Consider the following 72089-nt stretch of genomic DNA (forward strand, 5'->3'; position numbering starts at 1 on the left):
ACTACATCACCTTTGTGCTTTGTGCTCTTTGTCTAGGGGTAGGCCTACTCTGACTGTGTGTGTGTGGCTACAATATGAGGGAGTATAGGGTGGATTTTGGAGCAGGTGGGAAGCATACAGGGGTGTGATCCTCTGACACCCCAGCAACACCCTATTTCAGGCAAAGCTCAGAGACACGGTTGCTTCTGGGTGGAGTTTCGATTCCCCCGACTGTGAACATGAGCATCTGGTAGGCATGACTGCACTGTGGTGTGATAGATAGATAGAATTTGATTAGATAGAGTAGTTGGATAGCTCTCGAGCTGGATGGTAGATCGAGCTAGATATATAGCTACATAGATGTAGGCCTATAGATATCAGGCTACTTAATGAGAACAATTTATTTATGTCTTTTTATTTTATTATTTGGAATTTCTCCTTTTTATTGTTGCAGATTAAAAAATGCAGAGCTGCTTTCACAATTTTGTGGATAAGTTATTACTTTATTGATACATTTATGCAAGATAGATTGCTAGTAATTATATATATTTATAGAGATTTAACATTAATTCCAAGTTCAAATAACATACTGTGTCACAATCCTGTCCTGAGGTTGTGTGTGTTATATTATTTTGGCCATACCTTCTCTATGTTTTGATTTTGGTTTCTCTGTTTCTAGGTTTTGGTTCTTGATTTTGAGGTTTGGGTTTTGTATCTACTTTTTAGTTCTGTCATCTGTCTGTCTGTTATTTAGTCTGGGTTATTATTTATCTGGTTAGTGTCTGTCAGCTAGTGTTTAGTGGTGTTTTGGTATTTTCTGGTTGGTCCTTTCTCTGTTCCCTTCTCCAGCCTTCCGAGTTTTGTTTCTTGTCTTTGCCTTGTTTATTTCATCGTTCATTTAAAGGGTCTGTTTAGCTCACTTTGTACCTCTCTGTCTTGTATTTTAGGTTAGCCCTGCATTAAGTTCTGTGCCTTGTGTTATTTTGGTTTTGTTGGCTCTTGGTTCTGTTTAATCTTAGCTTCAGTCTGTGTTCCTTGTTGGTCGTAAGTTTATTTGTGATCTGTCTGCTTGTGTCTGTATTAGTTTGTTATTTATATTACTCTGATATGTTTAGTGTTCAGGAACTTGTGTTATGTCTGTTCTCCCTCAGTAATCTGCCTGCCTGCCAGTCTCTGGCACAATGTCCCCCCTAAGCTCTAAGCCCTGAACTCTCACAGACTTTACTGATGTCACTTGGAAAGTCATTGAGTGCAAGAGGCTGCAAGGTCTCAAAATGCTGTTCACAGGAATGGGACAGCACTTTGCCACTTTATCACGTTACCTTGACGACGCTGAAAGGCGTTGCACACTTTTTATTTTATGTGTTTGCCGTATTTTTAAGTCCTGCAGGCTCTCACCCTACAGAGTGGACGAGAGGTAAATGTCAATATATATATATATATATTTGTCAATAATCAATACACTATTGTTGTTCAAAACAGCAAAAACTAAAATAGTTTGTAATAAGGTGATTGCATTCCTCTGACTTCATGTGTTCTATGCAGCATCTTTAGTTAAGAAAACTTTCTACAATGTTAACATCAGTGTAGGTGTTGATGCTTGTTTGTTTACTGTTTTCTTCTTCTGTAATAATGCGGATTTGCGGTGATATTGCGGTGATATTTCTCTTGCTTCTGGGCTTCCCCTGGTAACCCCCGTGTTTCACGTCATACCGCTATGAACTGTGGGCAATTCCCTCAGACAAAGTCTGCAGAAATGTGGACTTACGAAAAGGGTCTAAAAAGGGCTCAAAATGTCTGCGAGAGAGCCCTCGCGCACTTGAAAAACTTGGACAACAGTGGGACAGCCCTAAGACCTCACAGACTTCCCGGGAACGCGCCTCATAGTCTGTGAGTCTACTAGGGGGGGGCATTGGATTTCCTTTCTGTTTTCCCTTGCTCTCTCTGCCTGCCTGTGTCTCGTTAGTCTCATGTTCCTCACCTGTGTATCCCCTCCCAGCTCGTTAACCCTGTCTATATATGCTTGCTTGTTTCCCCACAGTCTTTTAGTTGTATGATGTGTGTTTTACCACTTGCTGCATTACCAGTTCTGCTTTTTGGATGTTGCCTTGGATTAAATACCCTTGAACTAAATCTTTGCTCTCACTGTTGAGCATTTGGGCTCTTTCCTGATTTGCACACCCTCAATCCTGACATACTGAACATAAATTTTAAAAATACATTAAATAAACTTTTCAAGCTGCTTGGTTAATAAGGTGTCTAATTTCATTGATAATTTGATTACAGTTAACTATTGAGTTGGATGCTAGATCGATCTACTTAGCTAGCTACATAGATGTATATGCTACTGAATGTGAAAAACATGGATTTTAATATAATTTGGAAACCTTTTTTATATAGCTGCACATAAAAAAAATTCAAACTTTACTGAGCAATTAAGTGTTTCATTTCATGGATTACTAGCTACATTCCTGTCTACAATACCTGGTTAGCTCCCTAGCTAGTTAGATAGATACATTAACATTAATAAAATTAATACAGGCATTAACATTAATTCCAAGTTCAAAGAATATTTTGAATATGAACAATACATTCAAGCTGCCTTCACAGCTTAGTGAACAATAATGTTTGATTTCATTGTTAATTTATGCTAACTTGAAAGCTACTGAGGTGGATAGAGCTAGATAGCTATATGTGTAGACACTAGGGATGGGGATCGTTCATTTTTATTGATATTGATACCCTTATTGAGACTGCTTAACGATCCGATTCTTTATCGATACTTTACTATTTTTACTACTATTTTTTAGTGATGGTTATTTGGTAAGACCAGACCCAACGGGCATGAGGTAGGCCTGCACATGGAATATTCAATGTGCAAGAACGTTATATATTGAGATGACATATCACTTGTGTGATGCCCTGTGGGGTTATGAGTGGGTGTGGTTTCTCTCTCTCTCCCCCCCCCCCCCTCTCTCTTGTAGCTCAAGAGCTGATTGTGTTAACTGAAAGCACCTGGGTCCTGTGTCTTGAGTGTAGGCTATTTGTAACCTTGCTCTCTCGTTCTGCAGGTAGCTGCTATCGAGGCCAGGTCAGAAATCCCTGCGGGCCTGCTCCCTGGTTTCCCCTTTAGTTTGGTTTTCTTTGGTTGGACTATTGCTTTGTGGTATTTATCGTGGTTTTGCACCTTCACACGTACATTCATGCAACAACCATCATCCTGCACAGACACTACTGAAACCACAGACTACATACCTCATACTTTAATTATGTTCATTTGAAATAACTATTGATTTGGCTTATTTTTGTTAAATAAACATATGTTAACCAGTTACCTTGGTGTGTCTCCCTTTTGTTGTGGCCTTTTGAGCCAGGTCATAACACTTGCAATAAGTAAACATATATTGAAGGGTACATATTAACTGCCTGGTTGTTTTTAATTTAATATTTTAAATACAGCTCAATGTTGTTTCTAGAGCAGCAACATTAATGTTTACAACAGCAAAGTAACTCAATAACTTTATCTGACATCACAAGTATTGAGTGACGTTTAGAAAGAACGACATCAGTCTGTATCAGTCCCTCCTCCTCTCTCGCTGGCTGCAGGTAAACTACCAGGTAGGAGGAGGAGCGGCTGGTTTGTCTCAGCCAGCAGCTCAGTTTTTAAGACTATAGACCTGTCTGTGCTCCAGACCGAGAGCTTTCGATTTAGCTTGTTTTTAACATTTGGCTAATGCCAAGCTAGCGTTAGCAGTGTTTGTATAAAACATACAGTTTGAGATACTGAGGACAGAGATGATTAAATTAACCATATCTACATGTTTAACGTTACATTACAGACAGGTTTATTGATAAAGTATTATCTTTTTACCTACGAAGGTTTTATTGCACGTACTTACAGTAACGAGCGTGGTTGTCATCAACTAACGTTACAGTAATTAGGAGCTAACTTAACCCTCACCGTAACGTTATTCCACCGCGACGGCGCAGCCTCTCGCTCTGCTGCCGCTGTGTGTGTGTGTGTGTGTGTGTGTACGAACCCGCAGAGACTGCAGCCTGATGATTTGCTTATCCATTGCGTTTCAAATTAAATCAGATTTGACGCTCGAAACATAACGTTATACATCACAGGACCCGCAGGTCTCGATAGCAGTATCGGTAAGCTCGAACCTTTGAGAAATTTTGGAACCGGGTCTCGATCCCCATCCCTAGTAGACACTGAAGGTGAACAACTTAGTTAATGTCCAATAGAATTTGGAAACTCCCTTTTATTGCTGCAGATTTAAACAAAAAAGCTACTTTCACAGTCAATATTTAAAGTGGCTATGTGTATAGCGAATCTCTTTTTTTATTGCCTGTGTGTTAAGGGGTTGTAATCTCACATAAAAACGATCCACTTGCCAGGTTTTTCTGTTACCTCTGAAAACCAGTCCATAAACAACTGGCTCCCAGCACAACACCCACTCCAACACAAACTCCACAGAAGGATAACAAACATCAGATTGACTAAGGGTGAAAACACAGCAAAGCTTGAGTCACAGAGGCTATGACTGCAGGCCAAAGTGACCCAAATCAGATGCAGAGGTCTATGGTTGACCTTTAAATGGGATCAAGTACAACACTTTACTTACTTTATTATATGAATAACAAAACTTTTTAGATGTATTAACATAGTAAATAAATGTATTATTATCATTAAAACATATTTCATACTTGTCATCTGATAACCCACCCCCCGCTGTTATTGTGAAAATGAAAAGCTCGAAACATTTGGCCATTCAGATGTGCAGGACCCGCTAATGTAAAGCGAGTCGCTTCAAGCGGACACTGCAGCCAGTTAGGGGCCCAAAAAACTGAAAATCCAAATCCACACAGAGAAAAATAAAATCATAGGGAGGCAATGGCTAAATGTCTGGCCAAAAAAAGTGTTAACAAGTATGTAGCCTATGTATGACAGGCAAAGGTGAGGAGCTAGCTTTTAGGCAAACTAGCAAAACTTTTCCCACATTTTCCACTGCAAAAACTATATTAATAGGCTAACCTACTGGGTCTGTGACTTTACAATCGGCCCGTGAGTAGCCTTAACTATATCTAATCTGTTTGATTAATATTTTCAACTTCAGTTATTGCCACCAGCATTTAGTCCCGTAAGGTTACTTAATAAATATAGCCTTCCTATTTAAAATCGAATGTAATGGGCTGTAGGAGAATTCCAGCACTTTATCATTCATCAAGGAAATCCCAGTGTGGTAAATGATGAATGAGCAACACTGTATAAAATGTAATATTGTTAACATATTGATCCTTCCTCCACTCCTGTATTTTCTTTCAAAAGTTTTTAATGAGGAATTATTAATTCGATTAATTTGAGAATAAGAAACAATTGCAACAAAATGAAATAAAAATCCAATACCAACACCCCCCAGGACTTTTTGCAGTATAATATTGGTGAGGCAATAACTAGTAATCATGGGCAACTCAACCTACTTGTTCAAGGTATTGGAAAAGGGGATCCCAGGTCTTGTTAAAGTGTTATCTTATTTTTTTCCATGTGCAATAGTTTAACCATTTCTTCCAACCACATTTTAACAGAAGGGTTCTCCAGTTTCTTCCAAAACTATAGAATAAGTTTATTTGCCACAATTAAAGCATATGATAGCAGTTGTCGACTTAGTTTTTCAGAAACTCCAAGCACCACCAAGAGTGGGTTCGGTTCCAGTACCAAGCCTAACATATCCGATATGATGTGGAATAACCCGGCCCACAATAAGACTAGGTTGGGGCAGAGAGCATAGCTATGAAGAAGACAGGCTTCATCAGCTTTGCATTTATCACAGTGGGACGAAATGTCTGAAAAAAATTATGTGTTCAAAGTGTTCTAATACCCTGCATAGATGGTAAGGATCTGCTTAACAATGAGGTATAGAGTAAGGATATTAAGTAAGTTTGAAGAATTCAAATATAACAGGTTCCACACTTCCAATCTCTGGCATGTGCTTTTTTCACATAATCCCTAATCTACAAGTACCTAAAAAAATGTGTGCAGGAAGACTGCAGCTGTCTAAAAAGTCATTCAAGGCATTAAGAAAATCATGGTCCCATTGATCTAGGGCCGGAAGATTGCAGCTGTCTATAAAGTCATTCAAATACAAGTCATCCGCAGAGGACCAGGAAGAATATAATGCTTCATAAAACTGATGGAATGTATGATTGATTTCTTTGTAAGATATTAATAATTGACCATGCTCTGATTTCACTTTACTAATTGTGCGATCACTTTCCATTTTCCTCAGCTGTCTAGCTAGTTCAAAATATCTTTGTTGCGTAAACATGAATGCTCTGGTTATGTGCTCCATAACTATCTGATTATTTTTAAACTGCAGGGACATTATTTTCTTGTCTCCGTGGTGGGACATGCAGCATTTTGTTTGTCAAGAAGGTGAATTTGTTGTTCAAGTTGTGCTAGTTCAGCCCGTTTCCTCCTCTTTCTCCCAGCCTGAAACGATATTATGACTCCCTTAATATAAGCCTTCAAAGTTTTCCACAATATAGACCGCAGTGTTTCAGGTAGGTCATCCATCCATCCATCCATCCATCCATCCATCGTCAACCGCTTATCCTGTTCTAAATAATAGATGTACGCCTCTCGATCTGAATGCACATGTAGCATGGTATGTCTGTCCAATCCATCTACATCGTATTTTTATGTATTCATTTTTGTTCAGATGAGTTTCGTGGAGAAAAAATAACTGGACAGTGTCTTTAAATGTGCTAATACCTTGCCCCTTTTAACTGGCTGATTCGGACCTTTAACGTTCCATGTAACTGCTCTCCAAATGTCCTACGTTATCCTGCACAATTCAGGCTCAAGCTGAACCATTTTATGCTATACCAGCTCTGTAAATAATCCTAAACAGTGCAAAAAGAACTGAACTCAGTGTCTCGCCTATACTAACAGAGACCTTCACAGTTAGGTGCGACCCCACTAAGTAAGTTACAAAGAAGAAAACAAAACAAAAGGTGAAATAGCAAACACTAACTAAGTATGAACACTTATGCTAACTTCCATACCTAACACTTCTGACAAGAAGTTTCACTTAAGATAGCCCCACAATACTAATCTATTTATTCTGATTGATCACTCCGCTTCAAAGAACACAAGTAGTCTAGTCAAAATGCAAAAACACCAACCCCACCATTATTAAATCTGAACATATTCTTAATGTACGAACCCTCTGTCCATTGAAGTATAAATATTTCACTTTAACAGCTCTTTTAAGTACCGTTGTGGCTCAGCATCATCTGGGTGTTTGCGTAGTGCTCTGTGTGCATGATCCACTAATGGCTTGTCTTCCAGCGTTAAAACCTCCTTTAAGAATTCTGTAACAAAAGCTCCAGTCTCCCCACACCTTTTTCAGACCCTTCCTTCAGCCCAGCAATTCTTACATTCTGGAGCGCCCTTCCAGGTCTGTGCATTTCTCTGTAAGATGATCAACTTCTGTACACAGACATTTCACCTCCGACTGGAGTTTGGTTATCGCGTCCGAAGATTGCGAGGCCAAGTGTTCCAGATCTTCGATAGTTGAGCTATGTTGGGCACTCGTGGTTTGCATGGCTAAGATAGCAGCCTGAGTCTGCATTTTTAGCGCAGAGATTTCACCCCTGATGATGAGAGCGACCTCCGAGATCCAGGAGTCTGGCATATCTCAGTCTTAGTGGCTTGAAAGTCAGAGCATAGTGAGTTAATGGCATTCAGGAGCAAAGCATCCGCTGCCTGATGTGGAGAGTTGTCTGGTGCGTTAGCATTAGTATCGTCCTGAGTGCATATGGCAGTAGCAGCTGCCTCACCCATTGCCATGGTGAATCGTAGCATCAGAGCTCCATTGATGATGGCTTTTTTTCATCCCCATGCACGCGCTTCCATCAGGTTCAACATACTCTGAGTTGACTGAACTAATTCTCATCAGCTGATCTTAAACCGAAAAGCGGAGTTTCACATCTCTGTGAAACTGTGACAACAAAAGTTAGACACGCCAAGGTAACCGGTTAACATATGTTTATTTAACGATCTGTCAACTCAGACCTCAGGGTTAAGCTCAAAGTTTGTTAAACCTGTTTTATGAAACAGGGCCCAAGACAGGTTGCTGATAGCTGTCTGTGGTGCAGATGAAAGGTTGGTTTGACGGATGGGAGTTGAGGTAAGCCTCTACATGGTGACATAGCAATTGTCTGCTTTGTAATTGTCTGGAGTTACTGAATGTGTGTGTGTGTGTGTGTGTGTGTGTGTGTGTGTGTGTGTGTGTGTGTGTGTGTGTGTGTGTGTGTTTGTGTGTGTGCATGAGTGTGCGCTTTTGTTTGGGGCTAGAGAGGGAGGCAAAGAAAAAATTGCATTTTGGCCAATCACAATGTTATGCTGCAGGTGGAGGAAGATACTAAAGATGATGCATGGTTTATATCTAACAGAATTTGAAAATGCTCAGTTTTATAGCTGCAGATGTGTACCCGGTGCTTTCACAATAATTAATTAATAATTTCATAGATAAATGTATGCAAGATAGATTGCCGGGTAGCTACTAAGTCTCTCCAGGATTTTGCGGTGTCACGACCGCAACTATTAGTGGTGCTACCAGCAGAGTTTCAGGAGTGGGACGATCAATGACGTTACTGGTAATTTCTGGAAATGACGGGCAATCAGTCTTCATGAACAATCTAGACACAAACTATAGCCACTCTTAAATAATAATTCTGACTTATAGAACATACAATACAGCAACTTTTCTGCTAGCGACCCCAGTCGAAAACCTCGAAAGCTAACTTTGAGCTAACAGTCGTGTCGAGGTAACCTTGCAAACTTTGAGCTAACAGTCGTGTCGAGCTAACTTCGAGCTAACAGCTGTTTCAAGCTAACTTCACTAACTTTGAGCTAACAGCCTTTTGAGCTTACTGAGCTAAAAGTCGTTTTGAGCTAACTTGAGCTAAGAGTCATTTCGAGCTAACTTTGAGCTAGCTAACAGTCGTTAACAATTTAAACTAAAGTTGTTTTGAGTGAATGATCATTTCAAAATTAAGGGGCTTTGGCATCAGGATGCCGCTCACTCCCAGTCATCACTAACCTGACTGCGTCAGTCAGTTCGTTACATAGAACCATCCAATTTGTTGTTAGAAACCGTTTCGAGTTAGATTTAGTCGGGTCATTAGGCCAAAACCCCTTGCAGCCCACATCCATCAATCTCTGCAGGTCGCTCTAGTCTGGGATTCTGACACCGGGATGCTAGGATCTCAAGCATCTCATCTTTACCAGTCCAGCAACTATAGCTAGAACCGCGCCACGTTATTTCCATTCCATTTCCTAATTTCGGTCTTTCCTCTTAACCCATCATGCCGCCTCAGCTAATTCTCTTACTCGTCATCCTAATTCATTTATCTCATGTTCTATAGCTCATTTGCCTACTCAAACACATCGTAGACTACATGAGATCTTGTTCTTCTTATCATACCTTTTCCTCACTAACCGCCTACTAAAAGATCCCTCGAAAGGCACCTCTACCCGAAAGGGAGAACATTCACCTGGTTGAGAGAACTCACTCCTGAAAATTTTGCGTACACTTTCTCCATACACTAAGACGATTACATGGCCATTATTCTAGATCGGGTCCCCAAGTCAGAGGCACGGTTCTACCAAAAATCCACATCCACACTGCTTCCAAGCTACAGCTTGCTTGAGTGGTGTAATCAGGGCCCACTCAACCACGCAGCTCTAACATGCCCCCCAAGTGGTACCTGGTCTTATCCTGCTTTTCGGCTCCATTGCCGCCGCGCCAAGCTCTCTGGTTTTCTCCAACCTCTGGGTTCCAAGGTCTGCAGTGAAACAGCAGGTCTTCCCATGACCCTAGATTTCTAGGATTCACTCTAAACACAATCCGTTTCACAATGTAATCTCAATTGAAAGCTTATTCAATCAGCATTCAATCTCCAATTCCTCCTCGCTTTGGCTCAATCTTCGCCAGAGGGATTGAGTTCAACCACTGACACAACTAGCGAAATATGACCTCCCTGTCATTCGATCTTGTCACCACGTCTTATTTCATCAACACACCCACAGTGGCTACAAAACACACTCCACTGAAGTCCATTTTAGCGGAAGCACTGGCTTCTTTTCCAAACTTCCAAACGCATTTGCATATAACCCAACTTCTTAGAGGTCCTCAGCATCAAGAGACATCTCAAGACCCCTGCAGCCTTCCTCTTACAGCAGACTCGCTGTTCGTTTGCATTCACACCATCTGTCAATCGGGCCAAGTCCAGTTATCTCTGAGCCCTTTAAGACCCTCATGAACTATAGGGAATCCCGGCGCACAACCATGTCAGATCGTCTGAGACCGGTCTAGTAGCTAATCGATTCCGGTTCTGCCAGCAGTTCTGCCAAAGTACTCTTTCGTAAGGCATTTCTCCCATCCATTACTTCGGTCACTCCTCCAGGATCTGAGCTACCATTTAGCATACCGCGGCGTCATTCCCGACCACCCGATACAGATCATGCGCTGCTGGTCTTACCAAGCGTACCATCACTACACTTCAGATGTCCAGATCCCAGATCACCCAATGTTCTCTCAAATAATTGGAAGCCTTTTGGGATCCATCGTGCCCAGTCGCTACGGCGGATTTCCCTATCGTAGTTTCACCACAATGCTTTCGAATGTCTATTCAGCTACTGCAAGCATCATACATCTTCTGTTTGTTTATCAATAAATCATTTAATCGTATCTGTTGATTCAGTGTGACATGCAATTTTGATGGATCATCGCAACTTTTGCGCAAGCTTTACTTTAATTGCCGTTTGCTGCAAAATGTTCACTTCACTGTTTACAAGACGCAGCAGACGTGTGGTGCCAACATCTCAAATTTGCCAAAAAAGCGGGGGTAAACTGTTTTTCAAAACGTGCAGTATTGTGGTTGAACATAAAAGGAAATTGTGATTGACACACTGAGTGGCAGAAAGGCATAGAGGAAATCAGAAGTGACAAATCACTGTGACACAAGCTGCTGCATCCCAGTCAATTGCAAGTGCTGAAAGAATCAAGGCAAGCTGGTTTAAATTTACAGGGATAGGGTTAGATTTAGGTCTGCAAAATCCTGGGCGGACTGTAATTCTCAAATTAAAATAATCATATCTATTGTCGGATATTGTATGAATGCAGCCAAACCTCCCACTTCATCCTGTGGCCTCTCTGCTCTGCTTGTGTGTAGCTCAGCTCCGCCCTCGGTCAAACAGATACACAGACCTGCAGTTCTTTATACTGTACATCCATGACACAGACGAGAGCAGAGGAGAGAGACAGGGACAACGATGTGACTTCATCGCTACATCCTTTGTTAAAGAATCCCGACCACATACCCTGTAGAGAATAGATAGGTTACAGACAGCTCCACATACTTTACCTGTCCAGCAGAAAACTGGCAACTTTGGCACCGCTTTGTCCAAATTTCACTTCATGATTATTTCCATATTTCTTCATCAAATGTGCCATTCAAGTTTGTGGAAAAGGGAGGGATGTCCACTTCAATTCTATCCAATTCGGGTTTAATAAAGTTAGAAGAAAAGAAAAAGATAGATAGATAGATAGATAGATAGATATCAGTACATTTCTGTTTCTCCACTGACGTTATTATACCACCATCGCCACATTCCCATTTGGAAATGAGAAATCACCAACATTAAACATGTAAGAACAAGTAGGAACTTTCTCGGCTCATCTAGACTAATTATATAGCGCTTTGTGAGGAGTCATTAGGTACATAATTAACTATCTATTAGTATGAAGAAAGAATCCATTCATAATATCTATACTAAAAATGACTTACTGCTCATTCTTAACTCTTAACGTATTGTTTCATAATCACTCCTCCTTATGATTAATAAGAATCTTGATCGACCATCAAATATAACTTGTTCAGATCAATTCAGATGAGGTAATCACTACAGTGCCACCTTTCACTGTATGCAATGGACGCAAAATTTAATAAAAATCACATTCATCTCAAGTAGTTCTCTTCCCTGAGCAGGATTTGTTTGTAAAGCATCAGCTGGCAAAAAAGCATCAACAAACAGCTATGTGCATCAGCAAAATCCAATTAATTTTTTTCATGGAAGAGAATATTTCCACGCAGTTTACATTGTAAGACATGTAGACGCACAATGGGGGATTTCTGTGGAGGTTATGACTGTAACAAATGTCCCAACCTGGCAGGAGAGTCATCTTATTGATGTAAGATCTCTCTACTGTAGAGTATCTTTGCAATTCTTCTTAGTATTCTAGTCCATTCTGCGCCATCACCAATCTGTCCCATACTGCCTTTCAAGCATTTCCTGTGGGACTCATGCTGTGTTCGCAAAGCCCCTCTCTCTCTCTCTCTCTCTAACACACACACACACACACACACACACACACACACATATTACAAACTGGTGACTGCAGAGGGAAGTGAGCTGTCTGCGGAGGGTTGGATTCTTGGTGTCGGTCCAAAAATGTGTCACTCGGGACACGCATGGCCTGCTGGAGGCAGGAATTCTGTCGCTAATGGGCCCCGCAGCCGTCGGCACCACCTGGGGATATGGGAGAAGGGATGGATGGGGGAGGACTCAGGAGGGAGGGAGGGAGAGAAGAGGGAGTGCATGCTGTACAATGCGTTACAAACAGGAGGATGGGGTGTGTGTATGTGTGATATGCGAATCTATCTATCTATCTATCTATCTATCTATCTTACAGCTATTTATCCATTACATTCCAAATTAAACACTTCATTGTTCACTAAGCTGTAAAAGCAGCTTGAAGGTTTTCTTTTTTTTTTAAGAAAAAATCTGCAGCAATAAAAAGGAGAGTTTTCAAATTCTATTAGACATAAAGTTGTTCTGCATTCAGTATGTTCTTTGAACTTGTGGAATTAATGTATTTAGAAGGAAGTCAACATTTTTCCCTGCCATGAAAGACAGCTTATAAAAAATGTGAAGGCATAAACAGGCAGGGCAGGTGTTGACGATGCAAATGAAACGGATGACAGATGGTGAGCCTCGCAATTGCTCACTGTGCAGATAATGGATGGAGGTAATCAAATTCCTCTGAGGCTTTGGGACTTTCTTCAGAACTTTCTCATCAATTGCACCATCAAACAGAACCATCGTCAAATACATCCCCCCCTCTAACTCAAAAGAAGGGACACAAAAAGTTATAAGATTTTATTTTCTGATAGACTCTGCCAAGTTGCGTAGCTAATGTTGAAAATACTCTTTTCTGTTATGTTTGTGGACCCCACAGACAGTAGATCTACCCTATCCTCATCCCTTCCTGGCAAATACAGGTGTTGTTTTATCTTCATACATGTCTCTAGTAAAACAGGACTGTGTATGGTTGTGAGCGTGTGTGTTTGTGTGGCTTAGCCGGGGATCAGACGACAAGTTTGAACAATAATGTACTGCAGCTATTATAGAAAAGCAATAATCCCATCAACACACCAACAAAGCAAGTCTGCAGGGGAGAGTCTGCTGTTTCCATCCATAAAAAACTCCTTTCATGTTCTGTGATCGAAGTTTTCATAGATTTATTCACTTGAGCTGTGTGAGTTGTTGTTACATCAAAAAGGAGGATCATGAAAACGAGCATCTGATGTCTATTTTTCATATTTCTCACTGGAGGGAAACAAGCTGTAGTTCTGGAAATTTCCCCATCCGTGTGGTGACAGCCATTTGATTTTCATAGGGCCCAGTTTGAAGGTCAGTTTAATGGTCCATTTGTGTTCTGTATTCGTCTTGCTTCAGTGGAAGCTTCAAAACAAAGAGGGTCAGACAACGCAATAAATGAGATTTTTTTTATGAGTAAAACATGTCATTAAAAATGCAATAAGTCTTTCAATAACCGTGGTCTTTTTTTATCGCACAACTTATTCTCCAAAGAATCTATCAAAGCATTTCTGGAGAAATGAATTTGCTAACTTGGCTTCCCTGTTATCAGTATGGAAGACAAACACTGTTGTGTCAGACAAGTCTTGAAAATGCCAATTCTGTATCTGAAAAGCATTTTCCTGTCACAACACTCAAGAGCGGCATATTACTGCAACAATTCTCTTTCACACTTCCAGCTATGATAACAGCTTCAAGTGTCAAACATATGTCTTCAGAAAAAGCGTAGGAGAAAGTATCACAGAGGCAATGGGAAGAAAGTATGCTGAATATCACAAGTTTTTATGTCAGGTGATGCTGTTTTTAAAAAAAAATGTAAATGCCTGTTTTTTCCCCCTTGAATAAATGTGTTAATTGTTCCTGCACAATCTCAGGCCAGTGCAACATATTGGTCATGTTGAAGGTGCAAAATCATTTGCTTTGCATTCCTTTTTATGTTCGCATGATAATGTTACTGGTGCAGCAGTTTTCTGACAGGCTGGTAAGTAACCTGCTGGTATGTGTCTTTTTCTAACAGTGTTCAGTGGCACCTCAAATGGAGGAAAGATCCATGATGAGAATGAGAAACATATTGCTAGAGAGATATCCTGCACAAGCTTAAAATAACTTTCTTTGCTGTTCTGTGCCCAACCAGATCAAGGGCACATACAGCCAAGTGAGTGTAATTAACTTTTCCAAACTCATTTGGATAATCTCTCCGTCAGTTACCTTAGCTTGTGTGAAATTCACAATTAACCATATCCCAGCAAAATCACAAAAACAACGCTATGTGAAATTTCTAAATGAATTCCTTTGTCTCTGACTGGCACAGATGAGGCATGAGAAAGGCACATGTACGGCGAGCGTATTAGTTAGGCGAGCCCATGTGATGGTGCCCGTTCACGGCTGACGGAGTGTTGGTATCCTCGGGCATGGCTGCCAAGCTGCCAGTCTGTGCCGTCACACCTTGCTGCCTTTAAAGATTGCCCTGCAGAGACGAGGAGGGGGTACGGAGGGCCTCACGTTTTTAACAACGCACAGTCTGGCAACCCAGGAGGGTTTACGACTCAGGATCGGTGCCAAGAACTGCCCACCAGAGAGAAGGGGGGTGAGGGGAGAGGAGGGGTGGGGAGGATGCAAGGAGATATGGGTGTGGAGCGCACACAGAGTTAGGCCTCCATCAGTCACATTCACGCAAGGTATGTGTGTTTGAATATGTGCATTTATGAATGCTTACTTTATCTCAGTGTGTGTAAGGAGTGGCAGCTGGGTCTGATATTGGTGTGTATAGCCAACAAAACAGTATGTCAAATCAATTCATCATGCTTTTTTCTGTGACATGTTAAGGGAATGAGAAAAGTGGGTGCACATAAAATGTACCTCTAACATCATGCACACACATGTACACACACACACACACACACACACTCTTTGCCTTTTCTCAGTAATCCACACAAATGGCAGTGGATGGCAGAATGTAAATGAGCTGGTTATTACACAGCAACGTTCATCAAGCTGAGCTGGAAAGACTTCAATGGCCCTGATGAATATGCATGCAAATTTGTTAATTAAGTTAATTATTCTGCTGAAAATTCATTTGTCTTCCCAAGGACATTTCTGCGATGATTTTAACATGTTTCCACCATTAGTCATGCACGGTGCTATTGAAAATCACTTCTGTTCACCTTTTGGAAAGTTGCAGCCAAAATGGGGGATAGAACACCTACAAATGAGACGGAGGAGGGACTAAGCAGGTAGAGGACAACATATCAGGGGCGTGGAGTGTGGTCGGAGGTAGACGGCAGCTGGTGCAGCCTGAGGATAAGGAAGGGTAAGCCAAAAAGCATGGTCTGTAGGATATTAGCTTGGTGGGTAGAGCATTGAAGAGTCAGTGCCAGGTGTGGAGGTCCAGTTCTCATTGGGACTATCCAAAAACTGTTTTCATTCACAGTACTGCAAAGCACTTTGGACTAAAATGTATATGTTTTGTGATGTGATGTGAGATTATGTTATGTTATGTTGTGGACAGAAATATAACATGTGATGTGGAGGTTAAAATATTTGACATACAACTTATAAGCTAAAATGAATAAATAAATGTCAGCTAGCATTTTATTAATAGCCTAATCTGTCATTTTTGGCCACATACATTTAAGATATATTACCATGTCATGTAATGTCATGTCATGTTATGTTATTTTGTTATGTGGCTCAACTACTTCAAGCTAAGATGTTGTCAGGCTAAATTGATTATTAATTCCTGTCATCCACCTAATTTGGTTCTTAAAATGTTTTTAGAGGATTGATATGTTAATCTTTGTGTGCTCTTAATTAGAAATAATGGCATAAAGCATAGAAAGTCAAAACAGTGTGGCGATCACTGATCAATGATTGTAGTTGTAGGTGGGCATGAAGCTAAGCCTGCAAGCATGAACTGGGGACATGGACATGCAGTAGATGTTGTTTTATTGGTGTCTCAGCATAGCTACTGGCATTTCCAGTAAGTTACTCAGATGAGTGAATATTTGGATTGTCATGATTAAGAAATGTATAGGATCTAAAACTACATCACATCAATAGTTAACCTACATGTTCACATTTAAAATAATAATATAAAAATGTTTTATCATAAATCTAGGAAATCATTCATATTTACACATCTGTAATTTTGGCCACATGTTATCTCATGTCATGTGATGTTGTGCGATGTGATGTTATTGCTTGACAAATGTGGATAGAAACATAACATCTGATGTATAGGTTAAAATAATTAAATTAAATTAAATGCCAGGCAACACAGCCATTTCCTCTTATTGGAGGCCTTATGTATAATTTCAAGCCACATGAATTTCAGGTATTCCCATGGTACACTTCTAGTATAATGTAATGTTTTGTAATGTTGTGTTATGTTGTCTCAAAGTCCTTGTCCTTGTCCACAGCCCTTCTCCAATCATTGTCCAGTCTTCCCAAAAAAAATAAATGAAATACTTGCAAATGAGCGATATTAAAATTGATATCCATAAAGTGAGATGTGATTTTTTTTTTAAAGTAAAGATACAGAACAAGCCAGATGGGAGAAATTTAGTATCAGGACGCACTGTTTGATTCATCAAATGGCCAGTCTTACAAGAGGCAGCTAAGCCTTTGCAGTAGGCCTAGTCTGAATTTCCAGATGTTTGATTTGTTAATTAAGTCTCCATGGTAGTTAATCACTGTGTTTGTCTGTCTGAAAATACAGGAGGATGACCCTAAAGTGTAGGGATATGATAGTGTGGGATATGCAGAGACAAGCTGCACTTGTTCTTTGTGGTGAACATTTGTGTTTGAAAACACAGCCAAATAAGTTGCTGCTTTAAAAATAACAACAGAAAACCCAACAGAAAAATGAAAATGTATTCAAAGCAGTACTGCGCTTCAGCTTCTTTATAGGGGCTAATAATCTTTTTGTCAGTATATGAGAGTACATCTCCATCTAAATGTGGAAAGTACATCAGATTGTAATCAATAATCTGTCCCAGTAATAGTGAAACAGCAATGTGCCAATACCCATGTCCCCTCTAGTGGAGAAATGTAGCACTGCAGTGACAACTTAAAGGCCAAAATGCAGCATGAGAGTTGTTTTTTGATCTATCATCTATCAAATGCACATGTCACCCTCCTTGATTCACGACAAAGATGTGTGTGTTCGTAATTTATGTGTGAGGTAAGACTGCGTGTTAAACAGTGAATCTAATCCTTTTTTAAAAACATTTTATTCCCATGACAAATTCAATCAGGATGAGGTGCATTAGTGAAATGTCATACTTGCCTGTGTATGTCATACGAGGATTAAGTCATCTATATTTGTTCACTAAACAGTTGTTTGTAATGATAAGGCTGACACACTTAATCGATTTGTACGCCTCTCCCTGGCAGTCCAGATTAACAAGCAATAAGACTTTATTAGCAATATGCACAAACTACACACACATTTACGCATTTGCAAGGCATCTATTCAATTCACATATGGTTGGAGTAATTATCGTTATAGATAACTGGAATTAAAGAGGGCGATTTCAATGTGAAAAAGGAGGGTGAGTTGCCTTGGAGAAAAGGAGAGCAGGGAGTGAATGTTAGGGCCACGGAGGGCTAGTAGCAGAGACTACATAAGAAAACAGCAACAGCTGTTTAGCTTGTGGCTAAAAACAGGATTGAACAACAACACCATTTGCTGAGAAAATGATCTGGGAAAAGAGATTGCTCTGACTTGAAGATAAGAAATGGGATGCATTGAATTATCTTTTCTACTTGAGCTCTGTGGGGTGGGCTTTCTACTGTATTTGTCTAGTTCGGTCTTTTCTCTGTGGTATTTGATGTTATTCATTCTTACAGTAAACGTCCTGCATATTGTTGTATTTGCATTATTAAAAATATGTCATTTTAATACCAGCTGACACTCCACAATAAGGTCTAATGGGATCTAACAGAGGTTTGATCACTCCCTTCTTAGATATGCTAATACTTGTAAAACCACCCGTGCATTTTGTAACATGAGGAACCATATGCAAAACTGTGGAATGGCTATTTAACAGACTGCGTCACATGTAGATGTAATGCAGGTTTTTATCTTCTCTGCTCTCCCGTCACTGGTATTTTATGTTTACTGACTGCATGAAGACAAATTATAGACTAAATACAGATCACTATTATTATTTATTTGCACAAACATCTTTATCATAGCTACAGTATCTGCTATATTCATAAAGTGAGATAAAATTCTACACAAAATCCCTTCCCTGCCAGAGAATGTGTGAGCACACCACTGACTGCTCTGCCCTTGACTTGTATCCACTCATCCAAGCATGCTGGATGGTTTAGTTAATTAAGCTTAATCTACCCCCAGAGACAGATATGTGTGCTGTTACAGTGGCCCACTGAGCTGTCCCTATACACTCTTCTCTGGACCCCCCGTGGAGCCATCAGGGCCGTGCTACTCAACCATGTTCAGGTACACTGACAGGACTCTGGAGAAACACATTACATATAATAGAGTTAAAAGATTTGGCCCACAGAAAAAAAAGGTTTATGAAATATTACTGAAATTATAAAGCTAAATGACTTTACTGACGGATTTTCTGGCACACATGATTTAAAGAAAAGCAACCATAAGCACATGGACTGTTGAGTTAGACATACTTGACTGGCTATGATTTTAATCACAAATATGCAGTCTGGTATATTATATTTTATTGATCCTGCTGCTGAGAGTTAATTTGTTTATTCTGTGTCACATACACAAGGTCACTATATAGGAAAATATTCCCGAACATATTGGCCAGGCTGATATGGGGGGAAAAATGAAGTAGAATCACTTTATTTGTAGTTACAGTGGGTGCACAAGAAACATTGCCTGGTTAATTGGTGCTTGCACATATGAAGACAGGAACAAACCAGGTGTGGACAGAAATATAACATCTGTAAGTAAAACCTGTTTGGGAATACATTTATAACATGTTTTAATGCTTAATCTTTAATTTTTGGCCACAGAAATATATGGTATATTTGCATAAGTCATTGAAAGGTTTGAGTTAAAAATAAGATCATAGTTAAAAAAAAACAGGGTTGTTTTACATACAAATATGATTTATGATTTAACATAATCATAACATGGAACATTAAAAACATATAACCCATGTTAGATAGAGTGTGTAAGTGTTAATGAGATCTCATAAGACTTGAATTAAATATTGTGATATACAGTATGGTATCAACAACAGTCTTTCTTATAACAGTTACATGGCATGACAAGTCCACCCTGTACTTCACTTTATAAAAAATCAACTCTCATCACATTGACATCAAAACATGACATCAACAAGCAAAATAACCGCAAGTCACATAGTTTCCTAACAGGGATTTTTTTCTCATTTTAAAAATTGACCTGAAAAAATTGCCCCCGGCCCTACTTCCATTTATTTTTGTTGCCATCTTGAGGGTTGATTTGTTCAGTGCAGTGAAATCATCATAACAATTAGATCTTTTAATGGATGTAGCCTATAAATAGATAGCCCACGATTTTTTTCTGTTGTTTTTCTTCATAATTTGAAACAAAGTTAGCTTATTTAGATAACAGTTGTGCTGACTCCTGTGTGCCTACTCAGCCTGTCCAACCCGTTCTCATCCCATTGTGTCATATATGGACTCTTGGTAAAGACCCCTTATTAACGCCCTGTGTACTGCAACGTTTGACTTTCAAATTAAAACATTGTGAAACATCGAAGTTTGGTTGGGTTTAGGCACCAAAACTACTTAGGTTTAGGAAAAGATCATGGTTAAGATAACTACATTACTACGTTACGTTTACGCTAAAGGGATTCGTTGAACTATGAGGCTAAAGGTTGCCATGTGAGTTGGAACCAGATGCTGAAGGACCTGACAAAGTGTAGGTATGTGACGCCCAAGGAATGAGAACAAGCTGGCCTGTCTTGTTTGGTCTCTTTAGTTTAGTGTCTTTCTAGTCTCACATCTCTCAGCTACTCTTCCGCTTTCTTACAAGCCAATATTGCAACAGTAACCACCAAATATAGTTTTTGCTGCTTGCACTGTTGTCTTTCAAAGACTCTCCTCTCAACACATTTTTCTAGAATCTAATCTAATCTTCAATGAGAGCCAGTTTGTTTATCTTCCGCAATCTACAAGAGTAGTTCACGCCACCACATGACGCATCAGTTTTCTGGTTTCTAACTGCTCTCTATTTTCACTGTTCAGTTGCAATTGACTGTTTGCCAACCCCCTTCCCCGGACAGGGATTGTCCAATTAGAAACTGTAACTGGGCAAGGCAGGTCTGTCTGTCAAGCTTTGTATATCTTTACATGTTTGGATGGTGTTTTGCTTTTCTTTACACAAGCAAACACACAAAAGAAAACTCTACAACTCTAACTTAGGCTGCAATCCTACTTAGTGTTACTACCAAGGTTAAGAATTAGAATATAATTAGCATTGGTGGCACATCCACTTTGTTGTATTCACCCACTGAGTGGAACCTTGTCATGGATGCTATTGGAGTCAGCTGAAATGTTACAAAGGCAACGTTAAACAGGCGCTACAGGCTTAGCGTCAGTAACTAAGGGAGTCGGGGCAGAGCTAACAGTCATGAGTCCAGTCTCAGAAAAAAATCCCAACTTAAGACTTTATGTGCCCAGTGCCAAAAGATCCAGTCATGGAGTATATTGCAGACATAAAAAGGCAGGAGGAGGAGTGAGGCAGAGATCATAAATGATCTGTTGCAGAAGCAAGGTGTCAGGTGTGGTCTTCTAACCTTGTTTCTTCAGAAGAACCCAAAGGAGGAATCTGTTTCCAAGCACACTGGTGCAGAAGATGAGAGTCAAGCACACAACATAGACATGACGTTTAACATGACATTTTATCTCCGAGCTAAGTTCACTGTCATCGTAAAACATAACATAGAAGCCATTGTTTACTTGTTGATGTCTTGTGAAGTGATAATAGCTCCGACAAATACATGGAGATAGGATGTTTATTCAATGCTGTAAAATATATTACATTTGCACACAACTTTCAAATGAATTTAATTAAAGAAACCCTGCAAAACAGCTGGGCCAGAATCTGTCTCCCCATCCACCCTGAAGCACTGCGCCAATCAGCTGTCTCCAGTGCTCACAGACATTTTTAACACCTCACTGGAGACATGCCATGTGCCAGCCTGCTTCAAAGCCTCCACCATCATCCCTGTCCCCAAAAAACCAAGGACCACTGGACTAAACGACTACAGACCTGTCACCCTGACCTCTGTGGTTATAAAGTTCTTTGAGCGCCTTGTGTTGTCCCACCTTAAATCCATCACAGACCCACTCCTGGACCCCCTGCAGTTTGCCTGCAGAGCCAACAGGTCTGTAGATGATGCAGTAAACATGGCCCTTCACTACATCCTCCAGCACCTGGACTCCCCAGAAACCTACGCCAGGTTCTTGTTTGTGGATTTCAGCTCTGCTTTTAACACCTTCATCCCGGCCCTGCTGCAGGACAAGCTCTCTCAGCTGAACGTGCCTGATTCCACCTGCAGGTGGATCACAGACTTCCTGACGGACAGGAAGCAGCATGTTAAGCTGGGAAAACATCTTTCTGACTCCAGGACCCTCTGCACCGGTTCCCCTCAGGGCTTCTTTCCCCTCTGCTCTTCTCCCTGTACACCAACAGCTGCACCTCCAGTCACCAGTCTGTCAAGATCCTGAAGTTTGTGGATGACACCACCCTCATTATGATATTATTGTATTATTTTGTGGATGCTTGTAAATTTTTTGATCTCCTTACTTTTTAAGTACTGTAAGCACCAATGTATACCAAGGCAAATTCCTCGTGTGTGAAAATGTACCTGGCAATAAACCCGATTCTGATTCTGATTCTGATTTTTGGTTTAGTATTTGTACTCATCCCTACCTAAATATTTCCATGTAAACATATCTGTGGGGAGTAAAGAGGTCGGAGCCTACACGCCAAACTGTAACTATTATTCCTGCAGTATTAAACATTTCATGTGAGTTGTGTGACTGAAATGTTGCTGACATCAAGCCTACTACACAGGTCATATCTAGTGTACAGTGTATCTTAATAAGTGAGTCAAGTGCATTAGATTGCAACAATCTAATGATGAAAGTGTAATTTTTCAGCCAGTGCATAATAACATAATAAACAAAAAGTGCTAACTTTAAATGGAAAAATGGAACATTTCTCCAATCCCCCCAGCGTGTTTGAGGAAGTAAAAGATTATGTCTCTACTTGTGTGTCACACATTTTGAATAGGCAGGACAAAACCAATTATCACAATATGTTCTTTGTTAACTTGGATAAAATCATCCCTATTTGATTTGTCAAAAAAAATAATAATAATTCACAGCACACATCATTAATTTACACATACACTTACAAGGTTTGTCTGTTCAGTTTATTCAATTTCATTTCATATTCTCAAAATTTGAATCAATAATAAGTTTCATTTCAAATTCTTTAGCTTTCCTATTCACTTTTTACACAAGTAATTTACCAAACTGAATAGATACATGGATAAATATGCTGTAACATATTTCAAAGAGATAAAATGCAAAAGGAACTTAATCTTGAGCATGCATTCAGTATCCCTGTTTGCTGTTTTTGTGAGTAATTGTATTGTCCGTTTCTTATATAGTTAATGTATCTCACTTGGACTTTTTTCAGGTAATGCTTCCATGTCACAACATTTGGTTTAAAAAAGCTCCAGCAACAACATTCCAGCTTACTTTTATTAAAACATATTACAGTAACAGCACAGCAATGTTCCTTCATAGGGGCTGAGAAAGTGCACTGAAAGCCTTTCCACACATCATCATATAAACTGACGTGTTTTACCTTTTTTTTTTTTAATACATATTATCAATTACTTGGTTAATTTACAAGAAAGTGACATAAAAATAATACCTATATAATACATATATTTTGTAGAAATAAAATTAAATAAAAACAAACTATATTGCATTGTTTAATTTCAAAAGTGAACGTCTAGTTGGAGGGTAGTTCCAACATAACAGTAGAGTTTCGTGCTATAAAAGTCACATTCTGAGTAACGGAAGTGCTCTGGCCAGTGCTTCGCTCCCTGCTCTTCCTCCTGGGACTCCCACAGTGTAAAAGCTGCAAGAGATGTCTTCGCAACTTTTGCGAGAGCATATACAGCAGAGGGTTCATACAGCAGTGAGAAAAAGCAAGTATACGACAAATCGAATAGGCAATTTCAAAGCGTTCAAGCGCGTTACAGCCTTTGAGTTTATAGATAGACTCAATGAAAAGTAAGATGTTGTAAGGTCCCCAGCAGATGAAGAAGGCTGTAACAATACATAACACCACTATTACAGTCCTGTGCCTTTTTCTGTTTGAAGCCTGAAAAACGGTCTTGAGGATGGCAGAATAACAGAAAACAATGATGACAAATGGGAGGAAAAAGAGCAGTGACACTTGGAGATAATATCCCAGTTTGACATCAGAGTCATCAAAGGAAGAAACACACATGTAAAAATTGGAAAAGTTGGTTTCCTTTACTTTGATAGCATCACTTATGGATGCAGCAATGCTGATGGTCCATGCAGCTGCACAGGCGGCCATTGCACACATCTGCCTCTTTACAGGTTTGCTCGGCCAGATGTGCAGCACCACTGTTATGAAACGATCCACAGTCATGGCAGTCAGCAGAATGACGCTACTGTACGAACCAACAAAGTATGCTGCAGTCATAAATTTGCAGGCAAAGTCACCAAAGACCCAGTGGTGCAGGCTCTCAACTGCCCAGAATGGAAGTGTGACAGTGAAGATGATATCAGAGAAGGCCAGGTTCAGGACAAACAGATTTGTGACATTTTTCAGCTTCTCGTAGAGGACAAGAACACATAAGAGGAGAATGTTGCCTGTGACACTGAAGATAAAGATCAAAATAAAGAAAGCACCACTGATGGTTGCAAAGTCAAATATGTCAGGACAGAAATATTCCACATCACCACTGTTTGTGTTGTTCCCCATTGTAGGTTTTCTAGAAAACACAAAGACAAACCTAAAATTGGCACAACGTACTTATGACTGTGCACGTCTAGACCCTTTTAACAACTTGTGATTTTAAAAAAACAACTTCTTTGTAAAATTGATTAAAATGATGAGCAATTAAGTACTAAGTAGGTTACTGTTAAAATATGGAGCGCAATCACAGTAAGAACTAAGCAACTTACCCTGAACAACGGCGGTCAGGTCTTGGGCTGATCTGCACTGTGGAGGAAAAGTTGTGATGTACTAGAGTGAACGTCATGGTTCCTGTTTTTGTTTCCTATGAAGCGATCTCATCAGTTTTCCCGTTTCAGCATTAGTACACTTTCAATGAAAGCAAAATGCAGACATGCAAACTATGTGAAAAAGGCAACGTATTTGCGAAACAAACCCCTGTAGGTGGGTCTGGGGGCATTTCCCCTCAGAAATTATTTTGTGATTTTAACATGTACACGAAAAATTCAGGTGTACTCTGAAAATAAAATAAAGTTATGTTTGAACTGTTCCTCATTGTTATTGTGCCTGGTTTCAGCTTTGAAGACATGATGACTGCAACAGTGGGTTTACTTTACTATAATTGCTATTCAGTGTTTCTCCTAGGATTGAGTTGTAGCAGTAGAGATGAAGCAAATTTGTTTTGTGTGTGCTCACAAAGTGCTTCCTGCTTTATATCTGGATATAAAACACCAACACAACATGTATGTATGCAAACAAATTTAGGTGGGCAGGTGTTTTGTGGGTCCACCCCCAAGAAAATGTAATGTTTTCCAATAAAGAAATGTGCAATTTCACATCATTTTGGACCATTATTATTACCATATCAGTGGACAAAAAGTTAGAAAAGCTAGAGCAGATTGTAAATTACACTGAAAAAATTAAACTTGCTAAAGAAGTCTGCTGGGGAGGAATTATAACCATTAGACCGTTAGAAAAGTAATTTTGTTAGATTTGATGCTCTCCACAATGATTGTACGTTCAGGGCACAGCACCCTGAGCCGTTTTGGGCCTTTTATTAGCGTCACTCATTCATTCAGCTGACCATAATAAAGGACATTATAAGGTGTAAGACATTATATGGTAGCAAAAACAAAGGAAAAAAACAACAACCATCCCTACAATCAATTTTCAAGTGGTCATAGCAGACATAGCAGAACGTAGTAATAATTAAAGGTATGAGAAATTATAAGGTCAGGGGTGATCTTCCAAGCTTGTTCCACCAGAAGAACCCAATGAAGGAACCTGTCTCCAAACACACTTGTTCTGATTTTATCTCTGGGCAGAATTCACTGTCATCATAAAACATATCATAGAAGACACTGTTACAGTTACTGCCAAGGGTCATTGTTTACTTGTTGACGTCTTTTCCATCCAATGCTGTAAAATAAATTTTGCATTTGCAAACAACTCTCATTATGACTTTATCAATAGATACGTAAATATTCTGCACATATCATGTCATTTAAGACATTTAAACTGTAATGGAAAACTGAATATGGAAAAGATGGATATTGACTGAAACTTGATAATGTTGAATTAACGTCCAAAAATGTGGAATTAAACATATGTAGTCAAAGCCAATAATGACATCATACTGACACCATTTTGTTTCAGAAATGTAAATGATTTTAAAGTTAGCCTACTACACTGGTCATATGTAGTGTACAGTGTATTTAAATAAGTGGGTCAAAGAGAACTGTGATGACAAAGATCTAATAATGAAAGTATAACATTTCAGCCGTTGCATAACATAATAACTAAAAGTGCTTACGGCAAATGGAAAAACAGAACATTTCTCCAATCCCCCCAGCATGTTTGAGGAAGTAGAAGATTATGTCTCTACTTTTGTCACACATTTTGAATAGGCATCGACAAAACCAACTATTCGCAATTTGTTCTTTGTTAACTTGGATAAAATCATCCCTATTTGATTTGTCAAAAAAAAAATAATTCACAGCAAACATGTCATTAATATACACATGCACTTACAAGGTTTGTCTATTTAGTTTATTCAATTTCATTTCATATTCTCAAAATTTGAATCAATAATCTCAAGTTTAATTCCATCCAAATTCTTTAGCTTTCCCATTCACTTTTTACATAAATTATTTACCAAACTGAATAGATACATGGATAAATATGCTGTAACATGTTTCAAAGAGGTAAAATGCAAAAGGAAACCTTATCTTGAGCATGCGTTCAGTGTCCCTCCAGGTACTATTTGCTGTTTTTATGAGTAATTGTATTGTCCGTGTCTTATGTATTGCGCTTGGACTTTCCTCATAATTTTAAATCCAGGTCATGCCCCCATGTCACAACATTTGGTTTTACCTTATTTTATTTTATTTTTTTCACACATATTATCATTTACTTGGTTAATTTACAAGAAAGTGACTAATACCATATATTTTAAAGAAGTGCAAAATATTAAAAAATATATAAAATGAAATAAATACAAACTATATTGCATGAAAACATTAACAGACTGAACAAATGAAGAAGGCTATAAGAATACACAACACCACCATTACAGTCCTGTGATTTTTTTTGTTTGAAGTCTGCAAAACGGTCTTGAGCATGGCAAAATAACAGAAAACATTAATGGCAAATGGGAGGAAAAAGAGCAGGTCTTCTTTAGTTTCCCCATTCACTTTTTACATAAATAATTTACCACACTGAATAGATACATCGATAAATATGCTGTAACATATTATACACATCAAAGAGATAAAATGCAAAAGGAAACCTTATCCTCTTCCTTATCTTAAATCCAGCCCATGCTATTATTTTGCAACATTTGGTTTTAAAAAAGGAAGAAGTGAAAACAGCTCCATCAACTACATTTCAGCTTACTTCTTAAAACATATTACTGTAACAGCACAGCAATTTTCATTCATAGGGGCTGAGAAAGTGCACTGAAAGCCTTTTCTCACATCATCATATAAAAGACATGCTTTAACTTGTTTTAAACATATTATCAATTACTTGGTTCATTTAAAAGAAAGTTAAAACTGAATGATGTATTTTAAGGAAATGTACATAACATAAAAAAATAACTTAATTAAAAGTTAATTAAATAAATACAAACTACAGTTTATCACATGAAAGCGTTTACAGATTGAACAAATTTTTCAATTCAAAAGTACTCTGGCCAGTGCTTCGCTCCCTGCTCTTCCTCTTGGGACAATCACAGTGTAAAAGCTGCAAGAGATGTCTTCGCAACTTTTGCGAGAGCATATACAGCAGAGGGTTCATACAGCAGTGAGAAAAAGCAAGTATACGACAAATCGAAAAAGCAATTTCAAAGCGTTCAAGCGCGTTACAGCCTTTGAGTTTATAGATAGACTCAATGAAAAGTAAGATGTTGTAAGGTCCCCAGCAGATGAAGAAGGCTGTAACAATACATAACACCACTATTACAGTCCTGTGCCTTTTTCTGTTTGAAGCCTGAAAAACGGTCTTGAGGATGGCAGAATAACAGAAAACAATGATGACAAATGGGAGGAAAAAGAGCAGTGACACTTGGAGATAATATCCCAGTTTGACATCAGAGTCATCAAAGGAAGAAACACACACGTACCCCTTGGGTGAGTTAGTTTCCTTTACTTTGATAGCATCACTTATGGATGCAGCAATGCTGATGGTCCATGCAGCTGCACAGGCGGCCATTGCACACATCTGCCTCCTTACAGGTTTGCTCGGCCAGATGTGCAGCACCACTGTTATGAAACGATCCACAGTCATGGCAGTCAGCAGAATGACGCTACTGTACGAACCAACAAAGTATGCTGCAGTCATAAATTTGCAGGCAAAGTCACCAAAGACCCAGTGGTGCAGGCTCTCAACTGCCCAGAATGGAAGTGTGACAGTGAAGATGATATCAGAGAAGGCCAGGTTCAGGACAAACAGATTTGTGACATTTTTCAGCTTCTCGTAGAGGACAAGAACACATAAGAGGAGAATGTTGCCTGTGACACTGAAGATAAAGATCAAAATAAAGAAAGCACCACTGATGGTTGCAAAGTCAAATATGTCAGGACAGAAATATTCCACATCACCACTGTTTGTGTTGTTCCCCATTGTAGGTTTTCTAGAAAACACACAGACAAACCTAAAATTGGCACAATGTACAAAAAATAAGTACATCTACACCCTTTTAGTAAAATAGTGATTTAAAAAAAAAATTTCATTGTAAAATTTAATATGAAGGTTACTGTTAAAATATGGAGAGCAATTACTATAAGACGTGTGCTCTTCCGATCTTGAACAACGGCGGCCACGTCTTAGGCTGATCTGCACTATGGAGGAAAGATTGTGAAATACAAGAGATAACCTCATGGTTCCTCTTTTTGTTTCACATTGCTGCATCAGTATTATAGTTTCAGCATTAACACACTTTGAATTCAAGCAAAATGGGTGTCATAGGTTTGTCTTTTGTAAAGTTACCTTGAAACAGCAGTGATTTATGAAGTTATTCACTATTCAAAACAGAGACAGTCCAGAACTTAAACGGAGTGATTTTTATTTCATTGTAAAGCATATTATCATGTGAAAACAAACACTTTAACAAATCAATTACCTAAATGATCAAAAGCAAAATATTTTCCCTTTTACTTGCATGATTCTGGAAAACAGTAATAATAAAAATATTAAATATTTGATTGAAATGATTGGTATGAAGACATAAAGTAACACAGTTATTCAAAGAATCACATCACATACAGTCATTTTATCCCTAATACAATATATAATCAGTTTATCAGCATTCTTTTGAAATCACGTGCAAGCAGACAGAGACACAGGGCTCATTCTTCTTGATTAATAGTGATTGAAAACTACAAGATGAATATTGGATAAAATTATGGATGAAATAATACATTACATATCACTGTTGTCAAATAAAAGCCTCATACATATACACTCAGTGGCCAGTGCATCAGTTACACCTTCCTTATAATGGGTAGGACCCCACCTTTGCCCCAGAACAGCCTAAATTCTTTATGGGTCGGCTCCAGTAAGGTGTTGGAAACCTTCCTTAGAGATTCTGGTCCATGTTGACTTGACAGCATTACACAGTTGCTGCAGATTTGTCAGCTGCACATTGATGCTGCTTCTAGTTGTCCCACATACCAAAAGTGCTCAACTGGATTGAGACCTGGTGACTATGGAAAACACTGAACTTGTTGCCAGCCAGATTGAGATGATGTGTGTTCTGTGACATGTTGTGTTATACTGCTGGAAGTAGCCATTAGAAGATAGGTAGCAGCAATACTCGGGTAGGCTGTGGCATTTATATGACTGAATCAGTAGTTGTTGAGGGGTCTAATGTGTCACATGGCATAAATGCAGCTGGAGCCCTGATGGTCCTGGGCTTGTGGAAAATGGTGTTCATTAATGGCTGTTAAAAACAGAGATATAGAATAAACAATTATATTACAGCGTTTACCAAAAAACGGTCTCTTTACAACAGTTTGTAAATTGAAATTGAGTTTGTAACTCCCTTCTGCTATGAAGCAGACAATATACAGCAATATAAAGGCAATATTAAAAATAAACAGAAATAGGGCTGGGCGACAAGGCCAAAAATGATATTACAATAAAAAAATCACATCATTTGATATCGATAATTATCACGGTAAATGTCAAGTTTAAAGGCTGATTTTATGATTATCATTATAGTTTTTTTCCAACCCCAAACAGAAATAAACTATCATCAATGGAAGTGCTGTGGAGGAATTTGAGCTCAAGAGTCTGATAGCTTCTAATATTTAATATAGAAACCTGCTCTGCAGTCTGGTGGTGTGGCAGTAGAAACGACTATATCTCTTCCCAGAAGGCAGCAGGGTGAACAGGCTGTGGCTGGCCTTGGTACAGTCCTTTAGTATACTTTGAGCTCAGCATTGGCTCCTCTCCTCACCGATATCACTGATGCTCAGGAGATGAGTACCAATGATCTTCTGAGCAGTTTTAATCTCCCGCTGCAGAGCCCTCCGGTCCTTTACTGTTTTAAGCCTGGAGTATTTGTTGTTAGCGTTATATATTAGATTTTTTATTTGGTATTCTTTCGTCATTCCAGTTTCACTTGTGCTCTCAACTACATCGAAAACTCTTCACCACTTGTCTGCGATGTGATTGTGACTCGGCTTTGCCTATTGCCGATGCTGCTATTGGTGTGGCCCAAGCCCTTCAGCATTTTCTTCAAGTGGTTTTTGAATTTAATACCTACAAACACGTAAAACACAGGGTTTAGGCAGCAGTGTGAAAAGGCAAAAAGCCGGCTGATGTAAAAGGCGTAATCCAGTAGTTCTGATGTGTCACAACCTTCAGCCACATCGTTTGAGTTTGCAGGTGGTTTAGGCCAGGAATACAATGACCGCAGAAATATAACACTATTGTAAGGTGCCCAGCCAACGAAGAAAACAACCATGAGGGTAAAAATGAGTTTTAAAGTTTTGTTCTTTCTTCTTTGGGCAGTAGGACGCAGCAACCTGCACATGATCTGAGAATAGCAAAACACGAATACCACCGAACTCAGAATGAAAAGAACATTTTGCTGGTAGATTCCCCATAGAGTCCAGTAAGAATTCCTGTATTCACAGAAATTCTGGTTCTGGACTTCGATGAACAAGAAGGCTGGACTGGCAACCAATATGCTCACTGCCCAAATGACCACACATGTGAGGACACTGTAGAAGCCCGTGGTAGACACAATGCCAGACAGAGGATTCATGACAGCTACATAACGGTGAGCAGTCATCAGGATGAGGAGAATACCGCTGCTGTAGAAGCCGACGTAGAAGACAAAGTTGACTATTTTGCATGCAGGTTCCCCTAAAGTCCATCCATACATGTGGTAGTAGGCCCAGAAGGGCAGACCTGCGGTGAAGAAGAGATCCGATATAGCCAGGTTCAGGATGAAAGTGTTGGTGAGGGATTTCAGATTCTCATACTTGGCCAGAATCACAATGACCAGGATGTTGCCAAACAGACTGAGGACCACCACAATGGAGAAGAACACTGGTGTGAAGCTCGCTCCAAACTGCACAACGCGTGTTTTATTGCACACTTCATCTTCATAGTCGTAATACTCATAAGTGGAGTTTGTGGTGAGGTCATAGGTAGCTGTAAAGTCTTCAGTTGAAGCCATATTCCTTCAGCAAGAAGAAAAAGTCTGAATTTAAGAAAAGGTTTTGTTAGAGGGGTAAATCAAACTTGCTTAATGATTATTATATTATAAAAAAAGTTTTTCACAGATTTCTAATGTGTGACTAGACTATTACATGATTGTCTAAGTACATGAACACATTTTGTCTGGGAAACATAGTTATCTAATATCATTAGATAACTATGCATTAAAGCTAGACTTTCAAAATAAGAAATACAACATTCTTTGTTTCTTATCACACTGGCGATGAAATGGGGAAAAAGACTGCTATTGTTTTATGTCATTATATCCACATTAGAAATATTTCAGTGAAACACTTTTTTTAACATGATAATAGTTTATTTCTGTTTTATAACAAAATACAAAACACTGGAAACTTTACCTTCAGTACTGCAAACCTACCCTACCATATGAGATATCTTTATGATAACAAATAAGATTAATGTGGAAACAAATACTGTACCTGCAGTGTCCACACACTGGAGTCCTTCCTGAAGATATCACTGAAGACTTGGTGAATTGTTCCTTAAGTATCAACCACAAAGGTGAACAGAAATCAATTCATGTGACAAGACAGGTCCTCTTTTATCGTAAAAGCATGTTTTTGTTGACCACTACATTAGTGAAGTGAAAGGTATTTGAGGTTCAAGAAACAAACATTTTACATTTGTGTAACTGTTAGGTGACAGTTGCACCTGTAACAGTACAAGTTAACTATTTTAATTTCCCAATAGCAACTTTCCACCACAAATAAAAAATGATTATTATTAATCATTATTTTTAAATAAACTAACAATAACTGCGAACACAATCCAATAGTGCTGCAAACACAAGTTGTGGATAATTTTTCTGAATAATTGATTCATCATATAGCCTATAAAATGCCACTTCAAATGTTTTGTTTTATTTGACCAACAGTCCAACACCAAAATATATTATTATGAAACCGAAAATGTAATGAAACTGGTAGCACTAGTGAATCTTTCGCTTAATATATAACTTAGACTAATCTATTATCCCAAATAGTACTTAATTTTCTGCTGAATTACTAAGGATTAATAAACATGTAAAACAAAATAAACGTGTGTGTATGTATGTCTTTTCCTTATTTTCTTGCCTATACAGTTGGTCTGAAAATTTTTATTTATAAGATGGGTGTCTCCTTTGGTCCTCGGGGTGGCTGTGGCTCGGGAGTTAGAGCAGGTTGCCTGTTAATGGGAAAGTTGGTGGAACAATCCCCGGCTCCTCCTACTAATACTGAACCCCAAATTGCCAGTGTAGGCTCAGTGAATGAATGTGGGTGAATGCAGATGTAGTGTAAAAGCGCTCTGAGTGATCAGAAAGGCGCTATACAAATATGGAGCATTTACATCCTTTCACTTAATTGATTTAACCTTTATTTAAACAAGGTAAGTTGACTGGAAATACCAGCTTTTTTACAGCAGCGTCCTGTTAGCAGGATAACAGGAACTTAAGAGCCAATAAATAAAAGTTAAATAGTGAATAAGCTACAGTCTCAGTAAAAGCAGCTGCAGGCAGACTGGTTATTGAGAATGATCTTAAACTACTGCACTACCACCAAAGTCATTATTTTTCTGGGTCAGCTCTTGTTCTGGCCCCCTGGAGAATCCTAAATATTAAGAACTGTCTTTTGTTGTTGTTGGTTGGTTGTTTTTTCTCCTTTTTGTGCATTTATTTATTAAGGTTTTTTATGTTCTGTTTTTATTATTTAATGGAATGTAATGAAATATTATTCACAAAAATATAATAACAAAATTAGGTTAAAATCTAAGACATTTAGGGACCTTGTGTATTTCATAAAATCCATCTTCATGCCATTAATTCTTTCAAAATTAACAAAATATAACCTCGTCCAGCCATGTACAATAAAATGTACATGTAATTTAAACAAATATTCGTATTCTTTTATTGTATTTTAAGAAATATTAGGTTTATTAAATTAGAAATATTAGGTTCATCTGTTTATTTACCATTTGTCTCTCAACCAAACTTTCAGCGCTAGCAGACAGATATTTGTCCGTTGGGCCTGTCAATCATCCACAGTTCCCGCCCCCAGCGGTAGCAAGTTTCTGCTGTATCACCTACAAACTGGAGACTCTGGACAATTTTATTCATCAAGTACGTCTATTATTTTAGTATGTAGTTAATATCGAAACGTTTGGCTTTTTTTACAACCAAACCGTGATGGTTTGTAACAGAAATGTACAGCTAACACGATGCGGAAATGAAGAGCTGAGAACAGGTGCATGTCCCTAAGCGCTCGCCAGCTTTGACAAATCCATGTTTATGTCGCGGTTTGTTGCATTTTAACGCTGATTGAAAGTGGTTTAAGTCAGCTTTGCTGGTTTAGGCAGATAACAGTAGATACATCTTGTTTCAGTGGGATCTGATAAGGACTCTGTCGCTACAAACAACGACACTGTCACATGTCGTCTGATGTAAATGTTGTAACGTTATCTCCTCTCACTGCAGGCAAACGTTGCTAAATTTACTGAGCTACTGTGAGTCCTTCTGTGCGTCACCAAAACAAATTAATGGGCCCCTCCGACATATTTAAATCGTCTCATTTGTTATAGTCTTCTTGGGTTGTGCAGAATTCAACACCGTCTTTATGAATTATTTTTACAGCAGCGGGAAAGTAATTTAGGACAGGACTATTTTAATGTTTACCTCCTAGTGGTAGCAGCTTTGGCATGTTTTAACAGTCACATGCTGTAATTTGTTTTGTTTTTTTTCCAGGCACAGTATTCAAGGAAATGAGGAACACTGTTTATATCATAACATTTCAGGAAATAATTAAAAAAAATTTAACATAATTTCTTGTATTTTAAATCCCACATACAGTCCTGACTCTGCTGCCCCACCATGGCCTCCTCCTCATCAGTTGGAGATAATCAACTGCAGAGGATAATCAGGGATCTGCATGGTAATTATCTGTTCACACTTACAGTAAACACCATCTCATACAGTATATTGCTCTGTGTGCCATGCTATATATAGATATATGTGTGTTGATATTTGTGCGTGTATCTGGTAATAATGGTTTTACTGTCTTGGTTAGACGCTGTGTTAGAGTTGAGTAAAGAACACAAGGAGTGCGGTGAACCCGTAACTGATGACAGCGCCAACCTGCGGAAGTTCTTCTATAAACTTGAATACCTGCTACAGGTATGGTAGCCTATATCAAAGCATGAAACATTTAGTACAACAAATTTTTATTTAAGCAATTTAAGCAAAGTTTTACTTAGGGTTTGGCAGGATGATCCTGTTTGAGTTTGTAAGCGTGCCAACGCTGCTCATCTGACTCTCTAGACCAGTATTTTCAAAACCCCTAAAGAGCTCTCAAGATACATTTTGAGAGGGGTTGTGAGATGATTTAAAAGTTTTGTGTTCTCCCTAAATCTGTTTTTTTCTTGTGAGTTATAATTTTTCAGGCCTCTAAAATCCTTAGGGCCTGTGTCCACCAAAGCGTTTTTTGCCAGCTGAAAACGCCACCTGCTCTTCTGAAAACGCCTAGCTGGGAGCGCTAGGGTGCGTTTTGGAGGCGCAGTGTTTTTTTCGAGACGCTGTGGTTGCTATGATACATAATTTCCGTGGAGGCGATGTGTTGCAAGTAGGGTAGCCTACTGAATGTTAGTGAATGTAAAAATGTCACCACAACGTATGTAGGCCTACTTGATCTTGCCCTTGCTCTGCATGGAGGGAAGGCTGAAACATGAAAACACAGACACGCTACGCGGGTTCATGAGATTTTGCGGGCGAGGACACACCTCGGCGAGTAGGCACATCGCTTCGTTCAAGATCGGATGTGCTCGGTGCGGTGTTTGTCCCGCCCGTCCTGCACTGTGATTGGACGGCTGGGTAAAAAGTGACAGTGACGAGCGCAGCGTTTTTCCCAAAGTTGAACATTTTTCAACTCTGTGGAATGAATTGAAAAAAGACACTGGCGTCAGAAAAAAACGCTTTGGTGGCTCTTAATTACAATTAAACCATCTGAAGGGGGAACATTCGTTTTTTGTTGAGTTGTCCAAATGTCAAACATCCTTCCTGTGACAGTGGGTTGTAGCCAAGCATTGCTTGACTACAAATAGTCATAAGTTAAAAAGACTGGGAACCAGTCCTCTAGACCAGTGAACCCTCAACATGAAGCACCCATGACCCCTCATCACAAGTTATTTATCTACAAGTTGTGAGCAGTTCCACCAAAATATGATTTTTCTTTCTTCTCTGAACCCTTGAGATTGTTTTATTTTGTTAGAGACAAGTTGAAATGATGAGTATTTCAGTAGAAACAATTTAATAATATAAATATGTGTGTGACCAATTAAATTAATCTCATGACCCTTTGGAGAGGTGTCAACTCCCTTATTGGGAACCACAGTTCTAGAAATACTAAGGTGAAACATGAAGGAAGTTCATAGGAATTACATTGATTGCGATGTGACCCAAACTCTCAGCTACACACAGCACTGTCAGGCAGACCTGTTGTACAATGTGTGTTAGGTAATGCAATAATAAGCAGGTGTGTGTGTTTCTTAGTTTGACCAGAAAGAGAAGACGACGTTTCTCGGTCAGAGAAAAGACTACTGGGATTACTTCTGCGACTGCCTGATTAAGATCAAGGGAGCTAACGATGGCATCCGTTTTGTTAAATCCATCCCTGAGGTAATCCTCCTCTGCAATACACACACACAATCACCCTCTGTGCCTCTGCCCTGCCATGGCTGGCAACACATGCACACACACACAAATACACAGTGACTGTACAATAATGTCACTAATCCCCTGCTTGGCCAGGAACGGTAAGACTCTAATTTACTTGCTGCCTTACACCTGCACCTACTGTACTGTGCTGTTCCTCTTCCTCACCTTCTATCCTGGGAAGTCACAGGGGTGAGATTCATACTGGAATAACTGTAGTTGAATTAGTCCTAGTTTGGACTATATTTAATTAATTTTTTTATAAATTATATATGTATAGTATAATTTGTAGCTTGTTTAACCTTTTGTGTGCCTGATATTGAGGTCTTTTGTGCTTAAAACGCTTCAAAGTGTACTCTAAAGAGTACACAAGCAGCAAATCTTCACATTTGAGGAGCAACGACCAGCAGTTATTCAACTTTTTTGGTTCTCTCTTAACAATGAATCAGTTATCTTAATTATTTTTGCCAATTTGCCAAAAAGTAAGTAAGTAACTGAATATCTGATGTGAATCGATGAAATATGATGAATCAAAACTGTAATGTCTTGTCTTCAGTGTCTGCCAGCCCAATGTCCTTTTGGTACATTTAAAAAAGTGCATGGATGACATATTTTTATATTGTGCTGCTTGTTAATACACATCCAACAGTTGAATTTGGAAGTGGATTAATATAGCCAGAGAGGCATGTTGGGGTGCGGTGTAGGGCAAATGATTGTTTTCATTATCAATTCATCCAACAATTATTTTCTCAATTAGTTGATTAATATGCTTGTTACGATTTGTCAGAGTCCAAGGTGTTCTTATAGCTTCTGATTTCTCGTTTTGTCTGACCAATAGTCCAAAACTCAAAGATATTCATTTTACTATCGTCTTGTATCTATGAGAAAGAAAAGCAAGAAATCTTCACATTTGAGAAGCTGAAACCAACAAATGTTCGACATGTAAGTAAGCTGTATTCTAGCATGAGAGAGCTAATTACTGAATAGTTTCTGCTTTATAAGCATGGTAAGACCACATGTCTGATTTTAGGCTTATTAGCAATCATTAGCAAAACATATTTGTGGTTTAAAATTTCCTCAGGGATGTATGATTTTCTTTAAAAGTCACATTGTTAGTCAATACCAGCTGACTGCAAATTACTAGTTCAAAACCTCTTACTTAAAATATTACTTTTACTCTTCTTTCTCCATGTCGGTCAGTAACTGACGTAAGTCGGTCTCCAGCTGGTGTCCTTCTGGCGGGTCTGTTGTCTGACTTAAATCCCTCCATCTGCTAATGTATTGGAGACTCTGGGCTTACAGGCAAATACTGTCAATTTAGCGCCTATGCAGTGATTACCTTTAAACTGAGAAATCCTTAAATGTTCAGTGCCAGGACACATTTTAACACAAAAACACATTTTTATATTGGGGACAATCAAAGATGAAATTAACCAGTTAACCATTAAATCAGTTTATCGATCAGCAGAAACTATTTATCATGAGGCATTTCTCCATCAAAAAACCCCCCATACATTCCCTGGTTGCAGTTTCTCTAAAGTGAGGATTTTCTGCTTTTTTCTGTTTTATATTGTTGTGAAACAAATATCTTTGGATTTTAATAGACATTCGAAAACATAATTTTGGACTGTGGGAAAATGTGATGGACAGTTTTTGTTATTTTCTGACATCAGGTTAATAAAACTAAGAGAGACAATAATGGGGAGATTAATCTACGGTTAATGTCCTGCTATTGTGACAAATAGAGATTATCCAGAAAGCAGGAGCCACTTGTTAAATAGTTTGACCTGTGTGATACTGACTAGACTATAAAAGAACACATCAGTGGGGTAATGTCTGTATGTATATTTTGTGTGTCCTCAGTTGAAGACATCACTGGGGAAAGGAAGGGCCTTCATCCGCTACTCGCTCGTTCACCAGCGACTTGCTGACACACTGCAGCAGTGTCTTATAAACGAGAAGGTCACAAGGTTAGAGGACACACACACACACACACACATACATACATACATACATACATACATACATACATATAATGTATATGTGTAATATTCTGTGACTATATATATATATATATATATATATATATATATATATATAATATAATGTATATGTGTAATATTCTGTGACTTTTGTTCCTTTCAGGTTGCATAGACATGTTGTGTTTTCTTCACAGTTTGACGGTGTCCGTTCTTAGGAAGTACGACTCTCCCTTCCTGATTTATGTCTTATTTCTGTTTTTATCAGAAAACGCAACAGCCTTACAGCCTAACCACAGTGACCTACAGTCACATCTCACTTCCTCAGCCTTTCCAACCAAATGTCTATTTTGTTCTTGCTTCATTTAACCAGGATGCTCTATCTCTGTCCGTTTCTCAGTAGAGTGTGGGTGTGAATGTGTGTAGGTGGGTGGGTGGGTGTGTGTGTGTGCGCATGCGTGTGTCATAGACTGTATTTTGTATTTAACCACCTAATTACATTCTTTCAAGTGCAATTTTTGTATGTAAAGGAATGGTTTGACATTTTAGTAAATATGCTTTTTTGCCAAGAGTTGGACAAGAAGCTCAGTACTACAGTTTGTATGATAAATTGTAAGCTACAGCCAGCAGCCACTTAGCTTAGCAGCCTGGCTGTGTTCAATGGTAACAAAATCTGCCTATTAGCACCTCTGCAGCTCATTAATCAAAAGTGTTCGTTGTGGCACCTTTTATATTTTGATTTAGTTTTAGTCTTAGTAATTTGACAAAAAAAGTAGCTATAATGTTAGCACCGGCGAAAGCCATTGTTATCCAAAATGCTGTCCAGACGCAGGTCTTTTGAATTGTAAACAATGGATCGAGTTTTGGTGCTGTGCTGTGTCCCTGCATGAGATTAAGCGTATCTTATCTTGTCTTTACATAAATAGCACAATATTAACTTAGAACACCTTGCATAACTAATAGTATAACATTATTGCATAAAAAAGATGCTTGTATGTGTTTTATGTTTTTATAATTTGTATTTTTCCCATGCAGTGACTGGTATTATGCCCGAAGTCCTTTCCTCAAGTCTCACCTCACTGCTGACATAATCAGCTATCTCTATGAGCTCAATCAAATCCAATTTGATGTGGCAGCCAGAGGTTACGACCTTGATGCCGATTGGCCTTCCTTTGCGAGGTAACCCATGTACACCATTAATTGCTGACCTTTTCACAATTGTCAGTTTCCTAACTTTTGTTGAAGGAAAAAAAAGCTTGAATCTGGGTGTTCTTCTGATGAAAACAGACACTTATTAAAGAAATAAAAGCTGTAGGTCTTCCACTTTGGGGTTGTAAATGATTTGTAAATTGATTGGAGAGAGACCTGAAGTAATTTGAAATAACACTCCAGTTTAGTGCAGCTAATGCAAAATTGTGGTAAAGCAGTTTTGGGGGTTTCACAACTTGAAGTAACACTTAATTATCTGATCACTCTGCACATTCACAGCTCTTTTTTTTTTGTGTGTCTTGGACGTGTATGCGTGTAAATGTGCCAACAGTGTGAGGGTTGGTCGCTGTCAGCACCTTTGCCAAATCTTTCCACTTCATTATCATCAATTTGCAGTCACTCTACAGGCAGCGGTCACTCATTTTTAAAAGCATAATTTATGTTGTTTACATTATTTTAAATATTATTTAAATTTTACAGTAAAATGCAGTGCAGCAACACAAGATTACCCAAAAAGGGTTGAATCGAAACCTGCCACACATGTTATAAACACAAAATGACGATGATTATGAATGAAGGATTTCTTAAGTGAGTTATTGTATAGCATTTCATTAGACAGTATAAACTGTATAATTATGGTGTACACCCCATGTATTCTTTAGTTGTTTTTTTGGTACTTAAACGCAAATATTTGTTTTGCATTTTCTTTGAGTAGCCTCAAATTATTTGATACACACACCCACACAGTGCATTACACTTTTTTTTCACACAAATCGTGACTGCGTGACTCAAAGGAAACAGTTTCATCACTGTACAAGAGAAATAAGTGACAACATATCACTCTAGCTTTCATTTACTTCCAGAAATAGGCTTTCTCTGAAAATAGGTTAGTGACAGCCTTGCCCTTTTTGAGATGTAGTAGTAATAGTACATTGTGACATACTGGTGTAAATTCTTAAGACATTTCAGTGAAGTGACTGTGTAATTTGTTACTACTTAAAGTTACTACTTAAAAAAGTTTGATTTTATTTCAATGAATTGGTAGCATAATCTTTTGACAAAGCAATGGTCATGCAGAAATGTTAAACATGTCTTTCTGTGCAGCAGCAAACAAAGTAAAATGGGTTTCCAACAAATAAATGAATGTTTTTGTGCTTTGAAGTGAATCACTAAGTCATTTATCAGTTCTTTCAAACAAATTCCTCTGAAAATCCACAACCAGCTTAAAATTTAACACAGGTACATACTCTAACTGTAACTATAATTTCCTGGTACGTTTTGTTTTTGTTGTACCTGGTGTTACTATATACCCACCTAAAGACTCACTTCTGTCAAATTAAGTTCCTCTTTTGTGTTGAAAGTGTTGTAGTTTTTTTTTTTTTTTTCATCAGTTTCGTGTCATGTTTGTCTTACATTTACTATTACATTTTAATGACCCTAATTTTTGTTATCTCATTATGTCAAAGGCGAACGTTAGGAACTGGCTCATCGGCTTTCCTGTGGAAGCCTCCCAGTCGCTGCTCCAGCATCAACAGTCTCGTTAGCAGCTACTCACACTCACAGGTACACACGTACTTATATATATTTTATATGTATAAATATTTGAGTAAATATGTTTTGAACTTTAAAGCACCTGACCACAGCTCTCTTGTTCCATTCATTGACCAGGCCCAGGAGTTTCTCCCAATCCCAGACTTGAGTCCTGGTCTTATTGAACTGGGAGAACCCTCTCCTTGCAGCATCGCAGAGAACCTCCGCATTGAGCTCGACCAGTCCGAGCTCAGACAGCAAGAGCTTTTGGTACAGGTTCAGGAGTTAGACAGAGAGGCTGCTGAGCTGAAGGGCGTGGTTAAAGACCTTCAAGGTCAGCTGTTAGCAGCTCAGAGGTCCTCTGACCACCCGGCAGGCGAAAGAAACCAATATACTGATAATCAGGAGAGAGCAAATCACTTTCAAACTTGTAGGGAAGCAATAAACGGTGAACTTCAAGATAGACTCACAGCTGCTGAGAACAAAAATATGGAGCTTCTCTGTAAGTTGGATGAGGCTCTTAAAGAAAAGGGACAACAAACAGCTAGCTACTGCGACTCAGCCTGGAAAATCCAGGAACTCCTGGATAAACTTAAAACAGCTGAGGAGGAGAGGTTGGAGGCAAAGAGAGAGGCTGAGGACAGGGCCAGGCACTCTGAGCGTCTGTCCCAGGAACTAAAACTCAGGGAAGAAGAGTTGAGGAACAGTGAGGGCAAGCTGGCTGAAGTAAAAGCCGGGGCCCATGACGAGCATGAGGAGGCGCTCAAACGGTTGGAGGAGCTCCAAAGTGCAGTCAGTCGAATTCAGGGGGCGCTGACTTTGAAAGAGAAGGAGACGGGGAATTTGAGAGCCCAGCTTCAGGATCTACAAGCGTCACTGGAGGGCAGCGAGCGACAGGCAGAGGAGCTGAGGAAAAGACTGCAGGAGGAGAGGGAGGAGGAAGAGCAGAGATGTAGCACGAGCAATAGCCAGAATGAGGAACTCGAGAGCCAGCTCCTCAATGTAAGAAAGACTCTGAAAAGCAGAGAGAAAGAGCTAACCATTAGTTCAGAGAGAATTAAGCATTTAGAGGAGCAGTTGGAGAAGCTAAACATTGAGAATGAAAGTCTGACCTCTAGACTTGCTGATAATGAGGATGTTTCATGTGATCAAACCAAGAACCTTGAGGACTACAAAACCCAATGCAGTAGTCTTGTGGAAATAAACGCTAAGCTTCTCCAAACAGTTAAAAAGAGTGAGGAGACCATTACAGAGTTGACTGAAAGCCGGACAGCCTTGTTAGACCAGCTACCTTCTTTGAGGGCATCCGAGAAGCATTTAACAGGCAGAGTTGAGGCCGCCAACATGTGTGTGGAAGATCGGGAGAAGAAGCTTCTGGATGAAAACCTGCATTTGGAGGAGACTTTCCAGAAGGCGCTTGTCCAGAAGGAAGTATCTGATGCTCAACTAAGGAAGCTAGAGCACGAGAACAGGGAGCTTCTTGAGGTTCAGTCCTCTTTGAAGAAACAGTTAGCCAGAACGCAACAAGAAGTGGACTCGCTCTCTGCCAAAGCTGCAAAGTTGGACAAGAACCTCACAGTGTCCCAAAGAAGCCAAGCAGAGTTACTTGAAAAACTCCAGGAAACTGAGGCTAAACTGAGAGACCAGACTGTTAAATGTGGGCTTCTGCAAGCTAGAGCAGAGGAGCTGGAGAGCAGGACTGGAGAGCTGAACGATGAAAAAGGAGCTGCAGAGAGTAATGAAAAAATGCAGAAGCTTCACGATGAGCATCAGACGTCCTCAGTAGAAACCAAAGAGGCCCCTTTCAGGCTAGTTATGGCTGAGGCTCAACTAGAACTCAACCTACGGGAGGTGCACCGGCTCCAAGAAGAGGTGGTGGAGCTCAGGGCTCAGCTTCTAGCAGGAACTGAGGAGAGGATGAAGGCTCAGGCACTGCACGAGGTGACAGAGTCCTCCAGAGAGGACCTCCGTGTCTTAGCAGAACAACTCAAAGCTCAGGTAGAGGAGCTAAACCGCAGGCATGTGGATGAGATTCTTCGATCCCGGGAACGAGAGGAGGCTCTTATCCGTGAGCGTGACGGCGAGGCTCAGGCTCGAGCAGGTCTGGCTGCGGAGGTGACGGCCTCCAGAGAGGAGCTCAATAAACTGAAGCTGCGTTACGAAGCCTTGTGTCTGGAGAACAATGAATCTAGGGAGGCGCTCCACAGAGCCAACACCGAAACAGCTGAACTTGGCGTCCATGTGTGTATGCTAACCGCCGAGAATGAAGAGGCTCGTCTGCGCTGGGAGGGCTTGTCAACAAGGCTGCAAGAGCTGGAGGAGGAGGCGACTCAGGAGGCAGAGAGGCTGAATACCTGCATGGAGCAGCTACGTCAGGAGAACCAGCGACTCCACGATGAGCTCCATAATGAGGAGGGTTTGTTGGCGACCAAGCAGAAGCTGCAGCAAGAGCTGAACAAGAGCCAATATGAGGCTGAAGCTGTGCTGGAGACAAGTAAGGGGGAGATTGAGGCCCTCCGCTTCCAGCTTAGCGGCCAAGCCATGAGCCACGGCAGCCAGCTCCAGGTCAGCCACAAACACATGAATCACAAAAAAATGTAGTATGCTGTGATGCGTTTACATGTACTTAAGTAACTCAGTTGCACTTGGCTTTCTCCCGTAAGATGATTTGTTGAACTTATAAACGAGAAACCTGGTTTTTCATAATCCAGGTAGGGGATTGGAGTAACCTGATTTCTCTGTCACGTTTCTAATTGGCCTTTGTAGTATGCACTTCAGACTTCAGAGAGGGAAAGTAACACATATATATGAATAATATATACCTATCTGAAGGAGAAGCCATAACATAACAACCGTAAAAATGCATTCCCGTAAAGTCAAACTGAAAGTCAAAGTAACATAAAGTAGTTTCTAGTCTAAATAAGCAGTTTCATCACTGAATTCAGACACATTTGTGCTGTAAGTAAAAGCTAATCTGTGGAGAGAAATCTGCTTGAGCTACTGTATCTGACTTTTTACCATATTGACTGAGTTATAAGTTGATGAAATTATGATTTGTATTCTCATCCAGACTGTGAATCAAGAGCTACAGGAAGTGAAATTACAGCTGAGGACTGAGCAGGAGAAAGTGGTTGAGCTGGAGGTCAAACTCAAACAGCTAGAGGTGAGAGGAGACCCTGAATCCAGATCTGCCAAAAAGTTTGATACGCCATCATAAGCGGGTTATTCAGGCCACCGTCTAATCACTAAAGCAGTCGAAGAATGTTTTAAATAAAGAAGAGTTGAGTTAGTTTAGTGAAAGTGTTTTTGAGCAAGGAAGTGAAATTGTTAAACATGGCCTCTGACAAATTGCATGTATGTACAGCTCTATGTTTGTCTAGGATTTATAAATGAAAAAAAACAAATTCCAATTGCATTTTGTGTATCGGCAGTTGAAGTCATCATAACATTATGGTCACAGGGATAATTCACAAAGAACCAGAAATAATGTCTTGCTTTGCTGTACTGATTGCAGGCTGAGAATCAGAGATATTGCCAACAGATTGAGGAGAAAAACATCCAGATGGCCGAGTCTGAAAATCTCATCCAGCAGAAAGAAGACGAGATAAGCCATCTGAAAGGGAATTTATCAAGGTGAGATACTGTATTCATAAACACACATTCTGGACCAAATTAGAGCTCTGTGAAAAAAAACGTGTCTAATCTTGTGTGTGTGTTAAGATCAGAATCTTTATATTTTATTTAGTATGGCTTATCTAGGAATCTGGCATACTTGGGGTTCTTCCTGTTTTAACTGCATGGATACAATCAGAGTCGCCTGAGAATCCCCCTTTTTTTCCCGACATATCATGAATAAGCCTGCGTGTATGTATGCAGGTCAGAGGATGGTCTAGCAGCAGCTCAGCGGGCCTACCAGGAGATGAGTGAAAATCTACGGAGAGTCACACAGGACAAACAGAGCTTTGATCTTAAAACAGCTGCTGAACTTGATGATCTTTACCGCACCAAAATCAATTTGGAAGAAAGGCTTGTAGAACTCATCAGGTATAAACTCATGCTCAGATTATCTTTGTTTTTCTTTTTTTGTCTTTTTGTTAGATTTAAATATGCACATAACAGGGTGAAGACATGGTTCTTAGATTTATTGCCTGATGTCTTTTGGTTTGTGTTTTCAAATGGATAAAAACAAACCACCTAGATGGTGTAATCTGCAGTACACTGTGCTTTTATTGCATATACAAACACGCCTGATGGTGCTCCATGCAGGGAGAAAGATGCACTTTGGCAGAAGACAGATGCCCTGGAGTTTGAGCAGAAACTAAGGGATGAGGAGACGGAGAGGGACGTCAACTACTGTCTGGGCTGTCACAGTCAGTTCAGCTGGTTTCTCCGTAAGCACACCTGCAGGTCAGATAGTCCTCAGTATAATAAACAAATGTACATATCACTATGATATCCAGTAAAATTAGTATCACTGATGCTACTTTTAAACTAGTAGTATAATGACAGGTTTTCTCAATTGCTGAAGCACATTTTCCAAAACACTGCCACCAAAATGACATTCGCTTTGTGATTGTTTCAGTCTCAAAGGAACTGAGTTGCCAATGCCGTTTGCTTCTGTATTTCACTTCACATTTAGACTTGCCAACTGTTGCCCAGTAGTGAAGTCAAATAACTTCTACAGCAAACCGAATGGTATCCATAATAACTCAAGACAAATGTCAGTTTGCTGCTCCATGTTCAGGAAATGTGGTGTCTTTGAAAAACTCACTCTATGTAGTGTCAATGTATTTGAGTAAAAAAACTATATTAGAATTACAACATGTGATGAGTTGCAATACATTTTGCAGATGAATTTTCAAGATCCAGCTGTATATCACCTCCAAATTAACTGACATAATAAAACATTTATGTTTGTCAGCTTATAGCAGTGGGTTCAAATATTATATCCACGTGAGGAATCGCACAATGAGCATGTTCACAAACACATCTGAGAGTTAAACAGTTCAATAGTGAAGCAGTATATTCGCTACCTGTAACTTAATGGATTGCTGGATCATTTGATGGTATTCTGTGGGAAAGCAGCAATTCATTTAATTTCAGAGCTATTTTTAAAGTCATAGAAGCATTGAGTTTGCCGTTATTTGCAACGATGTAAAAGACGCAGTTAAAAATGAGTAGGACAAAACACAGATGAGAAAAAAGAAAAATCTTTTAAAACAGTTCTGAATTCAATCTGAGGATTGAGTTTAAAATTTGAGGGAAAAAAACTGTAAGATTGAAAAAGCAGCTGTAACAATTAACATTAGGTTAGAAACAGAAATGCTTTACAACAAGATGTAGATCTCGCATTACAGTACATCTGTTTGAGCCTTTCTTCACTGAGCTTCTATACATGCCCTATAAAAAGACTTACTTACTTAGATAATAATTCCTCTCTACACTCTTAATAATGTGTCATTTCAAAATAATAAGCAAACATCACTCAATCTATGAATCTCAATCATATTCTGTTTCCAGACTGTGTGGGCGTCCCTTCTGCTACTACTGCTGCAGTAACACAGTGAGCACTCAGCAGGGCGGCAACAGAGAGCGCTGCTGCAGGGACTGTTACAATCAGCACAGCGCAGTAGTTGAGCGCCACCCACAGGAGGAAGGGACTAGCAGCACGCCGGGGACGCCTTTCAGGCGCCTGCTGCAGGCGGGGATAGCTGTGACCAGTCTTTCAGGTAATAAACCATAGATTCTCTCACACACACACTGAAGTAATGCCTTGCTTTAGATTGCGGTGTGGTTTCAACCGCAGACGTAGTACAGTAAGAGTAGAGTATAAATTGCAATGATGAACATGTAGCTGGTGTTTATTTTCTAGGAGCAGATGAAGGTTGCAAGCTGGATGATGGGGTTTTTGACATCATCACAGATGAGGAAGTGAGCGGGGTGAACGACAGTGACTCCCTCTCTTTTTCTACTGCCTGCTCTCCTAGACACGGACAGCAGGGGGCAGCACAGCTGTAAGTATCTCGCACACATTGACTTCCTTTAGACTGTGGCACTGGGAGTCAGTGATAATAACCCACAACATGAGAGATTAATATCAAACACAGAAACAGATTCTGCTACTTAACAACGTGCCAGCTTCAAACCAATGTGGTCAATATATCCCAATTTCATTTTCTAGGCCAATACAGTCAGAAAACTGGAAAGTTTTGCAGCAGTGAGAAGAAATTCAGGGGCGTGATCTTTGAAAATTAATTTAACTCATAATTCTATTACATTTTTCTTTTCAGGTTTAACAGTTTTGTACATACATTCCCTATTAAAAAGACTGTGTGATGTAGAAGTGTTTTTACATATGGACAATATGACAAAAACTATACAGTTTTTTAAAATAATCATTGTGTTTATGAATAACATGTTCATTTTAGTAGACTACTTTTTTAGTGGGATAGATTCTGTTTTGTTGTAAATACTGTGTAAAGTGAAGGTTTATATGACATTTCTATTGTTTATTATTATATATTACATTATATAGGCGCATTATGTGTATACTTTCTTGCTTTTAATGCTATGTTTTCTTTAATGTGCTGTGTTTTAGTGTATGTGTAGTGTGTGAGCCACATTAAAGACAGATTGCCATCACCCTGAGAAGAACAATACTGTAAACATGTTGTCATTAAAGTGAATATACTTGGACACTTGGTGGATGTTGTGACACCTAAATGTGAAAGTGAAAATTATTCTCCACAAACTGATATAAATGTGTAATGTAAAATATCCATCACTCTTTCTAGAAACAGCAGTGCCAGTGCAGGAGACATCACATCAGAAGATACGGAGGACCTCAGTGCTGCAGTACAGGATGCAGAGATCTGCCTGCTGAAGTCTGGAGAACTCACGTGAGTGTTACATGCAGTAAAAGTTTGACGGCAAAACCCTGAGTGCTAAGTTGTGTTGTGGATGCAATCACAAGTTAGACTTAAAGCTTTCTTGGGGAGTTTCTTGTGTATTTGTCTGGTAAAAACGTTGCTCTAAATCCCAGAATAGTGTGAAACATGAAACGAACCCATGTGTGGCATGGACAGCGTTCCCAAATGTTACTTGGCACAGGTTGTGGGACCTATGTTTCTCTTCTATTGTAATTTGGAGCAGGTTTGTTTAGTGAGTATGGACAAAACTTAAAGGCCTCATGTCAGCAGGTACCTTCTGTGTGGAGTCAGAAAGAAGTGAGCTTACTAGACCTCTGTAGCCCGCTCCTCATCTCTGCTTGAGGCTACATTAGCCGCTACTAGGATAATGTACTTAAATCTGAGACGGATGCATTGAGTTGCATTGTGTGTAATGTAGGCGCCAGGTTTTGACAAGGAAGAAGAATGCCATCCATCCATCATCAACCGCTTATCCTGCGTACAGGGTCGTGGGCTGAAGAATGCGTGGAATAAAAAATATGATATTTCTGGTTCTGTGAACTCAATTTTGATTTTTGAGTTTAAACTGGTCATCGTTAGTCCGACAGTGTGATTTGAGTGTAATGCTAAATTGGTGAAGTTCGCTCTTAACAAGATGACAGTGCTACAATCATACTGTCTCATGCTGCACCTAATAATTATTCTTGAAAATGTCTGATTAACTAATTAATTGCCAATTAATCTTCTGTGGGAATTATCAAATAGCAAAGAAACATAGAAACTTGATTCTTCTTTTTGCAATAAAGATTTAAGTAGGAAAAAAAGATTCTGATTCCAAGTGCGCAGGAGAAGCAACGGTGGCCGACACGCTCTGTCGGCTCTTGTGCTAAATAATACTGTAATAGTGGTCCTCCATTTGTCCAAAATTACACTTCTCTTCTTACTTCTAATAAAACAGACAACTACTACTACGTTACTTGTTCTTCTTCTTTTTTTATCATACATATTCAACATAGTGGCAAAACATGCTCTGTAGAGCAGTTTGTCCATTTAGGCTACTGTAGAAACATGGCATTTAGGGACATTTTGGCTTTGCGGTGGCAAAATAACAAACGAAATGGAGCTAATTGAATCAGATTAAAATTACCAACCTTTACAGATCCCTTGGCTGCTTTATAGATATTTAATTGATACTATTTACAGTGTTACACAAAGGTGTGTAGATCACAGAATGCTATTTGGAAGTGGAGAGCGTGGGGAAGCAAGCCTTTTAACCCTGTAGCTGCCAGCCATTAATCAAACAATTAATCCATGAAATAATCAGAAGATTAATAAATGATAATGAAAACTATTGTTCATTGCAGCCTTACAGTTTTGTGAACTTTCTTGTATCCTGCTGCATTCCCTCTGCTATAGGCTCTCTGTCAGCTTCACGGTGGATGACATCTCAGGGTTTGGGGACAGCTCGCGAGAGCTCTTCATCAAGTCCAGCTGTTACAGCACCGTCCCCATCACTATGAGCACTCCTGGTCCTACTGTCACTTGGACGTTCACCTCTGAACCTAAGAGCATCTACTTCAGTGTGGTCTTCAAGGAGAGTGCAGAGACTCCACTGGAGCAGGCCAAGGTGACACACCAGTATACAAATAAAGGGAACATGTATACACAGTACATTCTCTAAGTGATGGGCTCATCTAGCCGGGTCCAATTTAGAGTATGATACTCCACAACAAAGAAACCCTTTTTCTGACTGAACATGGCAGAAAGCCTCAGCTTAAATGTTCCAAAATGTTGATACAACCAAATTCAACCAAACAACTGTGAAATTCAGTGTTTATGGGAGGATTTGAATCCCTTGCTTAAATATTTATCTACTGTCCATCATGTTAAAGTGAGAACTTGTGGCATGTTTGTATACACAATAGAATCTCCTTGGTTTGGTGCTGAGTAAATTAAAAGAAGTGCATATTGTAACTAAGATGTCTTTCTTCTCCACCTAACAAGCTACCTAAAAAAAAATTCAAAATGGGATTCTCAGACAGATGCTGATTCCATGAAATGCTATGGATGCCTATCGGTTCCTCCTCTTGTCACTCTCTCAACCCTTTAGACATGTACATAATGTATGTAGATAGATGTCTATCCTTTGCGCTCCACAGGTCTTGATCCCACTGACTCGCTGTAACTCCCACAAAGAGACGATCCAGGGTGAACTGAAAGTCAGAAACCCCGGAGAATACACGCTCATTTTTGACAACTCTTTCTCCAGGTTAGTCACTCTTTTTCTCATGTGAGGGTTTTGTGCATTTGTTTAAAAAAATAACCCTGTTAAGTCTTCAGCACAAACCACTTTTTTGCATATACCTCACAAGTAAACAGAAAGCAAATGTTCCTCTGTCTTTCCTGTTAATCAGATTCATCTCAAAGAAAGTGCTGTATCATCTGAGTCTAGACAAGCCTGTGGTCTACGATGGAACTGACCTCCTCTAATCGTGACGAGAAACAGGAGAAGCAGGTGTAAAACTGACTTTCAAAACATTCAGGGTGTTTTAAGCACATGCTCATGCTACTGACGTTTAGCAACCTAAATAAAAGGTTATGACATTTAAAAAATGTCTTTTTTTTAAAAAACATCTACTTGAGGTGTTACACATTCGATGCGTTGAGAAAGCTGAACAGAAGCTGAAACAATTAAGTAAAACAATGTTACACTACTGAATGTGATCTTTTTATAAAAGCTTGATGTTTAAATGTAGCATTAAGAGTATCAAACTTCACTCCTGCTGTAGGTGTTCGGAGGATTGTTGACCGTGAATAATGCGCGTGTTTGTGTCTGTGTGCGCACATACAGGTTTCTCACCCACAGATGTAAATCCCGTAGGCCACTTTTTCTGCACCCTTGCAGAAGTAAAGCAACATTTTTACTTTAGCCTGAGGTGCAACTGTTTGATAAATCAAGGTTTGTTCTCCTTATTTTCCTCGTCTCATAAGACTAATAGCTTTTAAAATGGGATTAATGTGCTCTCTGAACAGTACATTCCCAATACGAGTGGGAGATACGGTCAAAATCCTGTCACAGTATGTGTTATTTTATGTTGTGATATCAATATTTATCATGATTTATTGATATCCCAGAAAATCAATTGAAGAATTGTATAAAGAACCAGACAGAAATGTCTGTTTTTGAATCATCTAGGCAATTAAATCAAATCAAGGTACTTCATCACATTGATGCAGAAAAACATAAAAATACACTATTACCATAAATTATACCCTGCTTATTGATATTCAGCTTTACCCACAATGGCCTAATACGCTCAGAGATGTTAAAGAGCATTTACGTTACATAAGCGTTCATGTAAATGTTACATGAATGAGACATGACGGGAAACAAGCAGTAGATTTAAGTTAATGTTGCTGTTTAATTTGCCTAAACTACTTTAAGTTTGAAAATGTAACCTTAATTGACTTTAACTGAGTTTGTTTTACTTACCATTAGCGAACCTTTTCATGTAACTAACTCTTAATTAACTAACTTTTAATTGGTGTATTGATATCATGCTGTAGAATTAGCCTTCATTGGTGGAGAGATGTACTCCTCATAGTTTTTGTATCCAAAGCAAAGTTCAAAGTTAATGCTCATTTAGCAGACAGTTGCAGTATCATCAAGATTTTTGTCAGAAATGACAGCATGTGTTTCAATCACAATGAAGCATAACAACTTAACACTCAAGGTTAAAATATAGGGAGTGCATATCAAAATGTAAGTTATAGTGTTTTAAAAATTTAGTTTAACTTGAATCATCATGTTTTGTCAAAGTGAGGATTTTTGCATTAAATATAGTGAAGACATCAGCTTCAGTGACATTTTGTCTTAAGATACATAAAGCCTTTAGATGAAGAAACATTTGTTTTGGGGAAAAAAACAATTATAATGAGAATTCCTTTTTTATGGAGCACTTTTCTAGATGGAAAGAGATGTACACTTGCTGCGTGATGTTACTAAATAACTTCTGCAGTGTGTCAAACAGAAATAGTTTGAATCTCAGCACAAAGCCTTTAAATAACACAAGTCCAAAAAATCACTTTTGTACTTCAACTTGTCTTATATGGACCTTTTTATTTGAAGGCTTTAATGTTGACATTTACTTTATTTGAGTGTCTTCACACTGGTCATTTATTAATATACTGACTGATTTTAGCTGAAACACATGAGTTTTTGCCCACAATAAACAAGAAGACCGTTTATGTGGTAGTGCCTGTATTGTGTTTGTTAGGATTCTTGATACAACCGATGCGGTGTTTAATATTTGGAGCTGCGTGCACTACACATTTTCACCATAAATTCACATACTGACTTGAATATACTGAAACACTGCTTTTCTCTCCGTCAGAGCATTTACAAATTATAAAATGTCTTCCACTGTTTTGAATCCATTTTGTAATTTATATTTTGAATGTGATACGAGGAAAGAAGAAGGTAAAATACAAATGACACTTTTTATACATATCTGAATAAGAAGAGTGACATATTGCCAAATATATTGGGGAAACATATTTGTCTATTTTATTGTTGTTAAATGGGAGTTTCTATTTAAAGGCATTGCAATAGATGCACTTTTGAAAGGGCTTTTTGGCAGTCTGTATCCCATGAGCCTTTGTACCAGTGGATGAATGTTTCTTTTCTTTTCCTTTGTATGATTGTAGACGTTTAATGCTGGATTTGTCAGAGGGAAGCTCTCACTCTCTGACCTGTAAATGATTGTTGACAAATGTTTTATTGAAATATAATTTACATACTAAAGATTAATAGAATGGATTTATGATTGTGGACAAATAAATAAGGATTGTGTGATAACTCTTAGTGAGTGCTGGTTAATTTACTGTATCTGCAATACATCATAGCGTGTGATACTTTTGTCTTCATTGTAACCTGTCGATAAACATAGAGACGAACACATTGATAATACAATAATAAAAAAGTCACTTCTCTAGGCCCCGATGGATCTGACTTTAAAATACAGAAGTGCCTCAAAGCCAAACAGATATGGTGTGGTATTGTCAATGCAAAGTATCTTAATTCTAACACAAGCACCTGTTATAATACAACCGTCTTTATGATGTGAGTGTTTGCAAGTTGTCAACATGGGAATCTGTCCCTTCTCTACCGTCTGTAAGTGGGCCATACTTAAGAGAAAAACAACACTGAATATTTTTGAAGAAATATCAACATACTAACTAGAAATTATACATTATGCCAATTCATATCAATCAAACTGCAACTTTGGAAAGTCACTGTTCACAAGGCAAAGCAAAATGTTTTTTTGAAAGATGTAATTTATTTTGTTGTTAGCAGGGATCTATTCTGGAGCTGTTTCACCACCACCCACAATGTGTTTGATTAGCTATGGCTTAAAGAGAGAGCGTATCAACCACTAATCAGATCCATGGCTTTCCCTATCCACTATGTCAAAGTATTCTTAGGCTACATACTGAACCCAAAATGTGTGTGTGAATAGTCAGTTTCTGTTTCTGATTAGCCGTTGGCAGCTTGCATGGCAGTCAGTGTATGAACGTGTGTGAATGGGGTGAATGGGACATGTAGTGTAGGGCGCTTTGAGTGGTCGGAAGACTAGAAAGTCACTATACAAGTACAGACCATTCACTGTTTTGATGTGCATGCTCCTTTAGACAGTGCATTGTGGGAGAATAATGTATAGTAGTGAATAGTATCAACAACAAACTCAAAAATCTTTTTTGAGTCAGAATACAGTCAACATAAAGTTTACCAGTGTAAATACACTACATAAGCAAACCCTGCTTAGATTTAGTATGTTAGTCAGGTGTATTTAAAACAGAGCTAATGTCTTGTTAGTTTAAGGATTGAGCTATGAACATTGCATTTGTGTGTGCGTATGTGTGTGCGCTCTTTCTTAAACTATAAATGCCTGCTGTCCTGCATGTGTTTTGAGTGGTTGTGTATATCTGTGTGTTTCATGTTTTTATGCACACTAACCGATGGGAACAAAAATAGAGACTGCTTTTTTAGAGTTAAGACTTGTTTTAAGTGTTCAGGTTGGAATTAGGTTAAGGTTAGGCATGTAGTTGTGATGGTTAAGGTTAGGGTAATGACATGTCCCCACAGGGATAGAAGCACAAACGTGTGTGTGTGTGTGTGTGTGTGTGTGTGCTCACACGAGGTATTGTTCTTACAAAGTGTCTAAGAGATAGTGTTTATGTCGCAGAGGCCATTCTGTTTCTCAAGGTTAATGATCTCATTGTAAATCATGTCACATCCATCTCCTCTTCCATGACTCCTCTCTCCTGCCTTTCTCTCTTCCTGCCTGCTGCCTTTACTGAATCTGTGATTTGCCCTGTGACTGTGCACATGTATGAATTTCTGAGTGTTTGTGGTGGGGGTGGTTGTTTATAAGTGTTTATATATGTGTGTGTGTGTGTGTGTGTGTGTGTGTGTGTGTTGAATGCTAATGCAGCACAGAATACACACACAAATACATGTAATCAATTGACAGATGGGGACATTCATAAACACATAAATATGCAGAAATACATGCATGTCTCATGCCTTATTTCTCATTTCTCACATGATGCTCTTCATATGTGGGGAAAAAAACCTTCAAATGCGCACACTCACACGCGTGTTGTCTTATCTTCGTGGGGGCATCACATTGACATAATGCATTCCCAAGCCCCTTACCCTAACCTTAACCATCACAAGTACATGCCTAACCTTAACCTTTACCTAAATCTAACCTTAACCCTACAACCAGGTCTTAACCCTCAAACCAACAAGTCATCCAACCTAAACGACAATATTTGTCGGTTATCCATCCAACGACACATATGAGCGTTAACTACGTTAAGTCACGTGACCTACATCAAATGACATTAAACACGTGGTTAATATTGTGAAATGGTGGCTATTTGTTTAGGTTTAGGCAACGAAAACCACTTGGGTTAGGTTTAGGAAAATGTCGTGGTTTGGGTTAATGTAAGTAAATTACAGAAGTCATGGAACTCACATGACGGAAGTCAATAACGCAAGTCACATGATGTAAGACAGTAACGCTATTTAACTTAAAACTTTAAATAACTCAACATTTACTTGGTTTCACTTCTCGCTGTGTCTTTTCATGTTACCTTTGTTACCATTGTACGGCAACTAGGGGAAGAAAAACGTAAACATGGGTAGTAATAACGTGCTGCACAAACAACCTCTACTGCTGTCTCCCTCCCTCAAACAGTCCTTTAAACTTGTGGGGTCCAGCATTTTGATCCCCTCAAAGCTGGTCAGTCCCCACAAGTATAGTGAATCCCGGTTTTTGGACCCCACGAACATAGTAAAACAAAGACACACACAATGAAAAATATGCCTTCAGCTCTCTTCTCCTCATTTCTGGATATTGTTTATCTGACAGTTGCACAGAAACTTGCTGTAATTCTGAAACATTGTGGTGCAGTTTTCCAGCGTTCAACCTCCATTTTGTGATAATAAAAACAACACTTTTCTTATCTGTGCGCTGCAGGTTGTCAGAGTCTCCCGCTGTTCAAGCAAAGGATGTAAGACATTTCACAATGTATTTCCACAGAGAATCAAAGAAGGTGTCAGCCACGTTGCATTTGTTACCTGTAATGTGTCATAAAGGATTTGTCCAAAGTCAGCGGTTTACGTGGACATTATGAAATAATCACACCCACTAAAAGACAGATTATTAAGAAAAAGACACCAAGGTTCCCTTTTTAGTCTCCCATTAACCAAAGCTAACTAAAAACTCTGTGTGTGTATATATACAGGTGCTGGTCATATAATTAGAATATCATCAAAAAGTTGATTTATTTCAGTAATTCCATTCAAAAAGTGAAAATTGTATAATGTATACATTCATTCCACACAGACTGATATATTTCAAGTGTTCATTCCTTTTAATTTTGATGATTATAACTGACAACTAATGAAAACCCCAAAATCAGTATCTCAGAAAATTTGAATATTGTGAAAAGGTTCAATATTGAAGACACCTGGTGCCACACTCTAATCAGCTAATTAACTCAAAACACCTGCAAAGGCCTTTAAATGGTCTCTCAGTCCAGTTCTGTAGGCTGAACAATCATGAGGAAGACTGCTGACTTGACAGCTGTCCAAAAGATGACCACTGACACCTTGCACAAGGAGGGCAAGACACAAAAGGTCTTTGCTAAAGAGGCTGGCTGTTCACAGAGCTCTGTGTCCAAGCACATTAATAGAGAGGCGAAGGGAAGGAAAAGATGTGGTAGAAAAAAGTGTACAAGCAATAGGGATAACCGCAGCCTTTCGAGGATTGTGAAAAAAAAACCCATTCAAAAATGTGGGGGAGATTCACAAAGAGTGGACTGCAGCTGGAGTCAGTGCTTCAAGAACCACCACACACAGACGTATGCAAGACATGGGTTTCAGCTGTCGCATTCCTTGTGTCAAGCCACTCTTGAACAAGACACAGCGTCAGAAGCGTCTCGCCTGGGCTAAAGACAAAAAGGACTGGACTGCTGCTGAGTTATGTTCTCTGATCAAAGTAAGTTTTGCATTTCCTTTGGAAATCAAGGTCCCAGAGTCTGGTGGAAGAGAGGAGAGGCACAGAATCCACGTTGCTTAAAGTCCAGTGTAAAGTTTCCACAGTCATCAGCTGGTGTTGGTCCACTGTGTTTTCTGAGGTCCAAGGTAAATGCAGCCGTCTACCAGGAAGTTTTAGAGCACTTCATGCTTCCTGCGGTTGACCAACTTTATGGAGATGCAGATTTCATTTTCCAACAGGACTTGGCACCTGCACACAGTGCCAAAGCTACCAGCACCTGGTTTAAGGACCATGATATCCCTGTTCTTAATTGGCCAGCAAACTCGCCTGACCTTAACCATATAGAAAATCTATGGGGTATTGTGAGGAGGAAGATGCGATATGCCAGACCCAACAATGCAGAAGAGCTGAAGGCCACTATCAGAGCAACCTGGGCTCAACACCTGAGCAGTGCCACAGACTGATCGACTCCATGCCACGCCGCATTGCTGCAGTAATTCAGGCAAAAGGAGCCCCAACTAAGTATTGAGTGCTGTACATGTTCATACTTTTCATGTTCATACTTTTCATGTTCATACTTTTCATGTTCATACTTTTCAGTTGGCCAACATTTCTAAAAATCCTTTTTTTGTATTGGTCTTAAGTAATATTCTAATTTTTGGAGATACTGAATTTGGGATTTTCATTAGTTGTCAGTTTTAATCATCACAATTAAATGAAATAAACATTTGAAATATATCAGTCTGTGTGGCATGAATGTATACATTATACAAGTTTCACTTTTTGAATGGAATTACTGGAATAAATCAACTTTTTGATGATATTCTAATTATATGACCAGCACCTGTATATGATATTGTGATACTATATTTTTTGGAATTTGCTAAATCAATTAACATCTATATCTCCACAAGTCTTTCTTCAAACACTACCAAATTAACTGTTGCCAAGGGTTTTTAAATCGGTCAAATGGTGAGTCTTCAGTATCTTGCTATAACTTGTACAGTATGCACAACATTTTCTTGTTTGCTCAGTTTTGGATCTAATGCCACCAAAATAATTCACAACACACCCAAAACCAGAAGAATGATGTATGATTTTTATCAGAATTTTCTCACCAACATCTTGACAGTTGTAAGCGTTTTAAGTTTAAACTGACAAAACTATCCTGGCACATGTGACGTCACTACCTCAACTTGTGAGAAGGTGTGTGGAAACAGCCTCTCACTTGTAGCTCAGTCAATAAGTCACCTACTCCGGAGATCTGAAGGTCCAATCCCCACATGACCAATTCAGACTTGCTCACAATTCGGGTGTTCAAATTGTAGTGAGTCTAAGTTCTCTATTGTATTTGGATCCTGTGACACACTTCTTATTTTTTTTATCTGCTAATTAAGTGTTTATGCAGCTTAAACTTTAAAACTTGGAAACACAAAATGTTGCAGGTGGGTTGGACATTTCACCCAGTAGTCCGGTACATACTCTGTCCTCAAGGTGATGCTGTAAAAATCAAGTTTGTGTTTCTGCAATTATCTCAAAGTCCAAATTCTTTCATCACTTTAATCTCTTAAATCATCTGCGTCTGTTCTTCTCTGAAAATGTCAAATGTTGCATTATTCGCGACTTGCTTAGATTACGATCATTGTCGCTTGCGGCTAGATTTGTTAAATTGTTTACATTTCAGAAAACAACAATATTTTGTTAGTGTTGCATTTATGAAAACAGCAAACACACATCCTCAAACTAAATATTGCTCAGTACAGCCGTATGAAAATCAAAGTTTGTGAACATGAAAGCAGGTTTTTTTCACAAATATTCACTAAATTAAATTGTTTTCAAGCACTTAATTCCAGAAAGGGATGTCAGGCATGAAAGGGAAGAGTAAGTTAAGGCTGATTTTAGATACCTTTTTGTGCACTGGGAATTCAAATCATTACCCACTTACTAAAGCAAACTCCACCGCCATGGCTGGATCAACCTAATCGGGGCAAAACTGAGCAACTGGGCCTTCTCTATGTGCAAAATGTAGCTTTTATATTATCCAACGAAGGTTAAAATCAAGGGCAACTGGACTTGGTTGTCAGTTGCCCTTGATTTTAACCTTCGTTGGATAACTATGACCTGGATGACTGAGAATCTTCATAGACATCTAGCTTTTATATTCAATTAAAAGGCAATGAGAAAGCGCATCTTGGATCTGACAGCGATGTAACTCAAGCAGGAGGGAGAAGGAGGAAAGAAAACACACAGTGGCACAATGCAAATTCCACATAAAGATGGTAAATCATTATAATGATAACAAAAATGATAATAATAGGACTACCTGTAATGAACCGGCGACCTGTCCAGGATGTACACCACCTCTCGCCCAATGTCAGCTGGGACTGGCTCCAGCCCCCTGGTGACCCTGCCCGGATAAGTGGTTATAGATAATGGATGGATGGATAATAGGACTAATAATAGTAATTGTAAAAGCGTGTGTCAAGCAGGAACAGGAGACGAGAAAGCACAAAACAACGGGAGAGTACAAATATTACACGGTTTGATGTGTGGTATTTTGATTAAACACGTTTATGAATTTATAAAAGTTAGCACAAATCTGAAGGTCATGAAAACATACTGGGACCCTCTTCAAAACAGGGGCCACATTAAGGCCCTTACCATGTCACTTTATATTGTGCGTTGGTGATGCATATTCCCAAACTTGAAACACTTTGAGCCTGGAGTTTCGGGGCCCATGGGTGGGGCAGTTTCACATTAGCTACAGGTAATCTTGAAACCTTATACCGCCTTAATTGATCACTGTTGAGGCTGCTGGCATGGCTGTGGAGATATTTGCCCTGATATGAAGAGGGTCAGTGATTTCCTGTCATCAGTGTTAAATGGAAAACAGAGCAATGTGATTTGACGTAGTTCAGTGTGACATCTCGTAGTACTGTAGGCTTAAGCATCTCCAAATCACAGCAGATGAAGTCTTGGGCAGCCTTTTCTCTACGGTAATGCTCGCTGTTTGAGAGCTCTCATCCTCTATTTAAGCTTTCCCCTCAGACACCTTAACATAAACTGTACCTGCGTGACACTGCATTATCATAACTGAATAAAGATGGGTCAGAGTGAGTTGGCAGCCTCTCTGTGTGAAGAGGGCACAGCAGCACTGATATGAACTTGCCACTGTGTCCCCGTAGTGTGTGTGTGCGTGCGTGCATATATACCCGCACAGGCACGCTGGTGTGTGCTTGTGAATGTACTCCCATCTGTCCGCTCACTTAGTGTATATGTGTGTTTCCTCTCACAACAATTTCTCTCCTCAGGCTTTGCAGCCCCCCCACCCTCCCCCGTAGCGGTAATGGCAGGTCGTGTTGGCCCCTCTTAGACAGTTTGCTCCTGTCAAACACAGTTTCACCCTGACGCTTTCAGCTCCTGCTGCACTGGGACCATCCATCTCAAGCTGCAGGCCTGTCAGAGACTTTCCCCACACAGCAGCAGATCTTGTTTCCTCTCCTGGACTCCTTTCATTTATTTATTTATTTATATACTCTTTGCTCTCCATCTCCTCCTGATTCCTGAGGGTTTTTTAATTTTTTGCTTTGTGCTTGTTCATGATACAGTACATGCATTCAAACATGAATTTGATCTCTTTTTTTCGTTTTTCAGCTTTCATTGAACCGTCCCAAATCTCAACTTTAGTACTGAGGGACAGTAGTGGAAGAAGTATTTCTTCCACTACATCAATACAATGATGTTTTGTAAGAGGTCAAAAGCCCAAAAGATTGGAAACCACTGGTTAAATTGTATTGTATTGCTTTTTATTTAATAATCCCATCATATGTTTTTAATGTAAAATCTGTAGTAATAAAACTGTCAAATAAATGTAGTGCAGTACAAAAATTGCCTTTATTTTCCTCTGAAATTAAGTGGAGTTGAATTATAAAGTCAAATAAAAAGAAAATACTCAAGTAAAGTACCAATAACTCAAAATTGTAGTACAGTCCTTGAATAAATGTATTCAGTTACTTTCCAACAGTGATGAGTCAGAAAATAATGGACCCAAGTGTAAATACTGACTATGACCTCATCTCTCTTCATTTCTCCTGCAGTTGTCGCAGACTCAAGTATCAGTACTCCAGTTTTTTTTTCAGAGCTGTATGGCCAACTTCTGCTACATCTAAATTAGTTCTTTTTTTGCGTCAGGTATGAGGCCCCCCGGCTTTTTATCATCCATCGTGTCTGGAGTTTTGTTTCTCTAGTTACGACCCTGCAGCATCTCAGCCAGCCTTGTCGTAGTCATGATGAATGAGTTACGGACAGCTGGGGAGATAGATCCAGCAGGGTGATCATTAACTGATTCATAAAGAGATACAGGGGAGAAACAAACAGACCAGTATCTATATAATATATGTATGTATGTGTCTATATACAGGACTTGTATGAGTGAGTGCCTGCTGAAATATGTGCAGCTGAGCAATATGTTTTTCTTTTTTCCAGTCCTACATTGATCCACCCACAAATCCCCACCATCTTAAATCACATATAGATGGAAACGAGCAGAGGGGAGGAGGAGGAGGAGGAGTAAGGGTGGGTATAGCTGTTCATTACAGCCTTTCTTCTACCTAGAGGTAGAAATGGTAGTTTGATGGCCACTGTTTCCATGGCAACTCTGTTAGAGCAACCTCTGCCCACAACATCTGAAAAGATCAGAGATGTTATTTTTAAAGTAACACAGAGACAAGATGGTGTCTAATGGCTTGGAGGAGGGATAATCATTAATTCTCATACAAAACAGCCACACAGGCAAAAGCCAAAACAGCGAGCGAACACATTGTACACATTCAAGTGCGGTGCATGGAGTTTGGTTTGAGCAGTGTCACTGCTCAACAGGAAGTGGAGAAGCTAGAAAACATTCATATTCATCATCTCTTCTGAGAGAACAAAATAGCAAGTTTCACTTTCCTAAATCTGAATATTTAAACTGCTTTGGTGGACAGAAAAGGTCCATTAAATAGACAATAAATAGAACATCCGCTGTTTTTCAAGACCATATAAATTGCAGATTAACAAAATAGTTTCCCTTGTGTGTTTTCAACGTATAATCCAATTATGTGCATGTTTTACTGCTGTGTTCGTAAACAATGGTGATACAACTTCGGATATTAATAGCTAAGATTTTTGATGGAGAACATGAAAAAAAGGTCCCTACAACTACATTTTTACCTTATAGACAGCAGTTGACAAAAAAAATCTCTGTACAAGTTCCACTCACTAGCTGGAGCTTTGTGTGACACGTTACCAGTTGTCATGGAATTGTAGATGTTAAAACCTATTTTTTCTAAGCATTTTATTAAGTTCAGACTGAAAGTTTGTTCTTTTTTTTTAGGGTTTGTTTTTGGGGCATTTTACACCTTTATTAATAGCTCACAATAGAGAGATGACAGGAAATTTTTGACTTGAAACATACTTCCCCAGCTGGACACAAACCTGGGACACTGCTGTCCATGGTCTGTATTCCAGCTCCTACGAGCCACCAGGGCAGCCCAAATAAAAGTTAGTTAGTTATTAGTTTGTTCCTAGAAAGACTTGTCAATCATTTGCATTCCTTTACGTGAATTTGTTGTTGGTACCGCCCATTTTCTGTACTTCTACTCAGTGTTCAGCTAATGGACCTTTAATCTTGAGTTTTTTCAAATGACATGCCACAAAATTTGCCACTATGTCTTTAATTGGTTTTCTGGCTTTTCTCTCTCTTTCTCCTGTACATGCCTCATTTGATTTGGATCATAGACCCATCACATGTTTGATTACATTTCCAGGACGGATGTCTTGATATATTTTACCACATACACTGAGGCAAAGCAGGACGTGGCTGAGACAATAAGAGTCCCCCTCTTCAGGGCTTCAGATGAGTGTATACAGCAATTCCAATGTAGCTGCTGCAGGCTCCTCAGTGGACACAGTTGCCAGTATGTGTTTCCATGGAGACGCAGTTTGTTCACGCACCCCTGCAGCTTGTGTCATTGACTTCAATTAGTGCAGAAGGACGTCTTGCCTAAGCACATACTTACACAGAGAGCCTGTCTCAAAGGGTTGTAGAAAATTGGCAGAGGAGATCTGTGAGTGCAGTATACGTCAGAGAGGAGTTGAGGGCTACAGAAAGGCTTTATGGTGTAATGGCATTCATTTAAATACTGGAAGACTGATAAAACAAAAAGAGCAACATTTTTGAGACCCCTTTTTAACATTGAGATTTACACTAACTACAACAATAAAATGAAACTGGCCAAGGAGTCACATTTCCCTTAGCTCACAACTTAGACAGCAAAATAAATTCCTGTTGTTGCACCTGATTTCGGTTTCTTCGGTTTCTTCTAAGTGAGTGTTTCTCTGCACCCAAAGGAAGAAACAAGGCGTTCTTTTTTGGACCAAATTATACCAATTAGGCGTAAACATTTTTAAATTGTGCCCGGCTGGGATCATCAGCTTTCCAATCTTTCATAACAAGTTTATTTCAGCTGGCGCAGTGTACATCAGTTACAGTTCAGGCTAATTAAAAACCCTTTTTTGAAAAATCAAATAACCAAGAATTGTACTTACTGTAAGTGTCTTGATGTGCTCATGTCATTCTGTTGCCCAAAATGTGCATGTTTGTGAAACTCACCAAATGTTGAGATCACATGTTATTCAATATAAAGGAGCATTAAACCAGATACTCTTCAGTACCACTTGTCAGCCACTTCTTGGAATATGGACACTCACAGAATTAAAACTCTGGGCTACACAGATAATTAAATCCCTGCCTAGGGCTGTTGCGATAACTGCAAAATTGAAATACTGCGCTATTGCCCAAGCCAATAAACGCGCAGAGGATGGCAAGCACCGCAACAACCGCAATATTCATATGTATTAAAGGTTTCTTTAGATAGATATATTAAGAAATTATATTTACTTAATTATTCAGTAATGTTTTTATGAATATTATTGTTATTTGTTCATTAATAAACAACAGCCAAATCAAGAAATTAAGTGCTACAGGATGTCTCATACTCCTGTAATACAGTATTTTACAACTTGGGAGGGTTTTCTCATCTGGACTAACATAACAAAGAAAATGACATCTCACTTTCCTCTCACTTTGTTTAATTTATTAGATAAGCAATCTGCAAATCTTATCAAAATGTTATTTTTTTATTTTTTAAAATACAATGGAAACACAAAGTACTATTGATAGACATAATTTCAGCTTGTGGTAAAACGGTGCAATGTTTTTAATGGGTATTTAGCAAGTGAAAGTACAAATTACACAATTGTGTGCACAGTGGCGAGGCACTATAAAAAAAACGGAACAGTATTCATTATTGGTCACTTGATAGGCACACGGTTATGTTATGTGTCACTATTAGCAGTAAAATAAATACATGTTTTCCACCAGGGCAGTATTCAACAGAAGTTTAGCTGCTGATCTGAGCTTCCCTGCTGTTACCGTTTTATTGCCAATAATAATCATCAGCGTTTTTTCTCAGGAAGGTAAGGGCACATTTCTATCCACATAGCAAAGCCATAACAGAGCGCTGGAGAGTAACTACATGAAATTAATCCAACTACATATTTTACACAACTAGCAAAAGCACAGCTCTGGAGAATACATGAAATTAATCCAACTACATGTTTTTTCTACCAGAGCAGTAAAAGTTTAGCTGGCTGATTGCTTCCACGCTGTAAGCTAACATTTTACTGCCAATTACTGATCAGCTGATTATTATTATTTCCTCTACTTCTTCTATGGATGCATTTAGTGACTGCGTCTACACTGCCGGAATTATACAAGCAGAAGAAGAAGCCATGATGACGAAACATCGGCTATTGTAGAAACATGGCGACAAAATACTGCAATGTCCATAGGATGGGGTGCCTATGGTTATGTAGATAAAAATGGCTCATTCTAAGGTAATAAAAACATAATGGTTCATTGTGTAAGGTCTTTATACACCACTGAAAGCATAGATATTATATTACATTTCTGTCAATAAATCCACAGAAATATTACACACTGAGCCTTTAAATTAAATTATCATTATTTGGCGTTAGCATATTGCGCGGCTAGTGTGGCTAGCAGGCTTGGCGATGTTGGATTAACGTTGTGATACTAAGGGACACTAGATAGAAACTGTGAACAGTAAGGCTCATTTGAAGCTCACTAACTAACGAGCGTCGTGTGTCGGATGGCTGCAGCTGTTCTGTGGAAGTTATAACATTACTACAGCACAGGTGTTTTTAAAGTTGAATGGAAGTCCATTCTGCTCAGTGTGTGCGTGTGTGTGTGTGTGTGTGTGTGTGTGTGTGTGTTGCTAGGGTATGTAAATTGACTTGATAGACATGCCCATGTGTCATCAGTTTTGCAGATTTCAAGGCAATAGTTAAGTTAAGACATTTCACTCAAAACCAAAGATGCCAACCTCATGGTGACACCATAGTCATCAGGCAACATCATCTGGTAACTATAAATGTCTTCATCAAATTTCATGGCAATCTATCCAATAGTTGTTGAGATATTATAGGCTGAAACAAAAGAAAGTCAGCAGACCACCTAGAGCCATGCTGCTGGCCTGGCAAAAAAACATGTCATTCAGCAGATAATTTAAGATAATTGTCATTAGCTTTTCAAAACATCCTTTGGGTCAGTTCCAGGATTCATCTCCCTGTAGTTGACTTAAATTTCCATGTACACAAACAAAAACATTACTGGCAAAGTGGTGGGTTGTGCCTTTAAAGTGATTCAACCTTGACTTTCCCAACTCATTATGAGCACACTCCCAGGCCGCATCTGTAATTACCATGAACAGGTGCATCACTCAGCCACATCGCCATGGAGTTAGAGATTTAATTTAGAGATGCTGCCCAGGATATTAACCCTGCTAATTACAACAGCGAGATCCGCGTTTAACCACAGGGATGAAACGTTGTGGACCTTAGGGCGAGGAAAAGCACACAATTACTTTCGCTTTTATTCTGAGGGGAGTCCAGGTGGGGAGGACGTGGTGTTTACACAGAGGAGGCTTCCAAATCTAGCTCTCGGCAAACTGTGTGATCACCAAAGAAAATGGCTTTTTGTTTTTTGGATGGATGCGTACGAACGGAAGGTTTTGGAGTTTAAGCAGAACAATTTAACACATGTAGCAAAGGATTTGTCAGCTAGAGTCTTGCATGGCCATATTCTAGCAATATAAGAAACATTGTATTCACTGGATAGTGTGGCTGCAGACTCTTAGTCTTGTTTATGATGCTTTTACTGCAAATTTACCATGCTCCACAGAAGACGCCATAACCTCTGCTCTCCACCCTGCCCTGACCCACATGGAGAGGAAAAACAGCTATGTGAGGATGCTAATCATTGATTTTAGCTCAGCCTTCACTACAGTCATACCACAACACCTGACTGTTAAACTGAGCCAGCTCGGGCTTAACAACTCCCTCTGCAACTGGGTGCTGGACTTCCTTACAGGGAGGCTGCAGTCAGTTTGAATCGGCAGCTCCACCTCCAGAACAATCAGACTGAACACCGGTGCTCCACAGGGCTGTGTGCTCAGCCCGCTTCTCTTCATAACTGCTGACCCACAACTGCTCAGCATCATACGCTTTTAATCTCATCATAAAGTTTGCTGATGTGACACCAATGTGGTAAAGCTCATCGGTGTTGCATGTCTAAATTAGCTATGAATTTTAATAAATTTATGAGAATTAATACCGAATTATGAATTTTAACATTCAAAAATATATTAATCCATAAAAAGCTCTCATTTAAAAAGGGGCACCACCGGAGTGGTTATTATCCTAGAGTCTCCGGACCTCTAGGTAGCTTTTAATAATTATACAATTATTACTAGTGATCAGTTAGTTAATAATCGCTAAATTATCTTAAATGAATCAGTCAGTCTCATATCTAAAGGGTCAATTCTCTTGGCAGGGACGTGGAAATAGTCAACACACACAGTTCTTGATTACAGTGAATTTATTAACTAACTAAAGCGATATAAAAGGGTGGTTAAATACAGGGAAAATAAACAATGGCTAAACAATGAGGAATGGCGGTTCGATTGTGGGAAGCATTTGACTCATACGGCAACCTACAAATGCAATTAGATGATAACTCAGTTAAATTTGTCTAGGGGTATAAAGATTCCATATACTGGACTAAAGAAAAATGGATTAGCAACTATTGGAGGTCACTGACTACAGAATGCTTGGTTTTGGTCTCACTGCTTGTCGACGGCCTGCTTTGGCCTGTTGCACAGGTCCCACACTAGCTGCCCGATCCTGGCTTTTTGCTAGGGATTCTCCGTATCTGAAGAAAAACCTCAAGGGTTGGCCGTCCTCTGTCTGGCAATTCGGCTGTTTTCAGGTTTCCTTCGTTGCCGCTGACCACGTGGCTTGGTCTGACCTCGGTGAAGTTGGCTCAACGAAAAAGCTTAAAAAGGGAACTTAGTCGTTCCTGAATTAGACCAGTGGAATTTAACGGACTGATAACTTTAACAAAACAAAAGAAAGAAAAAAATAAAACAAGCCTCGTTGCGCTGGTCGAACTCTGGCGTTGCCAGGAGAGGCACGTCCAGAGAGCAGAGCGGAAGACCAGAGCACGAGGAGAAGAGAAGAGCCGAGAAGAGAGAGCAAACGATGTCGCGTGTCGCTCTTTTGTTGTCTGGGGCGTGGTTCCCCAGAGGGCAGTCCTTTGTACCCGAGGGAGTGTTTCCGGTTTCCCAGAGGGACTGTCTTTCTAAACTTAATGTCTATAAAAGAAAAGAAAATCTATTTGCACGTATTATAATTAAATATTTCCCTCAGTGGTCAAACAGTTGGTAACAATTATTGGTCACGATGAATGAGTGACATTTAACGGCATTTCCAACGATGGTATGTAATACTTATTTCGTCCACTTGGGGGAGCTCAGGTTACATGAGAAAAGCTTAGATTAATCCAAAACAATCTTTCCTGAGGAACTGGGGAATTTCGTTATTCAGCCAATTCAAGCTGGATAATTAATTAAGTATAGTATGACATTTCTTTATCATCATTTCTAAAGGAATTGTGTGAGAAAGTATTGTGAACAAGCATTGGTTACACATAAGATGAAGGAGTGTCCTTAATCTTGCTGAAAATAAAAACACTGCAAAAGTAACTTATTTAGATTCTTTTCAGCACTAATATCAACAACAGATAGCAACAACATGGTAACATAACTATTCAAATAGAGGCAAACTTAATCAAGTAAATAAAAGATTTAATTAACCAGTTAATGCTTTGGTTCTTTGGAGACTGCAGTCTTTGTTTATTTAAAGTTCGGCTGTCCTGGATTATGTCACAAGTGGGTGTGACAAGGAGTATCCCTTTGATGGGGTAATGAAACACAGAGCAATGTCAGTTGCCACGGTTACATGTGTGGGGGGGGGGGCAGTTTAGGATTTCCTGCCCCCCTCCAAGGAGAGTTCCGATAGGCTGTTTGTAATCTCTGGTTAATTTCCCTTTTGTCAGTTTAACAGTCAGGCACCGTGTTATCAGCTTCGGAATCAAAAGGTGCCAGTTTTATGATCAACTGCTCAGAAATAGCACTTAGAGAAAGCAACTTTTCCACCCCCCTTCCGTTGAGGTCTCTTCAGCAGTCTGTTGAAAGTTGATCTTTAACCCCCCTGCTCCTCTCTGGGAGAGGAAAAGAGGAATTTGGAGTAGCTCCAAATTTATTTAATATAAAATGCACAAATCCAGACTGTTGTCCCACTACATCGGCGACAATGATGAATTTCTTTACAGAGTGGAGGTGGACGAACTGGCAGCGTGGTGCAGAACCAACAACCTCTCCGTTAACATAGAGAAAACAATGAAGGGGGTCATTTTTGACTTCAAAAGCCAAACACCCACCACTCCCCTCTTACCATCAATGATAAAGATGCGGAGACAGTCAGCAACACAAAGTTCTTGGGAGTGCACATCACTGAGGACCTCTCCAGGTCTTCACACGTCACTGCTCTCTCCAAGTAGAACCACCAAAGTCTCCACTTCCTGCAGAAGGGTTAGGGTTAGGTACCATAGAGAGTGTTCTAACCAGCTGCATCTCTATCTGGAATGGAAAAATGGAAATTGTAGGGACTCTGACCGCACGATCCTACAGCGGACAGTGAAGACAGCTGGCAAGATCATTGGAACTGCTCTTCCATGCATCCATGATATCTATGATGCTCGGGTATTCGGGGGGCCATCAGCATCATGAAGGACCTCACACACTCTTCCCACACCCACTTCACTCTTCTGCCATCTGGCATGGGATACCAGAGCAGAACTCTTCGTGTATTTTTTTAACAGGGTCTTGTATATTTTTGTAATGCTTTTCTACCTGTGTCTACTGTTTGTTGTTTATTGGCTATTACTTCTTGATTTATTTTATGTTGATCGTTCTATATGGCACTGAGGTCCAAGTGAAGTGAGTGAGGTCCATTCCCCTGTATGTAAGACTATACATATGCAAAAATAACAATAAAGCTATCCAAGTCATTTGCTATCTAGTAAAAGATCACCTGATACACAGGGAGTTTAAGCTTCCAACAGTGTTTTGTTAGGAATAAAACAAATAAGAACTAAGTGATTAGCATGAAGAGCAGTGCGACACATATACAGTATTGTTTCTGTGGGCTAAATCAAAAGAGGAAAGAGCTTGATTTATTCATTTTGAAAGTCAAATGTCATCAACAGAAAATCAAAGGAAAGGCCACTCCAGAAGCCACAGTGACTGCTTTCCTAGTGATCTGAGGACAAGCGCCAAAGATGGCAAAATTCAACAAAAAAGTCATCACAGATTTAATGCTACCCTGCCACAGCAAACCTTTGAAGAATCCTTTGAAGTATTTTTATGTGTTTTGAAAATGCATATATTCCATCTCTATCTGACACTCTCACACGGTCTCAAAACACCTCATTTTATGTGCATCTGCGTCAGAATAGTTTTTTTTTTTTCATTGGAAAACAGAAATGGGTGATAGCTAGCCTGTGATCTTTTATTCATCCATTCGTCCTCTTCTCCTCACTCCTCGCCTCCGCACCAGGGAGCTCAGCATCTGACAGCCCTTACTGAAAACCACCAGCTGGAGTGACAACAAGAGGAGGAGGTAGGAAAGAAAAGGAGAGGAAATCTGGTTGTGTGTGTGTGTGTGTGTGTGTGTGTGTGTCTGCGCGCGCAGGGGAGGACAGGGGGGCAGTCAGGGGCACAATATGTTGACAGCAGCCTGGCCCTCAGAGCAGAGCAGATGGTTAGGACAGGACTGGCTGTGGCTCCAGATCAAAACCTCAAAAGTCAAGCTTAGAATAAAATGAACTTTCCGGTTTCAGTTAACTTTGTGCCTTTTTTTATTTTTGACCCCATTTTGCAATGCCCTTCCTGAGATTATTATTTTTTTAATCAAGTTATGAAAGTAATTGTCTTGTTTCCAAAGCTGCCCTGTGAGGCTGTACACATAGTTGCTTTGAGCGAAATGCTAATGTCATCATGCTAACATGCTGATGTTTACAATGCAGTGTTCACCATTTTAATTTAGCATGCTAACATTTGTAATTAGCACTGAACATAAAGAACAACTGAGGCTGATGGGAATGCCATTATTTTTGCAGGTATTTAGTGATTTACCAATAAATTAAGCAAATAGAAATTTTTACCTGACAATGATGCAAGATGAGAAGTTAAGGGATAATCAAAGTTATTCAGAAATATGAATATCTGAAACAAATCCATGTTGTTGAGACATTTTACTCAAATATCAACCACAAATATGAACTTCATGGTGGCTCTAGAGGAAAAGTCAGAGGATCAGGTCTGCAGGATTCATCCTCTGTGGAACATGAATATCTGAATACATTTTCATCTACCCAATAGTTGTTGAGATATTTCAGAATGAATCGAAGTGGGGCACCAGCTGACCAACTGTCATCCATAGAGCAACAATTCTAGCATGTCTACTAATTTTTTTAGGAAAAGCCCTGGTGCTAATTGATGGCAGCTATAATACTTGTGATGCATTGCAGTAGTCAAATCTTAAGCTGTATTCATTTAATTACTGGTTGCCATTTATACCAACATGACAGTATATTTTATATTAGTAACAAAGGCCCGCTCTTGCTCTTGAGGGATCTAGATGCTTCCCAAATTAATCCAGACTATGAGACGTGTTAGAAACCTACATTAATACCACAGAAAATACATGTTGTTCGCTCAAGATGTACAGTGAGTATACTGGATCCTCATCATCATCACCACTAACTGCAACTAAACTATGTTAAGACACAAGCATGTTGTAAAAACCTGGAATATTTATGAAACCCTTCTAATTTGAGGAAAAAGCTCAGGAAGCACCTTTAGATACCTTTAGTGTACATACTGGAGTTGCACATTTACAAGAAGTACAGCACAACCAGTACAACCAGCAATGACAGTGTGTAGCTGGTAGGAAGAAACAGTATCAAAACCAGCAGCAGCAGCATGAATAATCACAAGTATGAGGATTACATGCTTGGGAGATTAATGAGAGCAGCTCATTAACTTAAATGTAATTGTTGGCTGGAGTCAGCTGATTCTAATTGCAGTAGCCTACAGTATGATGCCTGATCTCTGGTATGTTGACTCGTGTACTGTAAAACAAAAAAAAAACAACATGTAATAATCCATGTGCATGCATGCTAATTTAACAAATATCTTAAATAAATAAATAGCTACTGTGGTTTTCCTTTGTAGGACAGAATTTCTTCAGTGTGTGTCTCTGAAGCAACAAGAAAAGCGCATGAACCAATGCTGACAGCAGCTCAGAGCTAAACAGAGGAGGTAACTGCACTAAATGCTCTTTTGGTGGTGACAAAACATGGATACTGTTTCTTATTAGTGACATTTTCTGTTTCTTTTAATAAATAGTCAAAGCTGGTTTTCTGTATCAATACAAGTGATTTTACTGTCAAAGTCCAGAAATGAGGGTATGAACTAACAGCAAAGGTGCCCCCTGTTGTGGACTAAGGACATGAAGTTCACATCACCTGTCAGCTACAGACTGTCCTCTATCTGATTTTTTTTTTTTTACTATCTTCAGCCACTCATCCTGCATCGCTCTGTCTCTTCATCTGTCTGATTTTTATTTCTCTGACTTCGTATGTATCCTACTCTCCTCTTTCTTCCATTACTGGTATCTCGGCATTTGTCGTTCCTTTCCTGAACTTCACAGCCAACCTGTACCACTCTGACAGGAGAGAGCTGTGCGCGCACACACACACACACACACGCACACCACGGAGCTCCAAGTTGCCATGGCAATCTGATGATAAGGAGATATGATTGAATGGTTGAGGTAGAAATGTACTGAAATGTGCCGTGATTGCTACAGTGTGCTGCATAGCCAGTGATTTTTACTTTCACACCACAGACCCACTGCAGTTATCATTATTTCTGGTGAGTACTGAGCTGAAGTAATTTAACCCAATATAATTCACAGCGAAGTGTGGCGTCATTCAGCGTGACGTTTCAGTG

At 39.3% G+C, this 72089-nt stretch overlaps 4 protein-coding genes and 1 long non-coding RNA gene across 6 annotated transcripts in view; 2 read left to right on the forward strand and 3 right to left on the reverse strand.

The window, feature by feature from the left end:
* Positions 1-22925: 22925 nt before the first annotated feature.
* Positions 22926-24686, reverse strand: LOC123972668 (chemokine XC receptor 1-like). The gene is made up of 2 exons (XM_046052243.1): positions 24656-24686; positions 22926-24462 (listed from the first exon to the last, which is right to left on the reverse strand). Exon 2 carries the CDS (start codon positions 24450-24452, stop codon positions 23445-23447), a length of 1008 nt encoding a protein of 335 aa, XP_045908199.1. The 5' UTR covers positions 24453-24462; positions 24656-24686; the 3' UTR covers positions 22926-23444.
* Positions 24687-26523: 1837 nt separating this feature from the next.
* Positions 26524-28570, reverse strand: LOC123972635 (chemokine XC receptor 1-like). The gene has a single exon (XM_046052189.1). The coding sequence runs from the start codon at positions 28545-28547 to the stop codon at positions 27579-27581; it is 969 nt and encodes a 322-aa protein (XP_045908145.1). The 5' UTR covers positions 28548-28570; the 3' UTR covers positions 26524-27578.
* Positions 28571-29098: 528 nt separating this feature from the next.
* xcr1b.1 (chemokine (C motif) receptor 1b, duplicate 1) lies at positions 29099-32159 on the reverse strand. Its single transcript, XM_046052178.1, has 2 exons — positions 32096-32159; positions 29099-31638 (listed from the first exon to the last, which is right to left on the reverse strand). The coding sequence occupies exon 2, from the start codon at positions 31612-31614 to the stop codon at positions 30562-30564; it is 1053 nt and encodes a 350-aa protein (XP_045908134.1). The 5' UTR covers positions 31615-31638; positions 32096-32159; the 3' UTR covers positions 29099-30561.
* A 1524-nt stretch (positions 32160-33683) lies between these two features.
* On the forward strand, positions 33684-52838 carry LOC123972878 (FYVE and coiled-coil domain-containing protein 1-like). 2 transcript variants are annotated; one of them, XM_046052611.1, is made up of 18 exons: positions 33684-33771; positions 34498-34579; positions 34715-34821; positions 36193-36318; positions 38218-38324; positions 39369-39512; positions 41009-41105; positions 41211-43637; positions 44143-44235; positions 44587-44705; positions 44949-45116; positions 45339-45479; positions 46593-46801; positions 46945-47086; positions 47867-47971; positions 49397-49607; positions 50140-50249; positions 50395-52838. In XM_046052611.1, exons 2-18 carry the CDS (start codon positions 34519-34521, stop codon positions 50468-50470), a joined length of 4443 nt encoding a protein of 1480 aa, XP_045908567.1. In that variant the 5' UTR covers positions 33684-33771; positions 34498-34518; the 3' UTR covers positions 50471-52838. The 2 variants fall into 2 exon arrangements, with proteins under 2 accessions (XP_045908567.1, XP_045908568.1); XM_046052612.1 differs by having other exon boundaries at positions 33758-33895.
* Positions 52839-71904: 19066 nt separating this feature from the next.
* LOC123971893 overlaps positions 71905-72089 on the forward strand; it is an 86612-nt gene continuing 86427 nt past the window's right edge. The window contains exon 1 of the long non-coding RNA XR_006825323.1: positions 71905-72011. This is a non-coding gene — a long non-coding RNA (uncharacterized LOC123971893). The remainder of the gene's footprint in view (positions 72012-72089) is intronic.

Source organism: Micropterus dolomieu, linkage group LG06, assembly GCF_021292245.1.
Source record: "Micropterus dolomieu isolate WLL.071019.BEF.003 ecotype Adirondacks linkage group LG06, ASM2129224v1, whole genome shotgun sequence".
In the NCBI taxonomy this organism is placed as follows: Eukaryota; Metazoa; Chordata; class Actinopteri; order Centrarchiformes; family Centrarchidae; genus Micropterus; species Micropterus dolomieu.

What these genes read in the sequence shown, in the direction of transcription:
- xcr1b.1 (XM_046052178.1), bottom strand. Translation starts at nt 31,614, where the DNA reads ATGGCTTCAACTGAAGACTTTACAGCTACCTATGACCTCACCACAAAC.
- LOC123972635 (XM_046052189.1), bottom strand. Translation starts at nt 28,547, where the DNA reads ATGGGGAACAACACAAACAGTGGTGATGTGGAATATTTCTGTCCTGAC.
- LOC123972878 (XM_046052611.1), top strand. Translation starts at nt 34,519, where the DNA reads ATGGCCTCCTCCTCATCAGTTGGAGATAATCAACTGCAGAGGATAATC. An exon ending in AACTTGAATACCTGCTACAG is followed by an intron (nt 34,822 to 36,192) that starts GTATGGTAGCCT and finishes TGTGTTTCTTAG; the next exon opens with TTTGACCAGAAAGAGAAGAC. An exon ending in AGGCTTGTAGAACTCATCAG is followed by an intron (nt 45,117 to 45,338) that starts GTATAAACTCAT and finishes TGCTCCATGCAG; the next exon opens with GGAGAAAGATGCACTTTGGC.
- LOC123972668 (XM_046052243.1), bottom strand. Translation starts at nt 24,452, where the DNA reads ATGGGGAACAACACAAACAGTGGTGATGTGGAATATTTCTGTCCTGAC.